Source organism: Saimiri boliviensis, chromosome 9, assembly GCF_048565385.1.
Source record: "Saimiri boliviensis isolate mSaiBol1 chromosome 9, mSaiBol1.pri, whole genome shotgun sequence".
In the NCBI taxonomy this organism is placed as follows: Eukaryota; Metazoa; Chordata; class Mammalia; order Primates; family Cebidae; genus Saimiri; species Saimiri boliviensis.
The window spans coordinates 77,334,276-77,405,804 of NC_133457.1; the positions used below are offsets into that span (position 1 = coordinate 77,334,276).

Genomic DNA, 71,529 nt, shown 5'->3' on the forward strand with positions numbered 1-71,529 from the left:
TAAGCCACTTTTATTTTTTTTTTATTTTTAAAGATGGGGTTTCACCATGTTGGTCAGGCTGGTCTTGAACTCCCGACCTCAGGTGATCTGCCTGCCTTGGCCTCCAAAGTGCTTGGATTACAGGCGTGAGCCACCATGCCCAGCCACGTTCCACTTTTAAAAATAGTTTCATTCCTTCTAGAATTGAATGTGAGTGGATTAATTTACCTTGTCTTCTACTAGTGGCCAGTTATATTAAGTGCTTTTTAGAACATTACTTGGAAAATAATTTGCAGTGATTATATTTCTGAACAAGGTTCAGAAAACATTGTTTACCAAGAATAATTTAGTCTAATTTCAGTTAGGCACTCATCAGTTCTCCAGAGTGGTAGAGATTTGCAATAGCTTGTTTAAAAGAATATGGCTTGTTGGGCCGGGCGCGGTGGCTCAAGCCTGTAATCCCAGCACTTTAGGAGGCCGAGGCGGGTGGATCACGAGGTCGAGAGATCGAGACCATCCTGGTCAACATGGTGAAACCCCGTCTCTACTAAAAATACAAAAAAATTAGCTGGGCATGGTGGCACGTGCCTGTAATTCCAGCTACTCAGGAGGCTGAGGCAGGAGAATTGCCTGAACCCAGGAGGCGGAGGTTGCGGTGAGCCGAGATCGCGCCATTGCACTCCAGCCTGGGTAACAAGAGCAAAACTCCGTCTCAAAAAAAAAAAAAAAAAAAAAGAATATGGCTTGTTTATATGTGTGCTACAAAAAATGATGTCCCATGTTCACATAAATTTGGGAAACGCTGGATTAAGACTTAAGTCTCATTAATCAAATCTCTTTATAGTTAGGCTTCTGTACATTATTTATCTCCAGTAGCAGTGTTGCTGTATTCTTTCCCAAACTTAGTGGACAATGGAGTTATTTCTACCTAGATTACCAGTTAACATCTCCAAGTGTGCTGTAGTAGAAAATGTCGGGAGGCTGAGGCGGGCGGATCATGAGGTCAGGAGATCAAGACCATCTAACAGGGTAAAACCCTTTCTCTACTAAAAATATAAAAAATTAGCCGGGCATGGTAGCAGGTGCCTGTAGTCCCAGCTACTTGGGAGGCTGAGGCAGGAGAATCGCTTAAATGTGGGAGGCGGAGGTTGCAGGGAGCCGAGATCGTGCCACTGCATTCCAGCCTGGGCAAGACTCCGTCTCAAAAAAAAAAAAGAAAAAGAAATGTCTACTTAACATTGCTGACATGTTAAACTTACTCCTGGTTTAGAGCATGGGTAGAAACACCTAAGGTAGCTCTATGCTAAATAATGAAAAGTAGCACAGGAATGAATATATTTGCTGATACGTTGCTCACATTCTCAAGCAAAAACCTTTTGAGTGCATTAACTGATGTGAGAATTTATTTCCTTTAGTTTGGACTGTGTTTCTGAAGCACATTTGTTCTTTGTTCACTGCCAAGGACTAGAACTGTATTTTTAAGATCGTTTTCCCCTAAAAGGACCTTTAGTAAGCACATTTATTATTAAATATGCAAATGTCTTATTCACCCAAGGGAATAAATGCTACTTCATAATGTTACTAAATTTTATCTTGAAAATAGCATACAGTGTTAAGAGGACAGAAGAAAATAGGGCTGTTAAGATAAAAGGCAGTTCTGTTTTCAGCCTGACTGCTTTAGTCACCAGACCAGCCAGCATCAGCTGCTGCGGTTTCAGATCACATCTCAAGTAGAGGTCTGTCTAATGAGTGAGCAGGAGAACATCATCTTAATAGCCTTTGGCTCATCCGCAAGTCAGGGAGTGGGATGAAAACAAGTCAGAATGCAAGTCACTTAATCACAGTCTTCCTAGAATTATCCATTTATGTTGCGTGTATGCCTAAGAAAATAATTCTTTCATGTTCCCAGGGTAAATTCTAACAAGCATGTACCAGTGTGAGAGTTTGAAGGAAAAAGCTGTTCTCTAACAGAACACAAAGATTCATTTATCTCCCACACTCAACTCCAGCAAAATAAATTCTTTTAATAAAGTTTAATAATTTCTTGTGGGTTTTTCTTGTCTTTCACTAACTGGATATTTTCACATATTATAGAGGATGACACTACAGATAAGGAATTCTTTTTCCTCTCTAAAAATAAAACAACCTCAACAGCTTTTTTCTTTTTTCTTTTTTTAATAAGGGCAAGATTTAAGCAAAGCATTGTGAAGAGAAGAAAAGCTCTAGGACTAACAGTATGAATGCAGGTGACTGGGAAGAATTTACTAAACGATAAGAAGGGAACTCTTAAGTATGCTGGGCAGTGAATGCTTCAAATGTACATTTTAAAAATACTACATATGGAAGTCACAATTTAATTAAACAACATATCCTAAATGATGACCTTTCACAATCCTGATTTAGGTTTTTGTTTTTGTTTTGTTTTTTTTGAGGCTGGGTCTCACTCTTGTTGCCGACTGGAGTGCAGTGGCATGGTCTCCAGCTCACTGCAACCTCCACCTCCAGGGTTCAAGCAATGCTGTGCTTCAGCTTCTGTGTAGCTGGGATGCCTGGCTAATTTTTGTATTTTTTAGTATAGATGGTATTTTTAGTATAGGTTTTGGCCAGGCTGGTCTCGAACTCCTGACCTCAAGCAATCAGCCTAACTTTACCTCCCAAAGTACTGGGATTACAACTGTTTCAGTTTTACAAATGAATAACAAACTTCCAGAAAACATTCATACAGTCAACAATGTGTTTTATTATACATCTTAGATTTATACATTTCATATATGCTTTTAAAGCTTCAATTAACAGTTCAATACAAAATTTAAAAACAAATATATGCAGCAGTGGTTCTCAGGCACAGCATTTAGGAGGAGACAGGAACAAGTCTTTTCCCTAGCATACACATAGTGACTATTATGAACCATAACAGTGGTTATGTTTCCTTCTGACCTAGGTGCCTTTTCACTTGAATTTTGTTACAGTGAACAGCTTTCATAGGTATGATACTGCTAACTGGAAACAATGGGATTTAAAATAAATTGATAACCTGTATTTTCTTGAATCGTTAAGACCTAAAATGATTAATTTTCTCCTAATAGAGCTCCAGAATCATCCAATGAAAATAATATTGTCCATAAAGCATCTAGAGTATCTGCCTAAGAACCACTGCCCAGGGTTATTCAATGTCTTCAGGCCTCACAGGATGAGGTAATGGTATGATGGATTTCTTCTCTGTGTCCCTGGAAAGTGCTTTCCTCATATCTGTAAAGCAGCAAAGTTTAATATAAACACCCAAATGTATTATATCAAATTTAAAGTGTATAGGTGAAGTTCCCATAAGAGGTTTATCCTCTACCCCCACTTCCATCAGATTCTAAGCAAAGTATACTTAGAAATGAGTCTCCCAATTGCCAAGTATACCAGATGCTAACCAAACCCCACTCAGGATTCAGCTCACAATACATGTTCTTTCTTGTTAGTAAAATAACATGTCCATAACATAGTAAAACAGTAATGTATAGAAATTAACCACTGGTTAGTAGGTAAGTTAATTACTACTACTAATAGGTTCATAAATGTAGGTTGAGGGAGATTTAAATATTAAAGTATGATTCTTCTACATTTATTAAAATAACCAAATACTACAATCTGTAGAATGAATGTAACTATTTTGACGACTTCGTGAGGATAGTGCCATGGAAGGGAGCTTACCATAAGCGTCCTCATCAGGCTCCCCGTTGCTGGCTGAATAGTACTCTATGACTGTCCTGTATACACTGTAGCCCAATTGCTTGTACATGTTGACTGCAACTTGGTTAGATACTCTTACAAAGAGATCGACAAAAAAACCACCCTTTCTTTAAAAAAAAAAAAAAAAAAAAAAAAGGAAAATGTTAGAATGTGGGAAACCCTAGAAAGTAAGAGATACGTATTTTTTAAAACGTGTGTTTTTACCTTGCTTTGACTACTACTCAGAATGGCAGTAATAAGACATCGCAGCTGATTACATGGTAATAGAAATTTATATTACTTAGGATTTATGACAATTACTTTGAAGACGACTTTATGTTTGCATGCTAGTATTTCAAAAGCTATGACACGTTTTCTTAAAAGATAAAGGCAATTGTTCTGCAGATTCACTACCTATTAGAGTTTCTCCTGTTTATGAACTTTATATACATGGAACCATACATTCTTTTGTCTTTTGCTTCTCTCAGTCAATGTTGTTAAGAGTCAGCTTCAAGAGTGGCTGGGCTTGTCCACCACAAGCCATTCATGGTCCTGCTGATAAACGTTTCTGGCTTTTACTATTACCAACGATGGTCCTATGAATACTTCTGTTGAACGTCTGATGTAAGGTCTATACCTAGGAGTCTCATTGTTGTGTCACAGGGTACAACTTCATTAGTTAATGCCAAACTTTTTCCAACTGGCTTGTACCAACTCACACTTGCACAGAAGCAAGTAAGCCTTCATTCCACAGTAGCAAGGCTTTGTGCATCAGATGTTTCTATTTTTGCCCATCTTACGGTGTAACTGTATCTCAGATTTTAATTTGTATTTCCAATTACTAACAATGCTGAATGTATTTGTTGATTGGCCATTTAGATTTCTCCTTCTGTACAGTACTTAAATCTTCCCCCCGCTTCAGTTTTCTATGTTTTCTGAATATTCAATACTGTGTAATGTCTTTGCAAATATGTTTTTCCAATTTGTAGTTTGTCTTGTCATTATCCTTATGGTATCTTTTGATTTAAAAAGTTACTTCACTTCAGTGAAGTTGAATATATGCATCTTTCCTTTAGTTAGTACTTTTTATCCTGTTTAAAAAGTTCTTCTACACTGGGGCCACAGAGACACTCTCTCATATTATATTCAAAAGACTTCTTAGTTTTGCTTTTCACATCTAGGTTTTTAGTAAGTCTGGAGTTGATCTGTGTGTGGAATAGTGGTAATCTGAGAAACTTTTTTTTCCGATAGGGACACCCAATTGCCCAGCCACCTTTACTGAAAAGTCTATCTTCTTCATACTACTGATGTGCAATGCCTCCTCTGTGGTATGTTAAAGTCCACATATTCTTGAGTCTGTTTCTCAAATTCTGTAGCACTGCTCAAGATAACTACAGCACTAAGATACAGACTCACTCCTTACACTCTGATAGCTGAAGGGGAACATCACCCATTTTTGTTGTTGCTCAAGAATATCTTACCTCTTTTTTGCTCTTAAGAAGTTCTATAAACAATACTTGGGAGTTTGACTGCAATTACATTGGAACCGTATCCTCTAATCCAGTGATAGTTCATTGCTCCACTTATCAGGGCTTCTTTAAGATCCCTCAAAAAAGTTTTAAAAATGTCAGAGAGGTCTTGCATAGCACTTGCTAGATTCTTCTTAAGTACTTAAATGTTTTTTCATGTCATGGCATCTTTTTCTAAATTTTACTGTTTTTATACACATACACACACGATTTTTATACTGACTTTATATCCAACAACTTTGCCTACCTTTTATGAATTCTAAACATTTATTTATAGATTCTTGTGGATTTTATATTTGTGTAATCGTATCTGTAAAATAAGTTTTGTTTCCTCTCAATCCTAGTATCTTTATTTTTCCCACTTTCCTGTGCTGTCTAGAATTTCCAGTAAATTACTGAAGCGGGACTAACTTGTCCCTGATCTCAAAAAAGTATGCAATGTATCACTACTAAATATATTTACTACAGATTTCTTGTAGATATTTTTCAAATTCAGGAAGTTCCCCCCTTCTATTTCCTAGTTTGTTAACAGTTTTTATCAAGAACGAATATTGGATTTTATCAAGTTTACCACATTTACTAAAGTAACAAGTGTTCTCCTTTAATGTGAAGTTGAAACCACCTTGTTCCTGATGTGTCATCCTATTTACGTAGTCCCAAATCCATTTTGCTAATTACTTTTCTGGGATTTTGCATCTGAATGAGATCTTCCTCAAATTTTCCTTTCCTGTATTTTGTCAAGTATTGTTATCAGGGTTATCCTGGTCTTAAAAAAAAGTTGAAGAATGTTCCCTTTTTTGGTTTGTGCAAAACAGTTTTGAGTAAAAGTGACCCTGCAGTCATTGTTTCTTAAATGTTTGGTAAAGTTGGCCAGAGCTTTCTTTGTGAAAAGATTTTGCGCTACTGATTGAAATTCTTTAGGGCAGAGGTTGGCTGACAACCTGTTTTTGTACTGCCTTCAAGCTAAGAATCTTTTTTTGCAATGGTTGTTTTAAAAAAAAAAAAAAAAAAAAAAAAGCCTGTGTAACCAAGACTTGAGCTGGCCTGTAATGCCTGAATATTTACTATCTGACCTAGAAGAAAACGCTAAGTCTTGTTCTATATCCTTAACGAATTTCTATCACATTGTTCTATCAGTTAGAAAGAAGCATGTTTAAATCTCCCATTAGCATAATTATTTGTCTATTTCTCCTTGTAGTTTTGTCAATTTGTGCATTTTTACTTTGAAATGATGTCACTAGGTATATACCATTTTTAATTGCTTTTTTTGTTTGAAGACAGTTTTGCTCTGGCATCCAAACTGGAGAGCAGTGATGTGATCTTGGCTCGCTGTAACCTCTACCTCCCAGGTTCAAGCAATTCTCCCGCCTCAGCCTCCTAAGTAGCTGGGATTACAGTCATGTGTCACGATGCCTGGCTAATTTTGGTATTTTTAGTCAAGTCAAGATTTCACCATGTTAGTCAAGCTGGTCTGAACTCTGGATATCAAATGATCCACCTGCCCCGGCCTCCCAAAGTGCTGGAATTACAGGCATGAACCACCACAACCAGCCTTATTTCCTTGATTAAATATTTTATCAATATGCAGTGACCCTTTTTTATGCTGGTAATAATTATTCAACTATAATTTAACTATTACTAATAAGTGTTCTAACTTTATTTTGGTTAGAATTTATAAGGTAATTTAAAAATTCACTTTCAATCTTTCTGTATTTATTAAAAATATTTTAACATATTTTACACATATTTCCTGTAAAGAGAATACAGCCTTTGTCTTTTAAATAGAGTCATCGTGGCCGGCTGGGCATAATGGTGGGTGCCTGTAATCCCAACTAATTGGAGGCTGAGGCATGAAAATCGTTTGAGCCTGGAAAGCAGAGGTAACAATGAGACAAGATCATGCCACTGCACTCCAACACAGCAAGACCCTGTCTCAAAAATAATAATAAATTAACTCTTAAGTCCATTAACATTTACTGTTCTACTTACAACATTTGGATTGTTGGCTATCATTTTATTTCATGCATTTTGTTCTGCTGGTTTAGTTTCCTTTTTCTCTTCTTTGGGATTGATTTCTATCATTCAATTTTTCTTCTCTATTTGTTTGGTTTCTATTTTTAATGTGTATATTATGTATACATGTATATAATGTATATAAGTATGTATATATGCATTACGTATGGGTATACGTATACATACCCCTACAAATAAAGATTACTTAAATCTTAGCAACTATTCTAAAAAATGAAGGCTTAGAAACTGGAAAGGAAGACAGCTTAGTGGTTTTCTACTCAGAAAAAGAATCTATCATATAAACACCTTAAATTATATGTGCAAGGTCATGGGTAGTTACAACTCACTGTTTTTTGTTTTTAATACTTTAAGTTCTGGGATACATGTGCAGAACGTGGAGGTCTGTTACATAGGTATACTTGTGCCATGGTGGTTTGCTGCACACATCAACCTGTCATCTACATTAGGTATTTCTCCTAATGCTGTCCCTCCCCAACACCCCATCCCCCGACAGGCCCCTGTATGTGTTGTTCCCCTCCCTGTGTCCATGTGGTCTCACTCAACAACCCACTTTCTAAATCTCTGTTCACTATACAATAATGCCAAATACTTTTTTTCCCAACATAATGCCATTAATAAATGTGTGTGAACTATAATCATGCTAAAAATTTTCTTCCTTTGTTTGGTCTAGGGAGAACTTTTAAAAATCTTCAACATTAGCTATGGCTTCTTTTTCAGCTAATACAATTTCTTCTCTTCTCTGAATGAGTCTGAGCTCCTTTTGCCTGTAGTTTGGCTTGAAGCCTTTGTTAGGCCAGTTACTTCTTTAAAACTTGCCTTTATTAAATCTAATAACTAAGTGGAAATTAAGCTCAAGAACCCTCCTCAGCAACTATTCTCTTTCTCACCACACTTTTAGGTAGTTACAGTGGAGAAAGAAATGGCAGCCTGACAACAGGTCAGGCTTATATACACATATCTCTTCTAGAATGAAGATGGGGGGGGGCTTTCTCTTTTATTTATTGTATTACTTTTACTGCAAATAATGAAGCGGTTTGATATATACTACACTTCTCTTAAAAAAAAAAAAAAAAAAAAAGATGCCATGTTCCCAAACTGTGTACTGAGGTGCCGTAAAGTGTCTCAAACTCATACAGCCACGAAAGGATATTTGAAATGTTCAGGGAAAACAGCAAAACCTTACATGTCAGATACTGGCAAACTAGTTTGAAGTGGTTCACAAATTCAACATTAGATCATGCTACCTGCCTCTTAATGACGTAATATTTCTATGAAGCTGAGTTTCTGGCAGCTGTTGTGACTAAAAAAAATACTAGATGAAAATCAACGTAAAGCAGGAATGCAGGTGGTTGTGTCAAGTCATTCAGTGTCCAACAGGTGCACACATCCCATTACTAGCTAGCCACAGTTATTTAAGAATGAAATAAAAATATATTTTCTTACAAGTTTTTTAAAATGGGTATTAGCTGTTAGGCTATATATACTTTCATTTAGAATATAACTACTTAAAACTGAACTATTTTCTTTTAGCCGAGGTGCACTGTTAAAAGTTTATTCTAATGCCAAGGCAATGTTAACAGATGTTAGGAATGTGTGCCACAGTGGCGGGAACACTAAAAGAAAGCTTGAGCGCTAGCCTTTGGAACTGATTCCACCAATTCCTCGGCTTATAGGCCTACAGCAGGTCACTGCAACACTTTGCCTTAATTTCCTCAATGGCAAAATAGAAACAATACCATTTTGACTATGTGACAGAATTTTTGTAAGGACCATTGGAGGTGGAAGAAGATGAAATTCCTGTAAACTATAAAGGATGACAGTTATTCAGTCTGAAGGGAAGAAAATGGTTAAGGGTCCACAAATCACTAAGTGTATTTGAAAAACCGAATCTCACCTCTCTGAAATCTCCTCTAGTAACTCCATAAGTTTAGCAGCCAAACCAAGGCGTCGAAATTCTGGGGCAACAGACAGAGCTGTGACGTGCCCATGCCATTCTTCCCTAGCTACTGAGCCTTCTGCTTTACCCATAACTGCCAACAACAAAAAAATCACATTCAGTAACTAGACAGTGATTCACACATAATTATAGAATTACTGTTCAGTACATTTTTATTACAAAGGAAACTAATAACCAAGTTTTTTTCTTTTTCCTTTTTTTGAGATGGAGTTTCACTCTTGTGACCCAGGCTGGAGTGCAATGGCGCGATCTTGGCTCACTGCAACCTCCGCCTCCTGGGTTCAGGCAATTCTCCTGCCTCAGCCTCCCGAGTAGCTGGGACTACAGGCACGTGCCACCATGCCCAGCTAATTTTTGCATTTTTAGTAGAGACGGGGTTTCACCATGTTGACCAGTATGGTCTTGATCTCTTGACTTCGTGATCCACCTGCCTCGGCCTCCCAAAGTGCTGGGATTATAGGCGTGAGCCACTGCGCCCGGCCTCCAAGTTTTAATTTTTAAGTACTACCTGAAGTCATCCACCAGCTTAACAGTTAGTGCTTTTATTTGAAATTCACTTGCAAATTTAACACTATATGTGTTCTAGACATACAGTGTTTAACTTGTTCTAATTCTAAAATCAGAATTAGAACAAGTTAAAAAGGAATGATAGACTTAAAACACAACTAATTTTGAACAAAGAACCAGAGTACGTATTTTTTTAAATATCTACATTCATATGGGTGTGGATACGTGTGGGTACATGTAGAGGTACATATGCAGTTCAGAGCTAAAGGTTTTGTTAGTAATGCTGCTAATTCAGCGAAGATGCTATGATGCCTGCATTATGTACTAAATAAACCTTGTAGAAATTTAACAAAAGTATAGAATGAAAGATTTTTTTTTTTTTTTGGAGACAGGAGTCTCACTGTGTGTCACCCAGACTGGAGAGCAGTGGTGTCTCCAGCTCATTGCAAATTCTGCCTCCTGGGTTCAAGCGATTCTCCTGTCTCAGCCTTCTGAGTAGCTAGGATTACAGGCGCGCAACACCACACCTGGCTAATTTTTTGTATTTTTAGTAGAGGCGGGCTTTCACCATGTTGGCCAGGCTGATCTCAAACTACCGACCTCAAAGGATCCACTTGCCTCGGCCTCCCAAAGTGCTGGGATTACAGGTGTGAGTCACTGTACTGGCCTCAGAATGAATTTTTTTTTTTTTTTTTTTTTTTTTTTTTTTGAGAATGAAAGATTTAAGAAGACTAAAACCATGTCTTTCTGGTTCACTGCTATTATCACCTGGGCCTAGCACCATGCCCAAAACAGAGAAGAGATCAGTACATTGTTGAATTGTTGAAGAGGAAATAAAATTACAAGCATCATGGTTATATTCTAATTCTTCAGTCTAAAGCAATCACTTGAAACCTATATTAAAATCTTTACCTACTCCACAGAATACTAATGGTATTATACTTACTATAACCCATTAATTCTCCACCAGGTGCCTCTGCAACAATGAAATACTCTGGCCAGTGGGCAAGGTACTGTAGGTAAAAAGGAATCCCATACTAGAGTGCTGTTAAGGAGTGTGAAAAGTAATGGACAGTAGAAAGTTCTTCATTAAGGGATATCGCAAAAAATAAAACGTTTCCTTTAAAAAGCATACTGTTAACATTATCCCCAGCTCTATGTAAAGTCCTATAATCATACATACCATTAGATAAAATATTTAGGTTACCACTGATTTTTTTTTTTTTTTTTGAGACGGAGTTTCGCTCTTGTTACCCAGGCTGGAGTGCAATGGCGCGGTCTCGGCTCACTGCAACCTCCGCCTCCTGGGCTCAGGCAATTCTCCTGCCTCAGCCTCCTAAGTAGCTGGGATTACAGGCACGCACCACCACGCCCAGCTAGTTTTTTGTATTTTTAGTAGAGACGGGGTTTCACCATGTTGACCAGGATGGTCTCGATCTCTCGACCTCGTGATCCACCCGCCTCGGCCTCCCAAAGTGCTGGGATTACAGGCTTAAGCCACCGCGCCCGGCCCAGGTTACCACTGATTTTTAACAAAATTGCCTGGACATATAGCCTCGAGTCTGGAATGGAGATAGCATTGTCTAATAGAAAGCAGAGAATCAGAACCCCAAAGTTCTACAGTCTACTTCCCTACTGACCATACCATATCTAAGTCTCTGCATTTATAATCACCTGATATTATGTGTTTGTGGTCTGCCTCCTCTTATTCTATGAATGTCATGTTCCCTCTATCCCTGGTGCGTGTTACATAGTAGATGTTCAATACATTGATGCTTATGTAATTGCATTGAAAAATTAATGGCTAGCTCCTACTTTGACTTCAGCTATGAGACTGTGAAAATAACTTTACGACCTAAGTCCTTCCAGAGGCAACTTAATTATCCAGTTTTTTCTCTCCACTGATTCAAATCCGGCACTTTTTAGTAATATAGATAAAAGATGACTTAAGGGATCAACTATGTTAACAGTAAATGCCTGAATAATTTGCTCATGACTTAACTCTTCAACCTTGGGATGTCCTTACTGTCATGTACTCATTCCTACATTTCTCTTCTTTTTACTCTGTACTTTAATGGATGAAAATTATTTCTTGTTAGTATAAACTTTCTGATGCAATTTATAGGAGGACACGATCAATACATACACGTATTTTTTTAAGTTCCTGGAAAACCTGTTCGGTGCGAAATTCTTCAAAATCTCCTCTGAAGGACCATCATTATTTTGAGTACTCCTCAAATATAACCCTTAACATGGCAGGCCAGCCAGTCTTCCTGCCAGGCAGCCACTAACATACCCCACAACCATCTCTCCGTTGGCTAACAGAGGAGCTCCAGACACCCCTCCCTGCCATCTACCTCTAGGACCTTAAAGGTTACTTTCAAATATGGGCTCTCCTGGATTATGGGACTTTCACTGTCAATTTTAAATGTCACTGGAAGCACACCATATAAGCAGATTTGAATTCTAAAATATTCCCTTCCTATATAGTGAAATTTTTGTCATTCAAAATTCTTCAAAAAATCTTTAAGTGGTGATATTGTTAGTCATAATTTTAAAAATACAGATGAACACTTTGGAGACTTTTTGCTTTTCCCATTCAGTTTTGTTTCTGGTATGTAGTCCTGTTGCTGCCTGTACCTGTAAGTTAATTTTTACTGCTGTATCGTATTTCCTTATGTGAAGAGACAACTTAAATAGCCTGTATCCTGACAATGGACACCTGGGTCATTTCCAATTTCTCAAAAAAATGTTTGAAATCCTTCTTCAGTACAGCTTAATTTACTTAACCATCTCCTGTTTGTTGTATGTGAATGTTATTCCAAATGCTGAGTAACTCCCTTGCAATAAATAATTTTTGTAATGGTATAACTCAGGGGTTAGCAAACTTTTTCTGTAAAAGCAAATAGTAAACATCCTAGGCTTTGTGGGCCATACAAAGTCCCTGCTGGAACTACTCAAACTGCAAAAGCCACAGACAAAATATAAATTAATCAGCATGATGTGTCCCAATGAAATTTTATTTACAAAAATGGGCAGTGGGCCAGATTTAGCCTACGGGCTTTATTTTGTCAACCACTGACAAACTGCTTCTATTTCTTCTTATTTTCAGTTTTCAGGAAATGGAATTACTATTTCTAAAATGCCTTCCAGAAAGATAATTGCAATTTATACTGTCACTGGCAATTTATGAGAATGTTCCTCTCACCTCACCATCATCAGCACTGGGGTTCATCATTTTTTAAAATCTTGGTTGATGTGATAAATAAAATATGGCATCTCATTTTGGTTTTATGTCTTTTGACTGGTGAGACTGAACTCTTAACACCTTGTTAAGCTCCTATATGCCCTCTTTTGGTAAATTACCAGTTAGCAGAACCCTCCTACCCACCTACAGCAGACACAGAACATAACCCAGAATCTGAACTTTCTGTTGTAAGCCACTGGAGATGTGGGGTTATCTGTTAAAACACCATAACCATAGTCCCCTATCTTCACATCTTTGCCCCATTTTTCTATTGGGACCACGATAAACACTGCTAATTGTTACTTTAAATCCTCTATTCACTTTAGTAACAAGTCCCAGTTTATAAAGCGGGGCACATTTCTGGACTCTAGATAGGATTCGGTGGAGCATGAAACAGGTGCTGTGCTGGTCAATGAAACAGAGCGGGGGCTGCGCAGCATTTCCCAAATGTACTCTTAAAAGGGAAGAACACTCTCATCTTCCCGTTTTGATTCTGCCGCTGGAAACAACGGTTATGATGCTGTTTGCTCTGGCAGCCTCTGGAACAAGATTAAGGCCACCCTGGGAGTAGTCCAGTGCTTAAACTGCAAAGGGCCTGGCTGTTGGTGTCTTCATGGAACCATCACCTGCCTGGGACTGCTTATCTCCAGACTTTGTCTACACTAGAGAGATGAAGCCACCTTGCTGAAGTCACTGTGCTTTCTGACTCCTGAGAGGTAAGGCTGGCAGGAGAGCTATGACGTTACAGATTTGCACGAGGTCATGATATTAACAGTTTGTCAGCAGATCTAAGACAACCCTTGTTCTCAGTTTCATTTTTAAAAATTGCTTTCAGTGTTGCTTATGATGTTCCCTGATGTACAAGTTTTTTAATTTTTCAGTACTCATCTGTGTTTTCCTTTTGTCTATTTTCTTTACTCTCAGTAAATCTGCATTCAGCTTTTTTTTTTTTTTTTAAAAAAAAGGATACAGTTTCTGTAAGTGGATCCAAGTTACTGAAAGAAATGAAAAACATCAATAGTAAGCAGCATTTACAATAACCAGTTTAAATAAGCCTGCTAAACAGTAATATGCCACAGGAAAACAAAACATGCTTAATTGACAACGTTAAGGCCAACTTTAGGGCTAAGATGATTTAATCTACCTAATAGCCATAAGTTGTCATAGCAGCTATTAAGGTGTTGATACATTTTTTCATTTAACTGTTGCCTGCCTCTTTAAAACTGAAGTTATTAAATCTACATCTCACATTTTCTAAGTGGCAATAAATTGCTAACAGAACTGAGGACCAGCTAGAGATGTATCTCGCAGAGACAGAAGGTCAAACTCACCCGCTGCAGCATCCTCCGTGGATCCTCCCTGCCTGTGTCTGTCTTCCCTGACAACTGCTCTTCCACTCCACCCTCTAAACGTGGTCACTCCCATCACTCTGTTTTTGCTCCCCGCTCCTCTTTTACACTCCTACCTCCCTATCCCCACCATCCCCATTCCTTTGCGTTCCATCATTCCTTTGCCTTCTTAGTAGATGCCTCCCGCCCTGGCTCTGATGCTGTGGGCACCTCACCAACACATCGCAGCACACCATTCCCAAATGATCATTCTGAAAACCCATCTCCTCCGTCCCCAAACCATTCTGTCCCCTCACTTCCCGATTCTATTAATGGAGCCACTATTTTGTCAGGCTCAAATCCAGCTACTTTTGAACTGTTTCGATTTCTAGTAAAATTCTCCTTTGAGATCCGTAACGATGCTAGGAGTAACACACTTCTGTAGTCCAGCAGTTTTTAAACTTTTTGGTTTCAGAACTCCTTTACACTAAAAAGTTACTGAGGAACCCAAAGAACTTTTGGTTATATGGGTAATATCTACTGACACTTAAAATTTTTTAATATTAAAATGTTAATATTTAAAAAAATTAAACATTAAATTTTATTATTTAAAATGTATTTTTTAAAATTTAAAAATAATAAATCAGTTACATGTTAACACAAATAACTTTACAAAAAAGTCACTATACTTCCAAAAACAAAACAAAATCCAGTGACAACAATGGCACTGTTTTAACAATTCTGCAATGTCTTGCTTAAAAGACAACCGGATTCTCAAGCATTTGTTATGCTTGCTGCTGAAAGATCACATCTTGGGAAGCTCCACTGTGTACTTGTGAGGGAAGGACAGTGGAAAAGGTGAAACACCTTAATACCTCATGAAAATAGCTCTGACCTCACAGAACACCTGAAACAATCTTGGGGACTCCGAAACCCTTCCACGCACCTTGAGAATCACTGCACTAATACAGCACAGGGAGTCACTCCCACACTTCTCAACTGCTTTATCTCCTCCTGTCTGCCCACCCATGCCCCCACTCCACCCCTGCCATCGCAGGGCCTTCCTATTTCATCCCGAGGAAAAGATAACAGGAAAAAGAAGCCTTCACCAAAGTCCCCCAACCACACCTACGCACACAGGCTTCTGTGCCCATATGCTACTTGCTCTACTGGCACTGGGCACAAAGTGCGGCGAGAGACCCCCTCAGTACTCGGGACCCTCCTCCTGCAATTATCTTTCCCTCCTGCATCTGCATCTTCAAGTTCTCTTTCCTGGAAGAAATGTACAAATATGTGCACTGGGCCATCAGCTGCTCTTGAACAGCTTCCCATTCCTGGGACAGCCTGAAATGATGTCTTCACTCAGCTTCAGAGACCATGGGGTTTTCCTCTCACCTCACTGAGCCACATGGTCTCCTTTACTCGAACACTTGATGCCCTATGGCACCATCTTACAGCCTCTTAGCCTTTTTTTCTACACTTAGGTCAACCCCCAAATTTCTGTCTTTAGCTCAGACCTAATCTTGAGACGCCCATGCCCAGATGCCTTCCTGGCCCCTCCACCTGGGTTTCCTGGTGCACTTGGCAGAGAAGCCCCAGTCTTTTGATGGCCTCTCCAGGCCTTGCCCTTCTAACTCTGCTGTTAACCCCTTACCCTCCCACGCTCTCTCTGTTCCAGCCATGAGGCCCACCTACTATTTGAAACAGGGGTGTCTTCACTTACAGTTCCCTCTATCTGGAAGCTCCCCTGCCCCCCAGTTTTCATGTAACTCATTTCCTAACTTCCCCAGGTCTTTCTTCAAGGGCACTCTCCCTCAACACCCAAACTGAAGCTGAATACCCACTCACTTCCAACTTTCCTTCTCTGCTTTTATTTTCCTTTGTAACTGAAGCTAAGTTCCAAATGACTTCCCGTACAGTATTAGACCAGTGATTCCCAAGGTGTGGGTCAGGATTTGGGGTTGTCCCCAAAATTGTTTCAGGTGTTCTATGAAGTCTGAGCTATTTTATGATACACTAAGGTTTTTAGAGGGGAAAATGTACATTCTATATTTTTATATCTTGTTCACTGATACGTCTCTAGCACTGGCACAGAGTAGGCACTCAAATATTTTTCCAAGAATAAAATATGTGTCAAATTAATTGCAGTGTTCTACATCCATGGATTCTTTCGATTCCAACTGCAACATCTAATCTGAGTTTTTCTCAGAGTTTTCTACCAAAATCAAAGAGGTAAGAAAACAGAAAAAAATAGGGTCACGGTGTAGCGGCTCACAACTGTAATTCCAGCACTTTGGGAGGATGAGGTGGGAGAATCACTTGAGCCTGGGAGTTCCAGATCAGTTTTGGCAACAAAACAAGACCCTGTCTCTATAAAAAATTTTAAAAATTGGTGGGATGTGGCAGCATGTGCCTGTAGTCCCAGCTACTCAGGTGACTGAGGCAGGAGGACAGCCTGAGCCTGGGAGGTTGAGACTACAGAGAGCCATGATTGTGTCACTGCACTCCTTTTCTGGGTGACAGAGCGAGATCCTGTCTCAAAAAATAAAAGTAAATGGGGAATAAGTGGAGCTCCCCTCCTGGCACATTCTGAAGAGGCCGCATGATTCTCTGAAATCTACTATTTTCTTGCTAAGTGTTCCTGTGTATTTTCTATTCATTTCCATATAAAACTGTTGTACTTTCCTAGATCTTCAGTTAAAACTGGTTCTCCATGAGAGAAACTGGCTCTGCCTTAACCTTTCCTGAAGCTTCAAGACATCCTGTCACCTCCCATGCTGCACCTCCCAAACTGAAGCCTCTGTCATCATCTCTGGGCCACTGCCAAGGCCTCATAAATGGCTTACCTGCCCAGTTTACCTGCTCTCATCACATCACAGCCCACAGAGCTCAGTGGTTAAGAATTTGAATCCATCACCTGAATTTTACAGTGAACATTCCGCTACACTGGCTTCACCATCCCTCCCTGCCCATCTGTCAATCCTAGATCCACTTTTTAAAACAATAGGGCAGTATTTGAAAACTAAGAACCAAGTGGTTCTGACTGAAGTGTCGGGAGGATAGAAAGAACTATGGGATGAGATGGCTGGGAACATTTCAAAGAGGGGGTGAGCCTTTCCAGAGGCTCCAGGTGGGTTAAGACCCACTCGGAGCAGTGGGTTGCAAATGGAATGTGCATGTCTAACATGGTTCCTGTGGTCAGGGACCAAGTCTTTCAGAACCTCTGCTCCAGAGCCAATCTCTTTGGATGAAATTCCTTGCTTTACTCACTCGCACCTGGGCCAATTCACTTGCTCTTGCCATGCCTCAGTTTACTCATACACAAAATGGGGGTGACAGCACCTCAAAGAGTTGTAAAGATTAACTGGATTATGACATGAGCACTCAGAACAGTGCAGGGGAAAATGAGTTCAACACAAGTCACTGTAGCTATGACGCTTAGACCAGACTGGCCCAACAGAAAATTCTTTCCACAGGATCAAGTGTAAATCCCTCCAGTGACTGCACTGTTAACTGCTCAGTGACAGAACCCAACCACTAGATTCACAGTGATCCCAGCTGTCTGACCACACTTCAAGTTTCCCCACTTTCACTCCCCGCTATTCTGGAATTTCCTTCTTCCTCACTTACCAATGTGTCATCCATCCTTCAAGGCTCACCCACTCTGAAATGTTCCCAGCTATCTCATCCCACAGCTCTTTCCATCTTCTTCACACCTGAATCGGAATCACTTGTTCCTTAGTTTCACATGGTGGAGGCTTATTTTTTTTAAATGGATTTAGGACTGTTAGGCAGACAGATAACCAGCATAACAAAATGTTAACTGCAGAATCCAGAAGAAGCGTCTATAGAAGCACATGGTGAAATTCCTCCAACTTTTCTTTTCTTCTTTTTGAGACGGAGTCTCCCTCTGCCGTCAGGCTGGAGTGCAGTGGTAAGACAGCAGCTCACTGCAACCTTCGCCTCCTGCCTTCAAGCGATTCTCCTGCCTCAGCCTCCAGGGTAGCTGGAACTACAGGCACGTGCCACCACGCCCAGCTAATTTTTTTTTTATTTTTTAGTAGAGACTGGGTTTCACCATGTTGGCCAGGATGGTCTCAATCTCTTGACCTTGTGATCCGCCCGCCTCGGCCTCCCAAAGTGCTGGGATTACAGGCGTGAGCCACCGCACCTGGCCTCCTCCAACTTCTCTAAACGTTCAAAAATCTTCATCATAAAATGTTTTCTTAAAAAAAAAAGATAGTACCTGCAAATCAGAGGTCTGGCCTTAACTCGAATCCAAAGAAACTGAATCCAGGATTCTGCGCACAGCGAGCATCCCCTAGGATCTGCCCTGACACCTCACAGAGGAAAGGTGTCTACACCGGAGTGTGCAGCTACAGTAACTAAACTTGCAATCACCAGCCACGACTGAGACAGTATCCGCTGCAGCGAGCACAGTGATCAGCGTTATTTCATTTAGCTACAATTTAACCACGGCCACCAGGTGGGCTTCACCATGTGCGCATCCCAGCAGCTGCTGACCCGTTTCCGACCCTCGCAAGTCCCCTTTGCGGCCGGGCCTTCGGCGGTGCCCACTGCCCAGGAGACGCGCGGCCCAGCCAGCAGCCAGCAAGCAGCTGGGCGAGGACCGCAGGTCCTAGGCTGGAGGCCGCGTCCCCGGCTCGCCCCATCGCAACAGCGCGTCCTGACAGCGACCCTGAATGGCAGCCCGAGCGCGGCCCCAAGGACCCACGGGCTCGCAGGGTCCAGAGACAAACTTTGAATACTCTGGCCGAAGTCGCCAAGGCCGGCGCGCGTCGACCCCGGGTCCACTCGTCCCTGGACCCTGTGACACCAGAGAGGCGCCCTTGTGGGCCGGCGGGGGTGGTTCTCGCGGGTCCCCGCCTGGGTTTGGGGTCCAGCAGGGGGGGCGCGGCCGGGAAGCAGGGCCGGGCCAGGAGCGGCTGGCCCTAAGCGCATCTCACTCACATGTTGTTGAAGCGGAACAGGTCGTCGCAGGTGAAGGCCCGGAGCGTGGTCATCTCGCCTTCGCCGCTTCCGAAACCCGTACGCCAAGACCCTGCGCCCACTCCGCCGGAAGTCTTCCAGAGCGCGGCCGCCGCGGAACCAAGGGGCCGGGGTACTGCTTCCGGGTCACGAGCTGCTCGGCAATGGCAGCAGCGAAGCAGCTTCCTCTGGCGGCCGGCAGTGGGAATTGCCAGCCAGCTCCTGTAACGCCTCCCCGACTCTGGCTGCTCAGAGCTTTGGAACTCCACCCGGGAAGCGGCTGCAAAAAGCAGGCCTCGACACCTGGCTAGGAAAAAAGCTGCTGGGGAGGCAGAAATCCAAGCAGAAGAACGGGGTTCACAGCCACCGGGTGCTGCAGAGTAAAGGAGGAACGGGAGACCGCTTGTCCCAGGGGTGCAAGTCGCAGATGTCATCTTAAAATGTCAATACACGTTTAAATACAAAAAGAAGGCCGGGCGCGGTGGTTCACCCCGCCTGAAATCCCAACACTGGGAGGCCGAGGCGGGCGGATCACTCGAGGTCAGGGGTTTGAAACCAGCCTGGCCAAACGGAAGGAAGGAGGGAAAGAGGGAAGGAATGGAGGAAGGCGTGTGCCTGTAGTTGGAGGCTGAGGCAGGAGAATCCCTTGAACCCGGAAGCAGAGGTTGCAGTAAGTGGAGATCTCACTACGCCACTCCAGCCTGGGTGAGACTCCATCTCAAAAATAAATAAATAAATGCAGAAAGAAGTGTAAAATTGATTTTGATAGTACACTTTTTTTTTACCCATTTATTTTTCCTATTTGGGAAAAATATTTTTCCCTGACCTCACTTTATTATACCTGAGTATCATTTCAGCCTGGCCTCGAGGATTCTGGGGACAAATTCACTGGTAATCTAGTAAGAGCTTGCTTATGAATGACATATTGCATTTCGATTGCTGCTTTCAAGATTCTCTTCTCCTCTGTGACTTCTGAAACTGCTATAGTGTTTTACATCTCTTCTTGCTTATCCTATTGATGTGTTGAGCTTGTTTTTTTCTCTCTGTTCTTACTTTGGAGAAGTTTTCAGTTATCGTTTTCTTTCATATGTTCAGTTTCTGAATCCATTTGTTATACTTTAAATCTTTTTATTGGTATTGTCATTTTCTTAATTTTGCTGTTTTCTGTTTTCCCATTTTTATTCATTGGGCGTTATTCAAATGATAATGTTATTTTTTTTTTCAGTTAATTTCTGCGTCTCCATTGTTTTAGGGTTGATTTCTGAACTTTTTTGATGTCTTGAATTGTGCCACGTGACCCTAATACTTTGAACAGGTCATCTTTGATTGAGATTCAAGCATTAACAAAAAGCCACCTGCCACAACTCTGTTAGTGTGACTTTCTCCTGGGGTAGTCTGAAACAAATTGGCCCAAATGCTAGAAGCCTCTTAAAGCCGGTTCTGAAGATGTGTCTTGTGTGGAATTGTGCGTCTGTTTTTCAGTGAAAGAGGGTTTCTCGGGTTTCTTCATAGTGGCCTGTGGTCACCTGATCCACCTGTTGCTGGTGGGGCTGCTGCAGCCTTCCTGCTGTGGTCACAGGGATTTCCTTTTGGTCTTAGAGACCCAACCTGTCATTCAGAGGACCCCCATTTCTTTCAAGACTCCATGTCATCAGGAGCAGAAACCAGACTTTGCCATAGCTTCAAAAGGACAAACGTAAAAACACTTGTGTTCGTATTTTCTTTTTTTTGTTGAAGGAGAAGCCACGAGTTGAGGGCTGACTCTCACAGGCATTCTGCTGTACTGCGGAGGAGCAGGGGCTGTGGGGGCGGGCTGAAAATAGTCAACATGTTTTTCTTCTTCTGATGTGGCTCTTAACATTGTGCTCACGTGGTGTGTTGCAAACTCTGAAGTGGTTCTTAGAGTTCAGATGCGTTTTCTCACTAGTCATTGTTACATTTACATATTACAAAAAAAATTAGGGCCTGCAGTATTTTTTGTGCCATTTAGCTAATGTACTCAGTATTATTTTATAAATAGATTCATAAAGTGTATTCATCTGTGTCTAGTAAGTGGGGTAAGTTTTGTTTATTTTTTTTTTCAGCTGTGTTTTCCTATTTTACCCAAGACCTTTTGCCAGAGCAGAACATACAAGATGCATTCCAAAAATCAATACTGAGAGGACATGGAAATGGTGGCCTTGATAATTTCCACTGGAGGAAAGACTGGGGAAATGTAGATGAATGTAAGTTGCAGAAAGAAGATTATAATGGACTTAACCAATGTTCATCAAGTACTCATAGCAAGATATTTCAATGTAGTAAATATGTTAAAATCTTTCATAATTCTTCAGATGTACATAGGCATAATATGAGTCATACTGGACAGAAACCTTTCGAATGCAAAGAATGTGGCAAATCCTTTCAAATATTCTCATTCCTAACTGAACATCAGAAAATTCACACAGAAAAAAATGTGAAGAATATGGCAAAACCTTTCACCAGTGCTCACACTTTACTGAGCATGAGAACATTTGTACGAGAGAAACCTTACAAATGTAAAGAATGCGACAAGGTTTCTAAAACTTGCTCAGCCCTAACTAAAGATAGATTTTACACTGCAGGGGAACATTAGAAATGTGAAGAATTTGGCATTAGTATTTAATTCCAAATTATGGCATTATTTAATGCCGTATACTAATACCAAATTATTTCATGCCATTATACAAGTGGCATTAGTATTTAATACAATTAGTATTTGTCAAAAGTATTTCAACAGTGCTCCTACCTTACTGATGGTAAGGATCATGGCACTAAGAAAAAGCTCCACAAATGTGAAGAGTGTGGTAGTGTCTATCTCTTGCTCAAGGCTGTCTTTTTGGTTTTGCTTTTTTTTTTTTTTTTTTTTAGACGGAGTTTCGCTCTTGTTACCCAGGCTGGAGTGCAATGGCACGATCTCGGCTCACTGCAACCTCCGCTTCCTGGGTTCAGGCAATTCTCCTGCCTCAGCCTCCTGAGTAGCTGGGATTACAGGCATGTGCCACCATGCCCAGCTAATTTTTTGTATTTTAAGACGGGGTTTCACCATGTTGACCAGGATGGTCTCGATCTCTCGACCTCGTGATCCACCCACCTCGGCCTCCCAAAGTGCTGGGATTACAGGCTTGAGCCACCGCGCCCGGCCCTATGCTTTTTTTTTTTTTAATTTTTTTTTTTTGAGACGGAGTTTCACTCTTGTTACCCAGGCTGGAGTGCAATGGTGCGATCTTGGCTCACCGCAACCTCCGCCTCCTGGGTTCAGGCAATTCTCCTGCCTCAACCTCCTGAGTAGCTGGGATTACAGGCACATGTCACCATGCCCAGCTAATGTTTTGTATTTTTAGTAGAGACGGGGTTTCACCATGTTGACCAGGATGGTCTCGATCTCTTGACCTCGTGATCCACCCACCTTGGCCTCCCAAAGTGCTGGGATTACAGGCTTGAGCCACTGCGCTCGGCCCTGCTCAAGGCTGTCAAATCATCAGATGATTATCACTGGAAGGAAGCTCTCCAAGTGTAAAAAATGGTAGAAGCCCAAGTCATTCCAAACATCAGAGAAATGAGATTGGAGAGAAACCTTTCAAATGTGGGGAATGTGACAGCATCTTCAGGTGGTTCTCAGACCTTACTAACCATAAGAGAATTCACACTGGTGAGAAACCAGACAAATGTGACGAATGTGGGAAAGCCAATACCCAGGCTTACACCTCATTGAAGATACGAGGATTCACACTGGAGGGAAACCCTACTAATGTGAAGAATGCAGGAAAGTCTTCAGAACTTGCTCAAGCCTTTCTAGTCATCAGAGAACTTATTCTGAAGAAAATCCCTATACGTGTGAAGAATATAACAGCAACTTTAAGCAGTCGTCAGACCTCACGAAACCTATGAAAACCCATACTGGAGAGAAGCCTTACAAATGTGACAAATGTGGAAAAAACTTTACCCAGTCCTCAAATCTTATTATACATCAGAGAATTCATGCTGGAGAGAAATCCTACAAGTGTGAAAAATGTGACAAAACCTTTACCCAGCTCTCACACCTGACTGTACATGAAAACCTTCATATTTGAGAAAAAAATAAACAAATGCAAAAATAGGGAAGGTCTTCAGTAACTTCTCACATCTTACTTTACATCAGAGTTTGTACTTAATCAAGTTATTATAAAGATAATGACTGTTGAAAGACCTTTCATGAAATACAAGTTTCCAGAGCACAAATGAGTATTTCTTCTGAAAAAAAAAAAAAAAAAAAAATTAGAAATATGTTTTATACTAGATAGAAGCCTTGCACCAACTGCCTAAACTTTATTCAAATTCAGAGAATTTGTGTTGGAGACAAACCCTTCAAATGTCATAAGCGTGGAAGAACATTTGTTCAGAAACTATAGCTTAGAAAGCACCAGAGTTCATACCAAAAGATATTTTTCAAATGCAGTAAATAGGAAAAATGAGCAAAATCAAGTCTAAGTAAACATTAGGGAAAGAAAGAAACAGGGCACTGACATGTTCGGACATGGCACCAAATCAGTGTTGAGTCTACAGAGTAATCTGGACTTGAAATAGATCATTCATTCACATTTACGTTTAAAAGGAGGATGAGATTTATTTTTTGTAAAGTTTTAAGTACATTCAAGATACCCTTTTTTGCATTGAAAAAATGTTAGTTAGAAAAGCCAATATTGATGTAATTCAACTCTCAGATCAATTGATGCTATGTCTTTATTTCTAGTGCTGACGTGAAAACACATGCTTGATGGTTGCTGCATCAGGGACATGAGAAGTTATTTTATATTAAGTGTGCATCACTGATAGGCTTTCCTACAAAAAGTGAAAGACGCTGAAACGTAAGATGCGTGAGTAAAATCTTGCTACAAAGGCTCTTTGTAGTTGCCTTATATACCTGTAACTGATTCATGAGTTAAGTGTTTAATATTCTTCTGCATTATAGGAAGAGAGAATCATTTTGAATTTTATAAATCATTAGTTTTAGTAGTATTTCATTATGATAATATACCGTAAGTTTTGAAATGCTTTTTAAGATTCTTTGTGAACTTAATTTGTTTTTAATTGAACACAATTTTGTTAAATGTGTAAAGTCTGGTGCTCATGGAATAAAGTGTTATCCTACCAAAAATCAATTCTGTCTTACTCAACGGTGTCGATAGCAGACGGCAACAATCTACTCTCAGATGGCAGAGTGGAGAAACATCTTCAGTGATCTTCATTCCCAGTGACTTTTTAACTGCAAGTAACTGGAAGAATATGGTTCTTATATTTTTATACTTTTCTTTGTAACTACAGAGTCATATTGTTATAACAAAGATTATACAGAAGTATAAATAAATACATATATTTCTGAGTAATTTAAAATGTTTTCCTGTAATTTTTCTTGGATGTACAACCCCTCTGTCCTGCAGAACATATACAGAGTTTCAGTTGTGATTTACATGGAGGTAAATATACAAATATATAACTGTAAAAACTAGCCTGGGCATGGTGGCACACAGCTATAATCCCAGCACTTTGGGAGGCCAATATGGGAGGGTGGCTTCAGCTGAAAAGTTTGGGACCAGCCTGGGCAACACAGTGAGTGACACCTGTCTCTACTACAGATTTTTTAAAATTAGCTGGGAGTGGTGGTGCACACTTTCAGTCCCAGCTACTCGGGAGGCTGAGGTGGAAGGACCATGTGAGCCTGGGAGATGGAGGCTGCAGTGAGCTGTGTTCATGCCACTGCACTCCAGCCAGGGCAGCAAAGCGTGCCCTTGTCTAAGAAAACAAGAACAGAACACAATAGAGATAAACTTTAGGGTTAATAGAATTAGGGAGCACGTAATTGTGTTTGTGTGAGTGTGGGTGTCCACCTGTTTTGAAAGTACACACGACAAAGAAAATAGCAAGATTGGATTCAAACAGATCATTTTAATAGTCTTGATAATTTACTAGAAAACTACAAACCTCATAGATTTTGAAGGAAATCGCGATTCTCTCCTTTGTGTTGAATTCATTTCTGTATAATATTCTGGCTCCTGGTTCAGAATCTCCTCATGCAAATCCTCTGTTTTTACTTGCCTGTTATTCGTGCTGGATCTCACACATAATGTTCCCATCCCATTGTTCATGCAGTCATATTTCCATGACCTGCCCAGGGGTGGGAAAGAGAATTTCCATAAAACTTAGTGGTGCTCCCCTAGTAATTCTCAGATGTGAGTATCTTCACAATGAGTGTGTTAAGTTGTATTTTATTTAACTAGTACATTTGATTTAATTCTTTCAATTAGACAACCTAATTTCAGCTCATTTTTCCTTAGTTATTGTTCTTTTACTTTTTGTAATTGATATCATTGGCTTTATTTCTTTTATTGGGCCACTTTGTTCAGGTAGACACTGGAGATGCTTCCTAAGTTATTGGGTTGTTTTGATATCTAAATGAAGTAAACAAATACAGTGCTAGGTGAACGGCACACTTTGTGATTAGGAGTAAATAATTCTGTTGAAGTGAGTTTGTGTCTCCAAGTTAGAGACTGAAAATGTCCATGGTGAAGAAACGGTGTTGATTTTGCAGTGGAGAGAGGACATCCGTTCCCAGGCTACACAGCTGGCTCTCTCCAAACGTGTGACGCGGAATTCCACATGTTCACTTTTCCAATAATCTGCAGTCTTCTGCTGCCTCTTTTTGTTCTTCCTAACTCTGCTTTGCAGACAGTCCTCACCGCCTGTCTTCCGGCTACAACTTTCTCACTGTTTTCCCACCCATCACACCACACAGTGCTTTGCAGGTTCAGATGAGAGTTTTGGGATTTTCTAACATGGTGAGAACTTATTCTTAACTGGAGTGTTTGAGGCCATGTATAGCAATGAATACACCATTTGGATCACTTAATTGGTACAAGAGGCGTGCACTGTCTGCAGGCCAGAAGATTCCATCGGTCAGTTAGCATTGTCTGGATTTATTTGTAAAAGCTATTAAGTCCTAACACAATATATTTAGTACTAGTAAAAGATAGTATTAAGTATTAGTACAAGACAGTATTAAGTCCTAACACAGTATGGTGAGTATAACGTCAGTTTGAATAGTAAAAGGATCAACACCATGTGTTGAAGAGTTTGTCCTTTATCCATTGTATGTTTTGTCACCTCAGTTAGCTGTAATGTGTGGATTTATTTCCGGGCTCTCTATTCTGCTCTTTTGGCCTATGTGTCCATTGTTATGCCAGTACCATACACTTTTGCTTATTATGGCTTTGTAGTATATTTCAAAGGCAGGTTCTGTGATGCCTTCAGCTTTGCTTTTATTATTATTATTATTATTATTATTATTATTTTGACTATAGAGGGTTTTCTTTTGTGGGAACAGAATGAATTGGGATATTCCTTTTGTATGTGGAGAATGTCATTGGTGGTTTAATACGGATGCATTAAATCTGTAGATCACTTTATGTAAGATAGACTTTCACAATATTCTACCAATTTGTGAATAAAGAATATTTTTCTTTGTATTTGCGTTTTACTTAATTTCTGTTATTTCAAGCAGGATCTTGCTTTGTGAGACTGACACAATCCTCCCACCTCAGCCTTCTGAGTAGCTAGGAGCAGGACTGCAGGCCACCATGCCTGGCTAACTTGTCACATTGTGTAGAGATGAGGCCTCCATGTTGCTCCGCCCAGGTGGGGGAGGGGCGTTGGCAGGTTATGGGCACCTCGTAGAATGTCCACTGTGAGGCAACGGCCACGGGGGCCGGGGATTGGTGGATGGGGAGTATAAAGGCCCAGGGTTGCTAAGGCAGCGCCCAGACAGGAGCAGCTTTGGTGGACACCAGAGCCCTGGTCTCCCTCCAATTGCTCCTGAGCCTCCCGCTGCCTCAACCCGCGCATCCTGCTGCTTCACTGATCGCCTTTCCCACTGACCTATAGCTGATCCTCCCACCCACGCTTGAGGACTTCGTTTGAACCCCATCCTTTCCCAGACCCCTTTCTCCTCCTTCTCCTGCTCCAGGCGCCCAACAGCCCCCTTTCCTCCCCTCACCCCATCTCCTCCCCTCCCTTCCTCCGCTCCCCTTTCCCCTCCCTCCCTCTCCTCCCTCCCTCTCCTCTATCCCCATCCCTTTCCCCCTCCCTCCCCCATCCCCATTCTTTTCCCCTTCCCTCCCACAGCCCTAAGCCACCCCCACCTCTGTCCTGGCCGCCTCATGGCGCCCTGAGAGGACCAGGTCATGCGGCTGCGGTGGCTGCTCTTTTGGCTCCTCGTGCTGGCGTTTCCCAGCCATCAGTCCATCCATGTGAGTAGACACTGGACCCGCCGGGTTCTTTCCTTTTCCTTGGGATGTGTCACGGGGCCGAAATGACACAGCTCGCACCTATCATCCAGCACTTTGGGGGGCCGAGGTGGGCAGAACACTTGAGTCCAGGAATTCCAGACCAGCCTGGGACAGAGTGAAACCCCATCTCTACAAAAAAATTTACAAAAAAAAAAATAGAGTGAGACCGGGCAGCGTGGGCCTGTAGTCCCAGCTACTGGAGAGGCTGAGGTGGGAGGATCACAGGGGCCCAGGAGGTGGAGGGGGCAGTCAGCCGAGATCGCCCCACTGCACTCCAGCCTCAGCGACAGAGTGAGACCTTGACTCAAACAAAACAAAGTGAAATGTCGTTTGAGTTCTGTGTCATCTGGTTTGATGACTTTCTAGGAACTTCTGAGTCATCCGTGTCTCCTGCGCTTGGGAGCTGCCTCCAGGGAGTCAGTGTCCAAGAGAGTGATGGGAGCCCCAGAAGCCCATCAGATGGGACAGAAAAGGGTTGCTCCCTGCTGGGGTGTTTGCAAGGCGGAAGTCACCAGGAGTGACATGACCAGGATGTGAACAAGGACTGTATTGTCCTTTGTTCTGTCAAATGTGTCTTGTGCAGATCATTGATTTGCCCAAAGCAGAAAGGGTCTTAAAGCCCTTTTGAGTGTCCAAATATAAAGAAATCACAGGTTTCTATTTGGAATGGTTTCACCCTCACATTATAATACCTCTCCACTACACTCAGGAGAGGGCACCTTCTAGAGACCAGAGTATTTGTTCTCAGCTGCATGCACCGATTCTCAGAGAGGGATCTGGAAACGTCTAGTGATGGGGAGCAACCACTACATGGAGGCAGAATCGCCCCACAGGAGTGCCTCCAATCAAAGAGGAGTCTCTTGATTCTTTCAGGTCTATGAAGGAGGCAATGTCTTGCTAATCGTTGGAATTTGTTTCACTTAACCTGGCTGCATTTTTATAGATCAGTTAAACTCTCGTTTCTTACCTCACCTTTGAAGACTTGGGTAAATTTTTCTCATTGCATTTTCCACCTCCACCCTCGTTCATGGCCATCAACTGTCAGAACCTAAGCTTTTCCTGGCCCCATGGGACCTAGTCTGGGTAGGAGCCCACTGCTGATAACCTGCATCCAGATAGTTGTCAGATGTGACAAGAGTGCCCAGGACGGGGATGTTTTCCTGGTCAATGACAAGATGCCCTTTGTTCTTTTGTGCATTTGATCCACATCTTTCACCACTGTGCCCAGAGCTCCTGCTCACTTTTAGAGCGAGGCTCCTCACGGACAGTGCATCCCTCCCAGGAGCCAGGCTGCAGTCACCGCCACTGTGAGGCTGGAGACAAAAGTGCCACAGAGCTCACAGGCTGCTCCTTAGAGAGGTTTCATTTGCACAAAACTGAGTCTTGGTATGTGGATTGGTCTGAATGGCATTTTGGATTTATTTTTTCCTCCAATACTTGTAAATCCAGTGTTTGTGAAATATTATGTGTGCCTGGTGTAGTGGTGGCCTGCATTCCAGAAAGTTTGTGTTGCTCTCCATGTGGATTTCCAAGGTTGCTCCCGAGTGCTTTATGCGCAATGCTCCAAAATATGAGGGTGAACTCTTGCTAGTGGTTACTTGGCATTGTGTTTTTAACTGACCTCAACTCTCACAGTTTTAATCATAATTCCAAGAGGACTATGTGATGCAAATCTTTCTGGACTTGGAAAATCTGACATGAAGTGCCCGTTTCAGCAGTAGTGAACATTGATTTTCAAAAGATAATGTTTCTAGAAACTTGGGTAAACAACAATCTGTGATTATTTTTGTTGGCATATAACCTGGGTGCTCTTATTACAGCAGCTGTCCACTCTCGGTTCTGTGCATAGATAAACATATATTTAGGTAGTATTTTCATCTGTAACTTTAAGACTTTTTAAAAATATTTTTCTCATTTTTCCACATATTGTTATAAAAATTTCTCCTCAAGAAGAATTACTTAGAAGAGACGATACAAATCTGAAGTGTAACATTGCTAACTTAGAGAAGTACACACACTGGCATATCCCAACCCCTTTCAAAATCTGCAATATTACGTCACCCCAGAAACTGAACTCTCCCTCTTCCCAACCAATCCCTTTCTCATCAGAGGTTGAGTTTGCTTCTTCTGGAATTTGACGTCTACAGATGCATGCCATGCCCAGGTACTCTGGTGTCTGTCTGATTCTGCTCAACACAATGTTTCTGAAATCGTTCCCATTGTTGCACTGATCTCTAACTCAGTCCTTTCCATTTTGGACTTTGCAAATGCTCAGTCCACCCTGTTGAATACCTATCTCTGTTTAATTCACCATCTTGAAAGAAACACTTGAAATTAAGATATTTTCAAGAACATACAGTTCAATCCTGAGGAATCTGTGTAGCAATGTTCTCAGAAGGTGTCTCAACTTACTCAGGGGAAGTCTTTTTCTTCATTCATGTTAAGAGTCTAGGCCGGGCGCGGTGGCTCAAGCCTGTAATCCCAGCACTTTGGGAGGCCGAGGTGGGTGGATCACGAGGTCAAGAGATCGAGACCATCCTGGTCAACATGGTGAAACCCCGTCTCTACTAAAAATACAAAAAATTAGCTGGGCATGGTGGCGCGTGCCTGTAATCCCAGCTACTCAGGTGGCTGAGGCAGGAGAATTGCCTGAACCCAGGAGGCGGAGGTTGCGGTGAGCCGAGATCGCGCCATTGCACTCCAGCCTGGGCAACAAGAGCAAAACTCCGTCTCAAAAAAAAAAAAAAAAAAAAAAGAGTCTAATGGAATTAATATCAACGATCTTAGCTATTCAGGCCATGTTCATGATCCCCACTTGGGCATTTTTATACTTATTTCTGAATGAAATCATCTCTTTATTTTATTTAATTTTTTTAAATTTTTTTTTTTTTTTGAGATGGAGTTTTGCTGTTGTTACCCAGGCTGGAATGCAATGCTCGGCTCACCGCAACCTCCGCTTCTTGTGTTCAAGCAATTCTCCTGCCTCAGCCTCCTGAGTAGCTGGGACTACAAGCTTGTGCTACCATGCCCAGCTAATTTTTGTATTTTTAGTAGAGATGGGGTTTCACCATGTTGACCAGGATGGTCTCGATCTCTTGACCTCATGATCCGCCCGCCTCAGCCTCCCAAAATCCTGGGATTATAGGCATGAGCCACCGCGCCCAGCCTGTCATCTCTTTATTATGGTTTTTTGATTTACGCTGTTTTGTTTTTGTTTTTGTTTTTGTTTTTGAGATGGAGTCTTGCTCTCTCACCAGGCTGGAGTGCAGTGGTGTGATCTTGGCTAATTGCAACCTCCAATTCTCTGGTTCAAGCAATTCTCCTGCCTCAGCCTCCTGAGTAGCTGAGGCTACAGGCATGTGCCACCACACCCAGCTAATTTGCATATTTTTAGTAGAGATGGAGTTTCACTATGTTGGCCAGGATGTTCTTGATTGCCTGACCTCGTGATTCACCTGCCTTGGCCTCCCAAAATGCTAGGATTACAGACGTGAGCCACCACACCCAGCAACTTATGCTTTAGATGGCAGAGATTCATGTAATCTAAGATAGAAGTGTGATTCACAGGGATTCTGGATTCTTTTATCATGTGACACCTAATAAATACTTCCAATGTTGTATGTCAATTTAAAAAGTAAGTAACTTTAAAACAATGATAATTACTTTATACGTAGCTTGTCAAACCCACAGGTGACAGGCCGCATGCAGCCCAGGGCAGCTTTGAATGTGGCCCAACACAAATTTGTAAACTTTCTCAAAACATTGTGATTTTTTTTTGCAATTTTTTTAAAGTTTTCAGCTATTTTTAATGTTAGTGTATTTTACGTGCAACTCAAGACAATGCTCCTTCTTTTACGACGGCCCAGAGAAGCCAAAAGATTGGACATCCCTGCATTAGACCAAGAGAAAAGACACCCCCACATTCACAATGCTTACAAACACTACCAGCCATTCAAGAACCATGAGACTGTTAACTTCCAATCCTTCTTGAAGCAGTGGGATCCCCTGGTGATAGCTGAGGGGTGTGGTTACCTCTTTGAGGAAGTTAAGGGTTTCTAAGGATGATTCCTTGTGACTGAAATATGGTAAATGTCATTGAGCCTCTCATTATTCCATCTATTATTATTCCAGGTCATCGATGTCCTGCCTGAAAGTTTGTATCCTGGGCCTGGCTTTTCTGAAATTCCCTGGATGCTTATAATTGCTGTCTCCCTGGGAATTTGTTCCCTTGCCATTTTGTTGTGGATAACTAGCCTTGGTGTGAGTATACTAACTTCCTATAGAGGTAAACTTGTAACCATAAATACGAAATTATTTAGAACAATTCTGAACTTTATTATGAATATTGAATTTTACAAAAAACAAATCAGGGAAATGATTTATTACCCTAAGAATAATGAAAATATCTACCATTTACAGAATGAAAATTAAGTAGGTTCATGTTTGTTTAATAGGATATCAACAGCACTTTTGGTCAAAAATACGTTTTTTACCCTTGTGTGATTTTATCAGAAATGAAGAAAAGGTAAATGCTGGAGTCATTTTCACTCTATTACAGGACACTTTTGTCTTTTCCCACAGCACCCTCTCCTGGCTGGGTCTCTGCTCTGTGGGTTCTGGGTGCCTTTTCTTTCTGCCCTTTTTCAAAGCAAAATCTTCCCCATGAGCTTCCAGGCTTCTCCATTCCCAGCTGGTCATCTTTGTTGGCACTGCCAGAAGCCGTGAAGGCTTAGGGGCTGAGAACTGAAGGGCTTCCATTGTTCCGTTTGCAGAAATAACACGAGGCGATGCCACTGAACCCCACTGCTGGAGGTCTCATGGCCCAGGGAATCCTGACTGATCCATTTGACTCCAGATATTGTGGGGTCTTGTTTCCAAAATATGTAGGGTTTTGTTTTGTGCTGTGATTTTATTTCTCTTCTTCTATAAGGTAGGTGATTAGCATTCAGAATATCTGCTGTAATTCCGGGAGTGAAAAAAAGTCAAAACTCATTAATCCAACATTAATTAGTATGTGCTGTGTGCCATTTTGAATACTCCCGGACAAAGTCAGTGCCATAATTCATCACAGTCCCATCTGTGTTGTGCAGCGTTGCTCCCACTCCCACCCAGTGGCACCCTAGATCTCACATTCTAGGTAGAAGGGGTTCCTCATTTGTAAGAGAGAATGTGCCCTGGCTGAGAGGTAGTGAAGAGTGAACGCCACTCATTACCTACAAGGACACTTTCCAGTGAAGACCTTCAACGATGCTCAGTGAAGCTAGCTCTCGTTGGCCTCTATAGTTTTGAAAGCTGCTGAGTCCTCTGATCACACATGGTGGGACTTGTACACCTGCAATCAAAAACATTTTTAAAACGTCTGTTGTGTTGTTTAGAATTCCCACTTCATTTTTCCGTGGAAAAAAATATTATTTTTTATGTCATAGTGCACTTAAAAGTTGTTATGACCTGGAAGTTAAAAGAAATACAATAGTTGTGCCAAACGCACATCTGTATGTAGGATTATTCTGTCAGAAAACCCTCTCCCAATTCCGCTGCAGGTTTTCAGGAATCCAGATCTCCCCAGAGATCTCTGTGCCCACAGGTGGCACCTCCAGAGTGGCGAAGAGCCTTTGCCAAGAAGTGAAGCAGAGGGGGCATGAGAGGTCCTGCGGGTAGAGCTGGAACCGACTTCCACTCCACCTCCTGCAAGCTGTGTATCTCAGGGTGAACGTTCTCCTTCCTTTAGGAGACTCTGTTTTCTTAGATTTGGAGCAGGGTGGTCACACTGACCTTGCAGAGTTCTGAGAATCAGTACAGAACATGAAAAGCCTGGAGAACATTCTCTCAAGAATAGCTGTGACTTAGCTTTGCATAGCGGCAGTATTGTAGCCAATGAGGTTTATCCGAGGTATGATTATGGCTGATTTAAAACTTTTCCAATACCCTGCTGTGACAACTTGCAATACAATCGGCATTGGCAATTTGTAGAGACTGTCAAAAATTGCCAATGCCAATTATATAACAATGTGGATACACATAGACACCCTGATGTGAGAAACATGCTTCTTTATTACTGTGTAGTGACTCTGTCATCCCTGGGACAGGCCCCCAGCCTGCCTACATTTGCAGACAGAGACAGTGGCATGGGGACTACAGTTTGTCCCCATGGCTTGTTTTCACTCCCCTGCTGTCAGCAGGACTCGGTGCAATGGATGCTTTATGGCACCGATGCTGCCATTTAGAAACCTGAAGACGGGAAGGGGCAAGGGACCGTCACCTGCGGCATCAGGTGCAGCTTGTGTGCGTGTTGGTGTTTTCCATGTTAAAAGATTTCAAAATATTTCCGCCTCTGCCCTGCAGGTCAACATGGCTGAACCGGAGCACTGTCCTCTGCAAGAATGGCCCAACCTACCCTACTACATGGATGACCCTTCCAGACCACTGATAGGCTGCCAGGCACCTACTCAACATCTGGGTCCTCTGGGACTTAGATCACTGTCACATCAACCAGCTCTTGAACGTGAATGTCCCCAGGAAGTCCAACAATTTCCAATACTACAGTGCCCACTGGGACATCAACCACCTCCAGAACTTGAGTGTGCTATGGAAGTTCAACAACCTCCTATGCTACGGTATCCACAGAGACCTGAACCAACTCTTGAACTTGAGTGTTCACTGGAAGTGTTCACTCAACAACCTTCTTTACCTGAGAATTCTCCCGGACCTCAGACACTACCTATACCCGAGTGTCTTCTAGAGCCTGAAGCACCGTTTCCAACTGAAGCATTACTGCCACCCCTGGTACCTTCCCTAATCGAGTGTTTCCTGGGACCTCAACCACCAACTCCAGCTGATTGTTGGGTAGGAATTCTCACATATCTGGTGACCTGTCCTCCAGAACCTGTACCAACTTCTCCAGGTGAAGATTTTCCGGAACCTGAGTCACAGCCTTCATTCGGGTTTCCCGTGGGACCTCAACCAACACCTCCGGAAGAAGGCAATCTGGAACCTCAAACACCTGATGCACTCGAGTGTTTGCTCGGAGCTGAAACAGGTCCTGTAATGGAGTGCACACTGGGTCATCAACCACCTCCAGAATGTGAGTGTCCCCTGGAAGATCAACAGCCTCCTATAATGCAGTGTGAATTGAGACCTCAACCAGCTCTTGAACGTGAGCGTCCCCTGGAAGATCAACAACCGTCTATAACACAGTGTTCACTGGTACCTCAACCAGCTCTTGAACGTGAGTGTCACCAGGAAGTCCAACAACCTCTAATACTACAGTGTCCACTGGGTCCTCAACCACCTCCAGAACGTGAGCGTCCCCTGGAAGTTCAACAACGTCCAATATTGCAGTGCCCACTGGGACCTGAACAACCTCTTGAACGTGAGTGTCCCCAGGAAGTCCAACAACCTCCAATACTACAGTGCCCACTGGGACATCAACCACCTCCAGAACGTCAGTGTCCTATGGAAGTTGAACAACCTCCTATACTACAGTATACACAGGGACCCCAACCACGTCTTGAACAAGAATGTCCCCTGGAAGATCAACAACCTCCTATAATACGATGTCCACTGGCACATCAACGGGCTCTTGAACGTGAGTGTCCCCAGGAAGTCCAACAACCTCTAATTCTGCAGTGTCCAATGAGACCTCAGCAACCTCTAGAACGTGCGTGTCCCCTGGAAGTTCAGCAATCTCCAATATTACAGTGCCCACTGGGACCTGAACAAACTCTTGAATGTGAGTGTCCCCAGGAAGTCCAACAACCTCCAATACTACAATGCCCACTGGGACATCAACCACCTCCAGAACATGAGTGTGTTATGGAAGTTCAACAACCTACTATGCTACGGTATCCACAGGGACCTGAACCACCTCTTGAACTTGAGTGTTCACTGGAAGTGTTCACTCAACAACCTTCTTTACCTGAGAATTCTCCCGGACCTCAGACACTACCTATACCCGAGTGTCTTCTAGAGCCTGAAGCACCTTTTCCAACTGAAGCATTGCTGCCACCCCTGGTACCTTCTCTAATCGAGTGTTTCCTGGGACCTCAACCACCAACTCCAGCTGATTGTTGGGTAGGAATTCTCACATATCTGGTGACCTGTCCTCCAGAACCTGTACCAATTCCTCCAGGTGAAGATTTTCCAGAACCTGAGTCACAGCCTTCTTTCGGGTTTCCAGTGGGACCTCAACCAATATCTCCGGAAGAAGGTTATCTGGAACCTCAAACACCTGATGCACTCGAGTGTTTGTTCGGAGCTGAAACAGGTCCTGTAATGGAGTGCACACTAGGTCATCAACCACCTCCAGAATGTGAGTGTCCCCTGGAAGATCAACAGCCTCCTATAATACAGTGTCAACTGGGACCTCAACCAGCTCTTGAACGTGAGCGTCCCCTGGAAGATCAACAACCGCCTATAACACAGTGTTCACTGGTACCTCAACCAGCTCTTGAACGTGAGTGTCGCCAGGAAGTCCAACAACCTCTAATACTACAGTGTCCACTGGGACCTCAACCACCTCCAGAACATGAGCGTCCCCTGGAAGTTCAACAACGTCCAATATTGCAGTGCCCACTGGGACCTGAACAACTTATTGAACGTGAGTGTCCCCAGGAAGTCCAACAACGTCCAATACTACAGTGTCCACTGGAACATCAACAACCTCCAGAACGTGAGTGTGCTATGGAAGTTCAACAACCTCCTATGCTGTGGTATCCACAGGGACCTGAACCACCTCTTGAACTTGAGTGTTCACTGGAAGTGTTCACTCAACAACCTTCTTTACCTGAGAATCCTCCCGGACCTCAGACACTACCTATACCCGAGTGTCTTCTAGAGCCTGAAGCACCTTTTCCAACTGAAGCATTGCTGCCACCCCTGGTACCTTCTCTAATCGAGTGTTTCCTGGGACCTCAACCACCAACTCCAGCTGATTGTTGGGTAGGAATTCTCACATATCTAGTGACCTGTCCTCCAGAACCTGTACTACATCCTCCAGGTGAGGATTTTCCGGAACCTGAGTCACAGCCTTCTTTCGAGTTTCCAGTGGGACCTCAAACAATACCTCCGGAAGAAGGTAATCTGGAACCTCAAACACCTGATGCACTCGAGTGTTTGCTCGGAGCTGAAACAGGTCCTGTAATGGAGTGCACACTGGGTCATCAACCACCTCCAGAATGTGAGTGTCCCCTGGAAGATCAACAGCCTCCTATAATACAGTGTCAACTGGGACCTCAACCAGTTCTTGAACGTGAGCGTCCCCTGGAAGATCAACAACCGCCTATAACACAGTGTTCACTGGTACGTCAAGCAGCTCTTGAATGTGAGTGTCGCCAGGAAGTCCAACAACCTCTAATACTACAGTGTCCACTGGGACATCAACCACCTCCCGAACGTGAGTGTGCTATGGAAGTTCAGCAACCTCCTATGCTACGGTATCCACAGGGACCTGAACCACCTCTTGAACTTGAGTGTTCACTGGAAGTGTTCACTCAACAACCTTCTTTACCTGAGAATTCTCCCGGACCTCAGACACTACCTATACCCGAGTGTCTTCTAGAGCCTGAAGCACCTTTTCCAACTGACGCATTGCTGCCACCCCTGGTACCTTCCCTAATCGAGTGTTTCCTGGGACCTCAACCACCAACTCCAGCTGATTGTTGGGTAGGAATTCCGACATACCTGGTGACCTGTCCTCCAGAACCTGTACCAACTCCTCCAGGTGAAGATTTTCCGGAACCTGAGTCACAGCCTTCATTTGGGTTTCCCGTGGGACCTCAAACAACACCTCCGGAAGAAGGTTATCTGGAACCTCAAACTCCTGATGCACTCGAGTGTTTGCTCGGAGCTGAAACAGGTCCTGTAATGGAGTGTGCACTGGTTCATCAAACACCTCCAGAATGTGAGTGTCCCCTGGAAGATCAACAGCCTCCTATAATACAGGGTCAACTGGGACCTCAACCAGCTCTTGAACGTGAGCGTCCCCTGGAAGATCAACAACCGCCTATAACACAGTGTTCACTGGTACCTCAAGCAGCTCTCGAATGTGAGTGTCGCCAGGAAGTCCAACAACCTCTAATACTACAGTGTCCACTGGGACCTCAACCACCTCCAGAACGTGAGTGTCCCCTGGAAGTTCAACAACATCCAATATTGCAGTGCCCACTGGGACCTGAACCACCTCTTGAACGTGAGTGTCCCCAGGAAGTCCAACAACATCCAATACTACAGTGCCCACTGGGACATCAACCACCTCCAGAACGTGAGTGTGCTATGGAAGTTCAACAACCTCCTATGCTACAGTATCCACAGGGACCTGAACCACCTCTTGAACTTGAGTGTTCACTGGAAGTGTTCACTCAACAACCTTCTTTACCTGAGAATTCTCCCGGACCTCAGACACTACCTATACCCGAGTGTCTTCTAGAGCCTGAAGCACCTTTTCCAACTGAAGCATTGCTGCCACCCCTGGTACCTTCTCTAATCGAGTGTTTCCTGGGACCTCAACCACCAACTCCAGCTGATTGTTGGGTAGGAATTCTCACATATCTGGTGACCTGTCCTCCAGAACCTGTACCAACTCCTCCTGGTGAAGATTTTCCGGAACCTGAGTCACAGCCTTCATTTGGGTTTCCAGTGGGACCTCAACCAACACCTCCGGAAGAAGGTTATCTGGAACCTCAAACACCTGATGCACTCGAGTGTTTGCTCGGGGCTGAAACAGGTCCTGTCATGCAGTGCGCACTGGGTCATCAACCACCTCCAGAATGTGAGTGTCCCCTGGAAGATCAACAGCCTCCTATAATACAGTGTCAACTGGGACCTCAACCAGCTCTTGAACGTGAGCGTCCCCTGGAAGATCAACAACCGCCTATAACACAGTGTTCACTGGTACCTCAAGCAGCTCTTGAATGTGAGTGTCGCCAGGAAGTCCAACAACGTCCAATACTACAGTGCCCACTGGGACATCAACCACCTCCAGAACGTGAGTGTGCTATGGAAGTTCAACAACCTCCTATGCTACGGTATCCACAGGGACCTGAACCACCTCTTGAACTTGAGTGTTCACTGGAAGTGTTCACTCAACAACCTTCTTTACCTGAGAATTCTCCCGGACCTCAGACACTACCTATACCCGAGTGTCTTCTAGAGCCTGAAGCACCTTTTCCAACTGAAGCATTGCTGCCACCCCTGGTACCTTCTCTAATCGAGTGTTTCCTGGGACCTCAACCACCAACTCCAGCTGATTGTTGGGTAGGAATTCTCACATATCTAGTGACCTGTCCTCCAGAACCTGTACTACATCCTCCAGGTGAGGATTTTCCGGAACCTGAGTCACAGCCTTCTTTCGAGTTTCCAGTGGGACCTCAAACAATACCTCCGGAAGAAGGTAATCTGGAACCTCAAACACCTGATGCACTCGAGTGTTTGCTCGGAGCTGAAACAGGTCCTGTAATGGAGTGCACACTGGGTCATCAACCACCTCCAGAATGTGAGTGTCCCCTGGAAGATCAACAGCCTCCTATAATACAGTGTCAACTGGGACCTCAACCAGTTCTTGAACGTGAGCGTCCCCTGGAAGATCAACAACCGCCTATAACACAGTGTTCACTGGTACGTCAAGCAGCTCTTGAATGTGAGTGTCGCCAGGAAGTCCAACAACCTCTAATACTACAGTGTCCACTGGGACATCAACCACCTCCCGAACGTGAGTGTGCTATGGAAGTTCAGCAACCTCCTATGCTACGGTATCCACAGGGACCTGAACCACCTCTTGAACTTGAGTGTTCACTGGAAGTGTTCACTCAACAACCTTCTTTACCTGAGAATTCTCCCGGACCTCAGACACTACCTATACCCGAGTGTCTTCTAGAGCCTGAAGCACCTTTTCCAACTGACGCATTGCTGCCACCCCTGGTACCTTCCCTAATCGAGTGTTTCCTGGGACCTCAACCACCAACTCCAGCTGATTGTTGGGTAGGAATTCCGACATACCTGGTGACCTGTCCTCCAGAACCTGTACCAACTCCTCCAGGTGAAGATTTTCCGGAACCTGAGTCACAGCCTTCATTTGGGTTTCCCGTGGGACCTCAAACAACACCTCCGGAAGAAGGTTATCTGGAACCTCAAACTCCTGATGCACTCGAGTGTTTGCTCGGAGCTGAAACAGGTCCTGTAATGGAGTGTGCACTGGTTCATCAAACACCTCCAGAATGTGAGTGTCCCCTGGAAGATCAACAGCCTCCTATAATACAGGGTCAACTGGGACCTCAACCAGCTCTTGAACGTGAGCGTCCCCTGGAAGATCAACAACCGCCTATAACACAGTGTTCACTGGTACCTCAAGCAGCTCTCGAATGTGAGTGTCGCCAGGAAGTCCAACAACCTCTAATACTACAGTGTCCACTGGGACCTCAACCACCTCCAGAACGTGAGTGTCCCCTGGAAGTTCAACAACATCCAATATTGCAGTGCCCACTGGGACCTGAACCACCTCTTGAACGTGAGTGTCCCCAGGAAGTCCAACAACATCCAATACTACAGTGCCCACTGGGACATCAACCACCTCCAGAACGTGAGTGTGCTATGGAAGTTCAACAACCTCCTATGCTACAGTATCCACAGGGACCTGAACCACCTCTTGAACTTGAGTGTTCACTGGAAGTGTTCACTCAACAACCTTCTTTACCTGAGAATTCTCCCGGACCTCAGACACTACCTATACCCGAGTGTCTTCTAGAGCCTGAAGCACCTTTTCCAACTGAAGCATTGCTGCCACCCCTGGTACCTTCTCTAATCGAGTGTTTCATGGGACCTCAACCACCAACTCCAGCTGATTGTTGGGTAGGAATTCTCACATATCTGGTGACCTGTCCTCCAGAACCTGTACCAGCTCCTCCAGGTGAAGATTTTCCAGAACCTGAGTTACAGCCTTCATTCGGGTTTCCAGTGGGACCTCAACCAATACCTCCGGAAGAAGGTAATCTGGAACCTCAAACACCTGATGCACTCGAGTGTTTGTTCGGAGCTGAAACAGGTCCTGTAATGGAGTGCGCACTGGGTCATCAACCACCTCCAGAATGTGAGTGTCCCCTGGAAGATCAACAGCCTCCTATAATACAGTGTCAACTGGGACCTCAACCAGCTCTTGAACGTGAGCATCCCCTGGAAGATCAACAGCCACCTATAACACAGTGTTCACTGGTACCTCAAGCAGCTCTTGAACGTGAGTGTCGCCAGGAAGTCCAACAACCTCTAATACTACAGTGTCCACTGGGTCCTCAACCACCTCCAGAACGTGAGCGTCCCCTGGAAGTTCAACAACGTCCAATATTGCAGTGCCCACTGGGACCTGAACAACTTCTTGAATGTGAATATCCCCAGGAAATCCAACAACGTCCAATACTACAGTGCCCACTGGGACATCAACCACCTCCAGAACGTGAGTGTGCTATGGAAGTTCAACAACCTCCACTCTTACAGTGTCCACTGGGACCTCAACCAGCTCTTGAACGTGAGTGTTCCCTGGAAGTCCAACAGCCTCCAATACTACAGTGCCCACTGGGACATCAACCACCTCTAGATCGTGAGTGTCCTATGGAAGTTCAACAACCTCCTATACTACGGTATCCACAGGGACCTCAACCACCCCTTGGACTTGAGTGTTCACTGGAATCTTCTTTCCCTGAGAATTTTCCTGGACCTCAGACACTACCTATACCCGAGTGTCTTCTAGAGCCTGAAGCAGCTTGTCCAACTGAACCATTGGTGCCACTCCTGGTACCTTCTCTAATCGCATGTGTTCTGGAAACTCAACCACGACCTGCTGCTGATTTTTGGGTAGGAATTCTCACAAATCTACTGACCTGTCCTCCAGAACCTGTACCAGCTCCTCAAGGAGAAGATTTTCTGGAACTTGGGTCACAGCCTTCATTCGGGTTTCCACTGGGACCTCAACCACCACCTGAACGTGAGTGGCCTCTGAAAGTTCAACAACCCCCTTAAGCTGTCTTTTTTTATGGGACCTCATGCTTGTCCTGCAGGTGTCTTTTCTGCAACCCTTAAGCAGCCTACTGTAGCTTTTGTCCCCGGAGACCCCATGTTCCACCTGCAGGCGTCTGTCCCTCAGGACCTAATCCACATCCTGCATGTATTTTTGCTGCAACCCTTCATCAGCGTCCTGCAGCTGTTTGTCCCCCGGGACCTCGTCTTCCATGTGCAGGCGTCTTTCCCTCAGGACCTTATTAGGGGCCAAGGAAACTAACAATGAGAATGGGTCGGGTTCAGTGGAGCTGTGGCCTTCGCCTTTAAAGCGAGGCCACCTTTGGCGGGGAAATCAAGGCCCATCCTGAGCTGCTCTGGCATCATCTCATCCCCAGCACCCTCTTCTTCCCACCCGTGACCCCCAGCTTTGCATCTCCCAAGCTTGCATGCAAACTTTTCCCCCTTCCCTGTGTCCCTGCTGCCTGAGTCCAGATACCACCTCTCAGTGGGACTCAGAGCTCCAGCTTCCTAATAAAAGAGCTGACAATGATGTGCTTATGACGTCATTTTGAGGACTAAGAGATGAAGCGTATAAAGAAAGCATCTTGCAAAGTAGCTGGCAGGTGTTAGACCCTCACTCCTCTTCCTGGTTAAATGAAAATATTCCTGCTCAGAAGATCAGTAAAAGATATTCCCCGAAGTTCATTCAATAAACATTAGGTTGTAACAGCTCAGGCCTGGGATTTCCAATCTCTGTTACAAAAGATAGGGGAAAGCACTTGTCTCCAAAATTAAAGTTCAGGTCCTTATGGATGGAGAAATGACAGGAATGCATCCACAGCTAACCTCTGAGATGTGTATCTGCGATCTGTAGGTAATTATTCTCCATGACATTCAGACACAGATGCAGCCACTCTCAGAACAGTTCAGCAGGGGCATAGTTATTTCATAGCAGACAAAATGTATATTGGGGGGGAAAAAAGGATCACATGGAAATAAACCAAAATCTTTTTACCTTACAGAGCCATTTCAAAATTAGAAGACTCTCCTGAGCCGTGATATCTTGGCAAAGTTTCTAAGATGTTTTATGCTCCATGCCCGGTGCTGCCTCCTCTCCCTGTCATTTCCATAACGTCTCCCTTAATAAACATGTGCAGTCCTATCCGCCTGGGCGTCTGCTTCCCGGAGGACCGGCTCACACCCCAGGACGTACCAGGTGTGACTCCGCGTACACTGTTCATACCCAGGCAGATAGTGCCTTGCTGGCCACAGAGGCAGGGTTAGCCTTTGGGTGGTGTTGACTGGGAGGGGTTGAGGAGGCCTTCTGGGGTGGGGGAACATCCTGTATCAAGCCGTGGGTGGAGGTTGTGCTCATTGATTTTTAAAATAGTCACTATTTTTAAAATAGTCACAAGGCTGCCAGTGGTGCCTTGTGAGCAGTGAGACAGGAAGAGATTCCCATGAGGTCTCCAACTTCTCATGACAGGGAGTAGAAGGGGGCCCAGCCGCAGCTGTGGAGCCGCCAGCGAGGAGCCCCGCAGAGGCTCGGGGTTTATCACAGCCCTTTCCTGACTGATCTGGCTGCCCCCAGGAGCACCAACTCCAGGTGGCTCTGAGAGAAGCTGAGCTGGGAGCAGACATTTCTCAATCAGTCCTCTGCCCCCCACCATCTTTCTCTAGTTTTCTAATTACAGCACCTACACACCTGTGGCCCACATCTGTGCCGACCCCAGGCCAAGGTAGAGTGCACCAGCGGATGCCAAAAGCCACCTGCCCTGGCTCCACACTTCCATGCCACCAATGGCCGTGAGCATAGCCACCAATTTCCACCTCTTCTGGTACCATGAAGATGAATCTTGATAGTGTCAGCTTTTTTTTCAGAATGGGAATCGGCAGAATGGCTACAGAGACCTCTTTCTGTGCATCAGGAGATCCGCACAGAGGCCTCTCTGGAAGCTGCCATCTCTTCTGAAGGATCCCGCCTTCCCAGCCCGACCAGCCTCCTGAGGCAGATGCACTCTCTCCACACAGTGTCTGCCAGCCTCCAGCCTCCACTTGAATGGAGGCAGTTACCCCAGTGAGTTATTTCCACTGAGCTGGAATAACAGACTGAAGGAAGAGGCCCTCAGCAAACTGTAGGTGACCTGCCTGTGTCATTGCTGGGGCTGGAGGCTCCAATCACAGGCGCTTCATCCTCATTACACACCTGTAGCTTCATATTGGTTATGAACAATTTTTCTTTGTCAGATGCGTTTTGAAACTTTTCATCTAAGGGGTGACTGAGAATGTTTAGTCCCATGAATATCAACAATACGGTAAGCATATGGGAGAGTGCACCCACATGTCAATTCTGAAATAGTTACAGGATTTACGTATTTGAGGAAAATCTCATAGCTCTAATGACATAGAATTCACACGGAGGCAGGTATCTTCAGGCAGATTAAGAACAAACAAGCAGAGCACAGTTGGGGTGGAGACGAAAGGGCGAGGGAGACTGTGGTTGCGGACTGTGATTTAGGGGTTCCAGGAAGGACTCACTGAGAATTAGGAGGTTTTAGTAATTGAAAGGCTGCATTTTGTGTGAGGCTGTAATGAAACATAATTCCTAGGTTGCAGGGAAGAGCTGAAGTTACTGAGGAGGGAAATCTTGGACATGTGGGTGGAATGAGATGAACAGTGATGGTGAAACCACAAAAAGGAAAGAGGCTCAGGACAGAGAGCGGTGGGGAGGCGTGGGAGGTGTCACGGAAGAGGACAGGTGCATGGCCCAGGCCCAGGGGAAGACCCATTGCAGCATGGAGGCCAGTGGGAAAAGCAGAGGCAGAGGCTGGGAGGAAACGTCCAGACCGGGGAAGCAGCTATAGCCGACATCTGGGAACCTGCTTAACATTTGACGAGGAAGCGTCGACGTCATCCATGGCTTGGTGTGTATTTCAGCTATATATTTATAGCTCCAAAGTCTGAATTTGCAGGCCACATTTTAGTGATTAAATGGTTTGTGTGCGGCATTGTACCTATCCTGTAGGTCACCATCTGGGTAACGGGAATTTTTTAAATAAGAAGAAATAGTTCAGGCACCAAGAAAGGTGAGGGGCAGCAGCACACCTGCTCCCAAGATATGCCAGCTTTCTCTTCAAACTTCTCACATTTTCATTCTTTACTAAAATGCAATCCATAGTGAGAGTTAAAGAAAAATAGCTGACTGCGGTCAATCATTCTAAGTACCATTTTATAATAAAATCAGTAGTTCTAAACCTTGTCTCTGCATGTGCTCAGTCATGATGCTTTTAGCAATTTCCTACTCCATTCATCTATTTTATTTTTATTTTTTGAAATGGAGTTTCATTCTTGGCGCCCAGGCTGGAGTGCAATGGCATGATCTCGGCTCAGTGCAACCTCTGCCTCCCAGGTTCAAGCAATTCTCCTCCCTCAGCTTCCTGAATAACTGGGGTTACAGGCACCAACCACTATGCTCAGCTAATTTTTGAATTTTTAGTAGAGATGGGGTTTCACTATGTTGGCCAGGCTGGTCTTGAACTCAAGTGATCTGCTTGCCTCGGCCTCCCAAAGTGCTGAGATTATGTGTGTGAACCACCATGCCCGGTTATCCACCTACTTTTAAGATTACTCATTTTCTCTGCCTGCTGTCTATTGCTACTAGGCTCTGGCAGTGGCTTTCTCAGCTACACTCAATGAAGCCTCTTTCCGTGTTCACCAAGAAGGAGGAGGTGGGTGCTCCCCGCCGCCAGTTCCAATACCCAGTCAGGAGCCAGATCTATGACTGCGTTCTGCTGGTCTCGAGAATGTAGTGTCAGCTTTTCCTTAGACCCCAGTGCCAATTTTTTGTTCCCGGAACTCTGGGTTTTAAAAACAACATGGTTTGTGTTTGGTGGCGTTTTTAATGAAACAGAGAAAAGAGAGACAAATAAGTTACAGCTTATTTCCTGAGAGATTTTATCAACCCTATGGTTATTCTTCCTCTTCTACCCCATGGTCTATGAGGGCACACACAAACACAGGCTTCTACATTACACACTCACACAAGCACCTGCCTGAAACACATGCACTGCTTTACACACTCAAATGCACCTACCTGTCACACACACACCTGCCTTACACACACACCTGCCTTGCACACACACAAGCACCTGCCTTGCACAAACACACACAAGCACCTACCTCTCACACACACATACACCTGTCCTTACACACATTCACATTCACATCCACTCCCTTACATAGACACACAACACCCTAATACACACACCTGGACACACGCAGTTCCTCTCTCGTAATTCAGAGGATGATGTCTTTACGACTAAGCTCTCATAGTCAAATAAGATTCGTCGTCTTGCCCCTTCATTCCCTGTGGAGCTTGAATATATCATGAGAGAGTCTTTATTAAAATAAGCGTATAACATTACAAGTGAAAATAAGGAATGAGCATTTATATTTGCTTCAAACGAACACAAACACATTGCAGGGTGCCCCCCAGGACCTTAGGATGGGCCTGGAATCAGGATCCCCGATGCTCAAGCCTCAGTAACTTCATGATACATCTGTCCTTAATAGAAATGTTTTTAACTAACTTCAAGCAAATGCGCGAGTACATCTGATTATTTGTGTTCCCAACCTCAGTGAAATGTGACCATCCAAACGGATTTGAAATGAGCGCTCATGTAGTTAGGCTTTTCTTTGATATCCTTGAATCTGAGTGAACCACTTTGATTATCATTGTCAAATCCACATTCTGATCCCCTCTGCATTCCCTTCCTGTTTGGTTATTGCAAGCTCTCTGCATGAAACTCCCACGGGGAGGCTGAGGTGGGGTTGCTGGAGGCCAGGACAGCTGGTAGAGAGAGCTGGCCATGTGGTGTGGCATTTTGGAAGCAGAGCATGCTCAGTGTCACTTTCTGGATAATTTCTGCAATAAAGGAGGAGGCTTCTGCTTTTCCCAGTGCATTGGAGTCTCCGGAACGTGCAGCAGTGAGGGCTCCAGCAGGAAAAGTTCACCCACAACAGCACACCCCAAGAGAGGTTGGCAAAGCTTCTGCCTTTTGGAGAATGTAAATAAGAACACTGAAAGGTAGTTCAGAGACTGGAAGAAAATTCTGCAGAACATATATTCAGCAAAGGGTTTGTATTCAGAAGATAACAGGAAGTGTGTAAACACACACACACACACACACACACACACACACATCTTAGTAATAAGGATGAAAAAGGACCCAATGCTCAAAAGCATTCAAAGATTTGTACACACTTTACCAAAAAAGATGTATGAATGGCCAACAAACAGACGAGAAATGCTCTTCATCAGCGGTCCCCAGCCCTGTTAGAAACTGGGCGGCACAGCAGGAGGTGAGCCGATGACAGGCAAGCATCACACCTGACCCTGCCTCCTGTCGGATCAGCAGCGGCATTAGATTCTCAGAGGAGTCAAACCCTGTCGTGAACTGCACACATGAGGGATCCGGGTTGTGTGCTCCTTATGAAAATCTAATCCCTGATCCTGAAAGCATCCCTCAGCCTCCTTCCCCGACTCTCTATAGGAAAATTGTCTTCCAGAAGCCAGTCTCTGGTGCCAAAAAAGGTTGGGGCCTGCTGCTCTAAATCACTAGTCATCAGACAATGCAAATGAAAACCACAGTGGGATATCATTTTGCCCACTAAAATGGCTAAACGTAAAACGACTGGGTAACACAGTGAAACCCCGTCTCTACAAAAAATCAGAAATTAGCTGGACCTGGTGGCACACACCTGTAGTCTTAGCCACTCAGGAGGCCAAGGTGGGAGGATCTCTTGACCCTGGGAGGCAGAGGTTGCAGTGAGCTGAGATTGCATCACTGTACTCCAGAGTGGGTGACGGAAGGAGACTTTGTGTCAAAAAAAAAAAAAAAAAAAAAGGCTGGGCATGGTGGCTCATACCTGCACACCTGTAATCCCAGCACTATGGGAGGCTAAGGCATAGCCTTAGCCTAGATCCAAACTCCTGGATCACAAGGTCAGGAGTTTGAGACCAGCCTGGCTAGTGTGGTGAAACCTAGTCTCTACTAAAAATAGAAACAATTAGCGGGGCATGGTGGCACACTGTAGTCTCAGCTACTCGCTACCCAGGAGGCTGAGGCAGGACAATTGCTTGAACCCGGGAGGTGGATGTTGCAGTGGGCCAAGATCATACTACTGCACTCCAGCCTGGGCAACAGAGCAAGACTCTGTCAACAAAAAAGAGAGAGAGAAAGAGGGAGAGAGAAAGGAAAGGAGAGAGGGAGGGAGGCAGGGAGGGAATTGAAGCAGGAATCGAGGATGATGAGGTTCAGGACGCATGCGCTGAGTCCTTACTAAGTACCAGCTGCCTTCCCTGCATCATCCTCACGACTGTTCTCTATGATGAGGCCTCAGGGGGCCGCATTTCAGCTGGGGAAACCGAGAGCGCTTAGGTGATCTGCCCAAGGACTCACTCTCAGTAGCAGATCTGTATTAACACAGGTAGGCCTGACTCCCAAGCCTAACCTCCTGACCATGAGGCTTTTCTGCAAGCGCCCTCCCCTCTAGGCCTCAGTTTCCCCATTCGTCGCGGTCACAGAGGCTGTTGATGAGGGCTCACTGAGAGCCAGGCACAGTGTGCCACCTGGTCCATTGCACTTCCTCCTATTACTGGGTTTGAGTCTGTGACCTGTTCTAACCACAGGGCCACACTGCCTTGGTTCCACCTGCCCATTCTCACGTTGATGGTAAGTGAGTTTCCAAGTCCAAGGCTCTCCGGGAAGACCATAGACTTCCTCCACAAATGGGATGGGGAAGAGAAGGTCTCCGCAGAATGGCACCCCGGGGCAGGACAGGCCAGGGCTGAGAGCGACTGGGCAGGCAGAGACCAGACTAGCCAAGCTGGTCAGGTCAGGGTGGGGTGCAGAATACAGGCTCCTTTGTCAGGGCAGAAGCTGCAAGCCGCCCCCACCAAGTGTCTCCAGCTTCAGCCCAGTGATGCCCGATGAGGAGAATGTGGCGGGTGGTTGCTGAGGGCTGCCCACCTGCTCTGCCTCCTGGGATGAGCCAACCCCAGACCTCCCAGGCCCATCTGTCTAACACATCCCCAGGCCCTGAGCACCCCGGGACTCCTCTTGACAGGCTGCAATTGGTCTGGAGTGTGGCCAGCCTGTCAGGGTCATAATCACAGCACCTACCTCACTGGATTATTTTGAAGATGACATGAGCTAATATTTGTAAAGCACTTAGATATAACAGTGCTTGCTACATTTTAAGTGCCATGTAAGTGTTAAGGAAAATAATGAAATTAAGTATTTTGCATTATGAAGGATCAAAATCTGGAGATGTGGGGTTAGGAGAGGCACAGCCCTCAACCACCGACCTTGGCGCAAGTGGTCTGGAGGGGCAGCGTCGCTCACAGTCCCTGCTGAGCGGCTAAGAGCAGCCGAGCGCAGCGCTGGAAGCCGCCTCCCTTTCCCTCCTCTTACTGTCGGGCTCCAACCGGAAAGGTCGACATGTTTGCACACGTGTTCTATGGGTTTTAAAAATACCTTTTAGGGCTATTTACGTGGTAAAGCCTTTTTTAGTAAAAGTGATATATGCACATTATTAAGACATCAAAGACTTGTGGAAATGTCCAAAGAATAAAGCAACAAATCATTCAAAATTTTGCCACCTGGGAATAAACCATGTTAACCCTCAGAGAATTTCAGTCATCTCTATGGAGATTAAGGGGAGTGAGAGACTTTTACTTAAAAGGGACTCTAATTGTAGGGCACGTTGGGAGCCAGATGTAGGGCTGAGTGCCCCCCAGGGTCGTGGGGTGAGCCTTACGCTGTGCTGAGGCGCAGGATCTGAGAAATAAAGAGACAGGACACAGAAGTACAAAGAAAACGCAGCTGGGCTCAGGGGGCCACACCACCTACAAGCAGAGTCAGGCGAGGCTCCCAATGTCCAGAAGCATGAGTATTTATTGTGTATAGACTAGGGGGCAGGGCAGTGAGTAAATAATCTTTAAGGGTCGTGAGCAATAAAACATAGGATCCACCCCCATTAGGTCACCCAAGCCAGGAGGTGGACAGTGCGCAGCAAGGGGCCCATTCCCACAAAGGCATGGGCTGTGTGCAGTAAGGGGTCCACCCCCATTAGGTCACCGAGGCTTGAAGGTGGGCTGTGCGCAGTGAAGAGGGTGCAGTGTGCAATACTTCTATCTATGGGCAAGCTAAGATTTATAGGATGCTTTAAGTCACGTAGCAGTGACAGAGCTGTCAACGTTACCGCCACCTTCTGGCAGCTTCCAGTGGGTTCCATGGGAAGATGCTGTTCAAGCAGCACAGTAGCAAGAGCTGATGAAGTTCACAGTCACCAAGGTGGATTGCCGGTCTGAGGGCAGCCTTCCACAAGAACTGGAGCAAAGTCCTACAACTCCTTTATCAGGAGGAGTGGCTCTCGCCCCAAGCCTGCCATACAGCGGCTATCTTCACGATACTGAACGCTGCCACCTGGGCCATGGATTCTTGTCCTGGTATAACTGTTTTTCACTTAAATCATGCTCTGCACTGTGTCTGCTCTAGGCATTCCTCTGATTATAAGCTGCTTATCCTTTAATTCATGCTCTATACTGTGTCCACGCTAGGCATTCCTCTGATTATGACCTAAGACATAATTATAGGTTTATATGTAGGGGAATATTCTTTAGGCACTCATACTATCAACTACTATATGATTATATATAGAGGATTATATAAAGGATACTTCAAGCCCTATTTCTATAAACTAATATATGATTATGTAAAGGATTATATAAAAGAAAATAGCTGAGTAATAACACTATAAAGTGAGATATTCCTCAAGCCCTAACTGTGCCAGGGCTCTGCTTAGCTCTCATTCCTCGGTGCCTATATGGGGGGTTACCCACACTAATTATATATGTTGATAGAATATAAAGTGTAAGGTATTACTGTACTTGACATTTTTCTTGAATTTAACAGAAGAAAAAAAATTCAAAACTAAAGAGGGTTGAGCACAGTGAGTCACGCCTGTAATCCCAGCACTTTGGGAGGCTGAGGCTGGCAGTTCACCTGAGGTCAGGAGTTCAAGACCAGCCTGGCCAACATGGTGAAACCCCATCTCTACTGAAAATACCAAAATTAGCCAGGCGTGGTGATGGGCCCCTGTAATCTCAGCTACCCAAGAGGCTGAGGCAGGAGAACTGCTTGTACCCAGGAAGCAGAGGTTGCAGTGAACCAAGATCACACCACAGTACTCCAGCCTGGGTGACAGAGGGAGACTCCATCTTAATAAATAAGTTAATTAATTAATTAACAAAAATAAAAACAAAGAGATTGCTGAGCAGCACATAATAAAAGCTCCTAAAGGTTTCCTGTACAGTTTAATATAAGTATAGTATTATCTTATATATGTATTATATATAATTTCAATCTCCTAATGAAAATAATTGAGGATTAAAATCTGATTTGTTAATAGAAATTTCAATGTAGGGCACTATTGACTCTTTTTCGTTGTTGTTTTGTTTGTTTTTTTGAGACAGGGCCTCACTCTGTCACCCAGGCTGGAGTGCCGTGGCAGAATCTCAGCTCTCTGCAACCACGGGGTCAAGCGATTCTCCTGCCTCAGCCTCCTAAGTGGCTGGAGCTACAGGTGTGCACCAACACAGGGCCTTTTATTATTTATTTATTTATTTATTTTCTGAGAGAGAGTCTCTCTCTGTTGCCTAGGCTGTAGTGAAGTGGCATGATCTCGGCTCACTGCAACCTCCATGTCCCAGGTTCAAGCGATTCTGGTGTCTCAGCTCCTGAGTAGCCGGAACTACTGGTATGTGCCACTGTTCTCTATACAGGCACATCAGCGTGACAACTATGTGTCCCCTAGTTGTTTGATTGAGTGGATGTACTTGTCACTCCCATTTCTTACTACGCTTTCCCCATTCCGTCCTTCATTCTGGCGCATACATGGGTTGCTGGGTTTCTCTGCAGAGCTTTAGTCTGTCCAGCTTTGCTGTGCGTTGTTTTTCCTTGGGTTCATGGTGCTGGTCCTCTATTCACAGGGCGCTCTTGCCTCTTAGGACGCTGGAGTGGAATACTGACTGGATATTCCTGGACCCCATGTTTTCTCCTCCAAGATTCTGTAAACATCATTACTCCGTTACTTGCTGGTGTTTAAGTTTCCAGGAGAGAAGAATAAGGCCAGCATGAGTTATTTTTCCCCCTTGTGTCAGTGACTTAATTTATGCTGGAGTCTCATTAATTATAACACTTCTAGAAATATAATCATAACACTTTTAGAAATAAATCATTTTTAACAGTGCGTGTGTTTAAACCTAGTGAATGTGACAATTTCAGCAGTATAACACTGAAATGTATCAAAACCTTCAAAACGGAATCACTCATACATAGCTGATGGGAATGTGAAATGGTGCAGCCCCTCTGGAAAATAGTTTGGTCGTTTCTTTACAAATTGAACATGCAAGCAAGCAACTACCACTCAACCCAGCAATTGCACTCCTGGGCATTTATCCCAGAGAAAGGAAAATTTATGTTTTCATCAAAATATCAACATAAATATTTAAGACAAAATCAAAAGTCTATGTACCCTATGATTCCATTGATACGTCATTCTGTTTTTGAGACAGGGTCTCATTCTGTTGCCCAGGCTGGAGTGAAGTGGCACAATCTCGGCTCACTGCGATCTCTACCTCCCAGGTTCAAGCAAGTCTCCTTGCCTCACCCTCCTGAGTAGCTGGGGCTACAGGTGTGCACCACCACACCTGGCTAACTTTCGTATTTTTAGTAGAAATGGGATCTTGACATGGTGCTCAAAATCTAGGCTGGTCTGGGACTCCTGGCCTCAGGTGACCCATCCACCTCAGTCTTCCAAAGTGCTGGATTACAGGCATAAGTGAATGTGCCCAGACATTTATGTGACATTCAGAAAAGGCAGAATTATAGAAACAAGAAAACACATCCGTGTTTGCCCAGGCTGGGACTGATTATGGTGGTGGCTACATGACCAAATGAGTCTGTCAAAATACATCCAACGTGTACTCAAATGAGTGAATTTTACTCTATCAAGCTGATACCTTAATAAACCTGACTTTAAAAATAAGACTCACCTAGTGCTTTGGGAGGCTGAGGTTGGAGGATTGCTGGAGGCCAAGAGTTGGAGGCCAGTGTGGCCAAGAAAGCAAGACCCCATCTTTACAAAAGGAGGAAGAAGGAGAAGAAAAAGAAGAGGAAGGAGTGGGGGTAAGGGGGAAAGGAGGAGGAGGAGGAGTGGGGGAGGAGAGGAGGAGAAGGGGGAGGGAGGGGGAGGAGAAGGGGGAGGGAGGGGGAGGGGAGGGAAAGGGGGAGGGAGGAGGAGGAGGTGGGGGAGGAGGAGGAGTAAGAGGAAAAAAAATTGGCCAGGCATGGTAGTGTGTGCCTGTAGTCCCAGCTATTTAGGAGGCTAAGGCCAGGGGGAATCCCTTGAGCCCAGGAGTTTTTTTTTTTTTTTTTTTTTTTTTTTTTGAGACGGAGTTTCGCTCTCGTTACCCAGGCTGGAGTGCAATGGCGCGATCTCGGCTCACCGCAACCTCCGCCTCCTGGGCTCAGGCAATTCTCCTGCCTCAGCCTCCTGAGTAGCTGGGATTACAGGCACGTGCCACCATGCCCAGCTAGTTTGTTGTATTTTTAGTAGAGACGGGGTTTCACCATGTTGACCAGGATGGTCTCGATCTCTCGACCTCGTGATCCACCCACCTCGGCCTCCCAAAGTGCTGGGATTACAGGCTGAGCCACCGCGCCCGGCCGAGCCCAGGAGTTTTGAGGCTCCACTGAGCCATGATTGTACCACTGCACTCCAGCACTCCAGCATGGGTGAAGTGAGACCCTATTTAAAGAAAAAAAAAAAAAAAAAGGAAGGAAGGAGGGAAAGGAGAGAGAGAAAGAAGAAAGGAAGGAAGGGAGGGAGGGAAAGAAGGAAAGGAGGGAGGGAGGGAGGAAGGATCAGCATAGTCTTTACATTTTTGTCACCATCATTTCAAGAAATATATTTGAAAAGCATTGAACCCCACAGTTACTTGGGCTTCTAGGACATGCTGTTACTGACTTCTGTTTCAGTGCAGTTGATTTTATTTTTAGCGGGCAGTAAAACATTGTTTCTATCCTGGCTGCACAATTTCCCCTACTTAAAGATGACTCATAGAACTCTTTATTTATCGTCCTACACTGAGTAATTTCTTTTACTGCTTAGTTGGAAAAAACTACAAGCTTTTACCACATTTAATGGCAAACATTTTCCTGCTCATTGAAACAAAACACCATGTGCTCTTTGTAAATAGTGCTGACCCAGATTCACATCCATCATTGCAAAATTCCACATTTAAAACAAGCAAACAGCTTGGTGGTTCATCTGTTGTTGCTCTGTTTCTTTTCTTTCAGATTATATGGAAAGCACGAAGTGCATGTAAATATATATTTTGATATATCCTAGGCAGCATACGTTACAATTAAACAGCTTGGATGGGTGGATGCCTTCATATAAGAAATTTTTCAAATAAAATAATAACTGGACAAGATAGATGCGTTGACTCTGACCTATAGACGTAATAATATATTTTCTGTTTTGCTAACTAGGATGTATAAATCCATTCACTTTTCAAATTTAAAACTGCAGGTTGCCCCATCCCCCCTCCCCCTCCCCTCCCCCTCCCCTCCCCCTCCCCTCCCTTGTCTCCTCTCCCCTCCCCTCCTTTGTCTCCTGTCCCCTCCCCTCCCTTGCCTCCCTCCTCCCTCCCACTTCCCTCCCTTCCCCCCTCCCCTCCCCCTTTCCCCTCCCCTCCCTTCCTTCTCCTCCCCCTTTCCCCTCCCCTCCCTTCCCCCTTCCCCTTTCCCCCTCCTCCCCTCCCTTTTCCCTCCCCCTTTTCCCCTACCCCTCCCCTCCTTGCCTCCCTCCTCCCTCCCACTTCCCTCCCTTCCCCCCCTTCCTTCCTTCCTCCCTTCCTTCCTTCCTTACCTCTCTCTCTCTCTCTCTCTCTCCCCCTCTGTTTCCTTTTTCTTGTTGATTTTATGCAAAGGGCTGGCATTCTCATTGCTCTTTTTTCAGGGTTAATCCTTATTTTAATAAAGTTTTCAAGCAAAAAAAAGACCCAAAAAACAAAAAAACCTCCAGGTTTCAATTAAACAAGGCAGGCTGCATTTATCTATCTGTTCCCTATCAATACCTCACTGAAATGATAATTAAAGAAATTTTAGCGCCGGGCGCGGTGGCTCAAGCCTGTAATCCCAGCACTTTGGGAGGCCGAGGCGGGTGGATCACGAGGTCGAGAGTTCGAGACCATCCTGGTCGACATGGTGAAACCCCGTCTCTACTAAAAATACAAAAAATTAGCTGGGCATGGTGGCACGTGCCTGTAATCCCAGCTACTCAGGAGGCTGAGGCAGGAGAATTGCCTGAACCCAGGAGGCGGAGGTTGCGGTGAGCCGAGATCGCGCCATTGCACTCCAGCCTGCAGCCTGGGTAACGAGAGCGAAACTCCGCCTCAAAAAAAAAAAAAAAAAAGAAAGAAAAAAAAAAAAAGAAATTTTAGAAGAAAATTTTTAAAAGGCATACATCCATGGGACAACAAAAAAAAGGTGGGGGGGAGGGAGACCGTAGCCAATGAGAACTGGCAACAAAATTTTGGATGCTTGAAAACTCCCTTAGCAGACAGGAGGACGTTAGATGTTGGCCAGCTGCAGGTGGAACCGCCAGCAGGAAGCAAGGCAATGGATTCTCTGTGCAGAGTTTGGGCAGGCTCAGGAGTCAGCCACGGCAGGTGTGAGCGAAGGGAGAAGACGAGCGCCTCACTCTTGGAGAGACCCAGAAGCCACGTCCGTGAGCCCTCGGAGCACATGCAGCGAAGAGTGAGGTTGAGACATCGCACTGGAAATGGGAGGAGGTGAAAGCTGACAGATCCACAGCTGAAACCGCACAGGCTCCTCGCCTGCTTAGCTCCCAGAATGCTGTCAGCAAGATTTAACCCCACCCTGCACCCGCCAGTAGGTATTGGAGATTTTTTGTGGGGAAACCACCTGACCCAGGAGAAAAGCCTCGAAGATATTGACATATGACCGAGTTGTTACATGGTCACCCTAAGGAGAGGACCCCTATACAAGAAGGTTCAAACCTCACTTTCCATAATATGAAATCAATAATTAACATCCAACATGGAAAAAGAGGTCGGGCATGGTGGCTCACATAATCGCAGCACTTTGGGAGGGAGAGGTGGGTAGATCACTTGAGGTCAGGAGTTCAAGACCAGCTTGGCCATGGTGAAACCCATCTCTACTAAAAATACAAAAATTAGCCAGATGTGGTGGTACATGCCTGTAATCCCAGCTACTCGGGAGGCTGACGCAGGAGACTTGCTTGAACCTGGGAGGTGGAGTTTGTAGTGAGCTGTGATAGCAACACTGCACTCCAGCCTGGATGACTGGGTGACAGAGTGAGACTCTGTCTCAAAAAAAAAAAAAAAAAAAAGAAAAGAAAGGAAAAAGAAACCAATAAGCAGTAATATCAGCATCTTTTTATAAGTATGGAGATAAATAATGAAGACACAGCTGGAGATGTGGTTTCAGGGAGGATGTAACAGAAATGGGATTGTGGGGAGGGAGGCTCAGGGCTGCTGCCTTACATTGCAAGCCTTCCGATATTTGGCTTTGAAAACTATGTATTGTGTTTTTTTAAAAAAATCCTCCTTTCCCCTAGGCCAGGCAAGGTGGCTCACACCTGTAATCCTAGCACTCTGGGAGGCCAAGGTGGGTGGATCACCTGAGGTCAGGAGTTCAAGACCAGCCTGGCCATAATGGTGAAACCCCATCTTTAAAAAAAAAAAAAAAAAAGAAAGAAAGAAAAAGAAAAAAAAAAATCCTCCTTCCCCCAAAAAACCACGAGGTAAAATCATGTGAGTGAACCAGCGTCGTCTGGGAAAACAAATGGTTATCTGGAGAAGTGGAAGAGTTCTGTGACATCCATCACACTTTCCTTTTGAAATCCTCTGCTGGGGATTCCACAGGGGCTCATTCTCCAACGGTGTTTAAAATCATTCACTCCTTGTTCACCAAAACAATTTTATTAAACACATCTTTGTTTTGCCAAGTTGATGAGTAAAAGGGTCTTATGATTAGTAGATTCTCGGGGAATGAAATGCCTTTAAAAGGCAGTTGACTGTTGTTGTTTTGTTTTTGTTTTTTTGTTGTTGTTGTTTTGAGACGGAGTTTCGCTCTTGTTGCCCAGGCTGGTGTGCACTAGGACGATTTCGGCTCACCACAACCTTCCCCTCCCGGCTTCCAGCAATTCTCCTACCTCAGCCTCCTGAGGAGCTGGGATTACAGTCACCTGCCACCACATCCAGCTAATTTTCAATTTTTAGTAGAGAGGGGGTTTCTCCATGTTGATCATGCTGGGTCTTGAACTCCTAACTTCAGGTGATCCACCTGCCTCAACCTCCCAAAATGCTGGGATTACAGGCGTGAGCCGCCGAGCCCGGCCCAGCTGTTCTTTAAGAAAATAAAAAATCTTATATATTTCCCATGTCACATTCAGACAGTGCAACTAATTACTTGTGCAGACTGCATGGCGACATCTGTGCGTGAACACATGTGCTTGTGCAAGCTGCTGGCCCAGACAGAGCGCTCCCCCTACGCTGCTCCTGTTTGCCCTCACACAGGTGTCGGAGGTGAGAGAAGCCACTCTTCAGCAAAATCATTCAGTTTGACTTCAGCAATCCAACCTGATTTCAGAATCTTTTCCCCCCGCCCTTCAAGCCCCTTTTCCCCATCAAAGCAATAAGAATATAATTGAACATATATAATGAAGTAAAAACTTGGTTCCTGACATTTGCATGTTAAGCCTTTTGTCCATAATGTATGCGATTTTAAACGAAGTTAGCCTTATTCTTAGTAAAATCATTATGAGCTATTTTCTTCTCCTTTCCTGCAGGATTGTAAGAGCAGCACACCTACTACATTTGTGTATTTGTATCAGCTGCACAAATGCCATCGCCCCAAATATACCTTGAACCGATGCTTCTCAAGCGAACTCGAATGCATACATGAGTCTTGTTAAAATGCAGATTCTGATGCAGCAGGTTTGCAGGGGTCTGAGATTCTCACAGACTCTCAAAAGATATGATGCTTGATTCATGGACTCTGCCTTCACAGCAAACCTCTCCGTTCAATGAGAGTTTGCTATTTGTCAAGTCTCACATTTTCACGTGCTTGTAAAAAATAGAGGTTTTGTGATGTCCTAGCTAGTTCACTTACATGTTTTTTTTTTTTTTTCTGATTGGTTAATGAGTCTCCAGCAGTTTATGGTTTTCTGTAGTTCTGCTTTCAGCAGATAATAGATACATAAGTCTGTTCTGCATGAGATCGTACATCAATAGGCTCCAGAGAAAAAAGGGAGTGAGAAAGATAAAATGGCTGGAAACTGCAATATGGTGAATAAGTGCCTTCTCTCATAATCTGTAGAAGTGGCAAGAAATCAGAAGCATGACATCAGAAATAAAGAGAATTAATCACATTAAACTGCATATTCTTCTTGGCAAAGCACCATGTTTTAAAGAACAATCTTGTTAAATGATATAAATATACATACAAATTCGATATAAATTAGTGAATATAATAAAGTAAAAGGGGAAAAAAGTGGAGGAAAATTGTTAAAATAATCACTGACTATACTTCTGCTTTTATTTAATAATTTATTTCTGGGAAATACCATTTTAGACTCTTGTGCAGGCAGAGATGGTTCCTCTCGGGATTTTCCTGTGGTCGTGACTGGGAAGCCAGCAAAGTGTCATTGCAAACTCCCTTGCTTCCTTTTCCGTTCTTGGCGAAAGTCACCACTGGCTACGGGCCCTGACGATGCTCTTGGCCAGCAGGGAATGGGGAAAATGAGCTACTCTCAACTCGCACACACACACCACCATCACCACCATCCCATCATCACCACCATCACCACCAGCAGCAGTAACAATGATAAAGTTAATTCACTTTATGTTTGATCTTCCTACGTCGAGCAACCTGCCTCAATACATTTTTCTTAAACCTTTGATACCCATTGCTTCCTTTCTTCTGTTTCACAGGAAACTTACCAGCAGATAATAGCGTGAATGGGTAAGCAGAAATAAGCAGTAGGGGGTAAATGTCAAAGCAGCCGATTATCTAACGATAATATTAAGTAACGTTTAACGGTGCTTGTGGTGTGGTGCCTGGACGTTCCAAGCACTTTGCATGGATTAATTTTTGTTTGCCTTACAGCAGCACCTGAAGAGGCAAGATGCTATTTTCATCCCCGGCTAGTAACAGGTACCTGTATTTGACAGTATGCATGTGTCTGTTCCTTTGTCGATGTAACCTGTGAATGTGTTTTTATTTTATATGCACATACAGTTTTCTTTTTTAACATTTAAAGTCATCCCTAGTTGATATGCTAGAACTGCACTCTCCAACATGGTCGCCACCAGCCACATGTGGCTACTGAGTATTTGAAACATGGCCAGTGTGAAATGAGATGTGCTGTAGGTGCAAAATACACACAAGACTTTGAAGACAATATAAAAAAAAATAAAGAATGTAAAATACCTCTTTGATATTTTTGATTAGTTGTTGAAATATATTTGAGATCTCGTGACCTAAATAAAATTACTAAAATTGATTCTACCCATTTCCTTTTGCTTTTTAAAAAGGTGGCCACTAGTAAGTGTACAATTACCTATGTGGCTTGCCTTGTATTCTTACTGGATAGCACCAGGCCAGAAGTACACGTTCCATGGTCCCCTGCCTGCCAAATCGGGTTGAGAGTGCACGCTTGGTTAGCTGTCAGTGGTCTTGGTTAGGCAAGGCGTTACTTCTCCCAGGTGTGTTTTTATATTAACATCCACATTTTGATCTAAACCAGTGGTTTTCACAGCAGAAGCACCTTGAAAGTTTAAAATAAATGTGGCTTACTGGGTCACCTCTGCAGAGATTCTGACGGGCTGGGCAGCTGGGGCATCAGGAGTTTTAAAAGACTCCAGGTGACTTCATGCTGAGAGCCACCTATTCAAATAGAAGAGAGGACACCGAGTCTTGGTGACAGGTAGTGTGGGTGAGTCATGTTTACAGTGGGACTGGGTTCACAGTTTTTGAGTCTCCGGTTGGAACTGCAGAAACAAACTGTGAAAAGGATCAGAGCCTGCGTTTCGTCAAGAAGCCTTCGAATAGAGGTAAGAGCATCCTCGAACCTACTGCATGAGGGAAAACCCAGCCCACAGAATCATGCTGGGGAAATGAGAAGAAAGGGAAGCAATGGAGCTAATTATGTGTAGTGGTATTTCCTCCAGAAAACCGAAGGCTGGTTACAGAGGCACACATCATCTAGGAAGGAGCTCCTCTCTGGCCACCCCTGGTCCTCAGGTTCTGAACCCCTCTCCCCAGGTGGCAGGATCTGACCATCCCTCATTCCCCAACAGTGAGAAATGAGAGCTGGCTATAGCAGTTCTAACATGTGCAGTCAAAGGAAATACTCAGATTCATTAGTGTAATGGTATTCTAAGTGTTTTATACAGAGCCTCAGAATTCAGGCAAACTCTGCTTTTAAATGGAAGAATTTAATCACACCAGGTGTGACCAGGCATGACCAGGCATGCTGTTAGAGATTGGGGTGCTCCCTCATTTCAAGTCTAAAGAAGCTGAAGGTAACAGCTGCCCAAAGAGGACGGAACCACATTTGTGAATGGAAGCATTCATGCTTGGGTTTCCTGTCCTTTGTATTTTCTTATAGATCGGAAGTTGTAACTTCCACATAATATGAACTACTTCAACAGTCGCTATTTCTATTCTGTGTCTCGCGGGGAGGGGTGGTGCTAGAGTGAAAGTATTTGGCAGTGCATGCAACATTAAAAAAAAAAAATCCCTTCTTTTGGCCAGCATTCAACTTTATAACATGTTTTTATTTTTACTTTTTTTGGGTGAAGAGATAGGGTTTCTCTGTCATCCAGGCTGCAATGCAGTGGCGGGATCGTAGCTCACGGCAGCCTCCAACTCCTGGGCTCAAGCGATCCTCCCACCTTAGCTATAACATATTTTTAAATTTGGACATGCATCCTCCTCTTCCTCCACCCAGCATGTGTATATTTACTCTCCTCTTATTCCTTCCAGCCTTCACCCAAGTCTGTTTCCTGGCAATTTGAGAAGTGAGAAATGCCTGCGTGGGGGGAAAGTGGAGACGCATGCTGTGTTGTAATTTTAACAGGGAAGCATTGCCCAACGACAAAACCAGGGACTGTCTTGTGATGTTGCTTTCTGCCCACGCTACCTTTTCCTCTTCTGGGCTCGCTGTCACCCCGCGAAGGCTGCACAGGCTGCCTCGCATCCAAAGGCTGTGACCTGCTTTAAAGCAAAGCCTGATGATCCTAGTTTGAAGAGTGGGAAGGGCAGCCATATGGACTGAGCTGTCATCTTTTCGTTCATTGTAAACATCGAAAGCAAGCAGCCCATTCAGTCCTCGTTCTAATCTTTAGGGATCTCTCCCACTGATGAGTTAAAAACCCTTCTAAACTCATGTTTTCCTTCCTTCAGCTAACAAGGATTTATTGAGCACTTACTATTAAGATATGCCAGGCACCATTCCAAGCATGGGGAGTATAGCAGCGAGGAGATCAAGCCTCTGTCCTGTCAATTCTGAAACAGCACTGACCTGTCAGCCAGGGCATTGCAGAGATGGTATGAGGACAGAGTGGGGCTGTCTGCAGGGCCCAGGCTAACTCCTTGTTCAATTACCTGTGATTTGCTGCAGGTCCAACTAAGCCAAGTACTCTACTAGATAACCATGGAAACATTCTCAGGTGGGAGGACAATCTTTTCCTCCTGCTCCTTAATTTTTGCCATCTGTCAGGAGGAGCTTCTGAGAAACGTGAGTTTTTCTGCTTACTCCCTGAATAGATCGTCTAACCACAAACCCTGGCTTGGATTTCATCTGTCCACGACCCTGTGCGATGCATGAATATATTCCTACTCTAAAGGAAAAAAGAAAAGACAACCAAAGGACATTTCAAAAATTATTTTCACACATGATTATCATACAGTATTACAATGTATTATGTGCAAAATTCCATTTAAAAAATCATTTACAAAAGGAAGTACAACACAGTATATGCTGAGGGTTCTAGTTCAACAAAAGCCAAGGCTAAAAAAAGTACAAGGTACAAAGCCAACCAAATTAGATGACTATGCATCTTTACACAGTACAATGGCGTGTTTTTGTAACTACCTGTGTTACATGGATACAAGACCCTCATTGTTTGTGCACCTGCAAACTGGTTTTATTGAACGTAAGTTTAATTTCACTGTAGATTCTGATAATGTTATTTTGTGTGTGTGTGTTTCCAACTGTTTTCTCCATTGTACAGCATCTTCTTTAACTCCACAAAAGCCACATTAGACATTACTTGGCTTCAAGTCCCAACAGTTTGATGCTGTTACTTTTAATTTCTGTGGAAAGGGGAGAAAAGGCATTCTTCTTGATTTGTTTGTTTGTTTGTTTGTAGGAAGTGATTTATTTAAAGAGAGAGAGAAACAGGAGAAGGAGAGAGGAAGAAACAGCTAACTCTCACCCTGAGTGAGAGAATCCAGAAAGATACAATCCAGCAGAGAAAAGCAGCTCCACACTGAGTGGAAGAGAATAGACAGAGATGGAGTTTAGGAGGGGAAGACAGGCTTCCACAAGAGAGTGTGGAAGGGGTCTCCAGAGGGGAAATCCAGGATAGAGAAAAACAGCTTCAGTGAAGGGAGTGTTTGTGGAATGGGATCCAAACATGGAGTCTCGATTTTTATTTTCCTCAGGGGGCTTTCAAAATTGTTTCTAAAAGCAAATCACACATGGAGTAGGTTTTGCCAAACCTCATTGCATATTTACAGTATCTGAAGCATAGGTGGTTCATTCTATCTCTTTTTCCACATCTTTCGAAGAGCCTGAACCAGCAGACTGCTCTCCTCAGTCCTTTGTTAGAGTCCGTATTTCTCTCTCTACCTCTCTCTACATTCGTTTCTCTTCTTATTTTCAGTATCATTTGTTTAAAAAACAAGAGCAAAACACCACTAAACGTGAACAAGATAACAGTACATCCGATTTCCAAAGGCATTCTGTGGCCAGTGTCAGGAATACATGGCTTTAAGAAATCCAGCTGTCTCTCCCCACAAAGTCGCCAAAACATCCAGTTACAGAAGAGAGACTTTTAAAATGCAATACTCTCAAATCCAGCAAGAGATTTATTTTTGAATATTAAATGTTAAAATCACATGCATAATTATAGAATATTTTAAAGTTACAAAAATATTTTAAAAACCAATCCTGACAGTTTACCTGCAACTGCTATAAAAATTTCTATGAAATATATAAAAACATGAAGGCTCTTTGTAAAAAAAAAAAAAAAAAGGAAAAAGGAAGGAAGGAAGGAAGAGATGAAGCCATCCACAGGAGTGAGAATCACCTGACGCACTGCATCGGACAGTCTTGTCAAACACCTGCTGTTGAATTCAAAAGAGCTTGTGCCTTAAGTGTTTCTTCTGCACATGTACATACATGTAAGCCAACCTAGAACCTGACTGGGGGTAGGCAGCAAACAATCTCAGGACACTTGAACCATCAAATGCAATTCTCCATTGCCAAAAGAGACTCCTACTGTTTCACGAACCTCAGCTACCTTGCATGGCTAAAGCTGCCCTTGGCCCAGTTGGCCTGTGGATGGCTTAGTCACTAAACTGAGGGGTCCCCGAGGAGGTGACTGCTTTTCAAGCTCAAGCACTTAGAAGCTGGAAGGCAAGGCTTCCAGCTCCCCTTTGGATGCACCACTAGGAAGTCCCACCTGTCTTCTAGGAGGTGGTGAGGTCTTCTTCCCTGTTCTGGAAAATGACGCCGTAAGGATCGTTCTTGATGCGTTTGTAGACAAAGTGGAAGATGTGGGGCTGAGGTCGGCTGTGCAGCTCCGCCTTGATTTTTTGAGGGTAAGTGTCCTCTGCCAGCTGCTGCCATGTCTCGTCAACGAAGAGAAAGAGGCTGTACTCCTCAGGGTCCCCCACCTTGAACTTCTCAGCGCAGATCTGACACACATCCTCGGTGGTGATGTAAGGTTTCACGAGGAGGGTCTTTCCTGTGCAGCCACTGTTGACCTCCTGGAATGCAACTCGGAGGTAATTCTGCAGGTGGAAGAAGAATGTTGAGACGGTCAGAAGAGAAAACTAGACGGTGAGCATGATGGGAGACCAGGGGAGGGGGTAACTGTGAGCCACTTCCAGACCCTGTCCCATCATGTCTGATGTCAGGCCACGAGGCTGTGGATGGCAAGGAAAAAGGCTATCTGACTTTGGACAGTGGCGAGGATAACTACATGATTCATTGCAACTGTAAGAAGCCAGAGGTCCACGCAGGCCTGGTTCTGATCTTTCCATATCCCTCATAAAGCCTGGTTAAGAAACCCCTGCTTAAGAGTGTGAACCACATCCAATGCTGGGTTTCTTCCCAGCTTGAAAAATAAACCAAATAGCACAAGAATATGAAGGAAGTCAGGAGAAAGAGATTTTAAATATCTAGACACAACGGCACACACTGTGCTCACTTTTTGTTTTTTTCTTTCCCTTTTAAGAGTTGGGATCTCACTATGTTGCCCAGGCTGTACTCATAGCGCTGGGCTCAAGTGATCTTCCAGCCTCAACCTCCTGAGTAGCCAAGTCTACAGGTGCACACCACTGCACCCGGCTTGTGCTCACTTTTAACACACTTTTAAAATAATCCTAAACAAGGGCAATAATTTAGGTTGACTCACACACACACAAAAAGCGCTGACATTTGACTGTTTTTTTAATCTCCCTTAAATGGTGATTTCATGTGATTCAATCTGATACAAGGCTCCTAGTGGCTCTGGGCACAATGTGGAAAAAGTCAGGAGAAGAATGTTGATTCTGCCAAATGCTTTGCAGATGGAGCTGATTACATTCAAGGTGGTGCTGCAGGGAATTAAACAAAGACATTTGCAGGCTCAGGCACTGCAACCATGCCAGCTATAGGCTATCATGAAATATGTAAACCTGTGATCTTACAAGATACAAAGCCCAGACCAGGCATAAAGAATCCTAAACTCACATCGGGTTCCCTTAGGTTTCAGGACCCCAGATAACTTTGTTTCTGTTTCCTTAAGAGTGGAGTCATCAGATGAAATCTAGAACACCCAGTTACATTTGAGTTGCATCTAGAAAACAAATACATTTTCTTCTTCTAAATCTGGCAACCCTGATCAGCAGTGAAGGGAAGGAGGGCTTTCTGCCCAGGTGCCTGCATGGGCACCACGAGGGTTTCCTGGGGTAATAGAAGGGAAAATTTGGGGAAGGATGGTGAGCTCTGCACACGTAAGATATGTTTTGCATCTGCTTCCGTGGGGACTTCTGCTAGCCCAGTGACTTTGCAAGAAGAGAGGTGAGCTAGTGGGAGGCACCCAGAGAGACACTGACAGTCTTTAAATCTTTTTTTCCTTAGAGACAGGGTCTACATGATCCCTGTTTGACCAGTTATGAAACAGACACAGAGGGGTTAAGTAACGTGCCTAAATCCACACGGCTAGGACGTGGCAGAGTCAGCTCTACCGCCTTTACCACTAAGGTATACTGTTTCTTCCCATGTGAGAAGACCTTTGTGCCTTTGACATCTGATTTAGGGATTTCAGATGGAGCTTGGGTCTGAGGTTTTGCTTTGACCCCTGAGCTGAATGCTGAGCATGTCCCTCTTTGGTTACGTTCTGAGAAGGTGTGCCCCTCCAAGGTGAGCAGGGTCAATGAGGGCAGGAGGGAGTGGCTGCAGAAGCAGCAGCTCCATGGTGTCTGGGGTCTCCAGGTGAAGAGGTGGAGGAGGAAGGGTGTGTTGGCAGGTGGGGAAGGGAAAAACGAACTTTCCTCATTTCCTCTGTTCTGCCTCAGGCTCTATGATGTCACCCCTGGGGTCTGTATGTGCTGAGTGGCATGGGGACCTTCTTAAACAGTGCGACAGGGTGGGGAGTGTACAGCACATGCGTTCTCACTCTTTAGGCTTACGTGCTTGAGAAGGAATTTCTGAGAATACTGCAGTCTTGGCGAAGAATGAGCTGATCTTGGCTTGCCAAGATCGACTTGTTTTTTTTTCGTTTTTGAGACCGGGTCTCATTCTGTCACCTAGGCTGGAGTGCAGTGGTGTGACCATGGCTCACTGTAGCCTCAAACTCCTTGGCTCAAGTGATCCTCCCAACTTAGCTGCCTGAGTAGCTGGGACTACAGGTGACCACTGCCGCGCCTGGCTCACTTTACATTTTTTGTTGTGTTTTGTAGAGTGGGGTCTCATTTTGTTGCCCAGGCTGGTCTCCAACTCCTGGCCTCGAGTGATTCTCCTGCCTCAGCCTCTAAGATGCCGGGATTAGAGGTGTGAGCCACCTCATCTGACCTTCTATTTTCAGAGCTCTTATAAAAAAAAATAGCCAGGCACGGTGGCTCATGCATGTAATCCCAGCATTTTGGGAAGCCGAGGTGGGTGGATCAGTTGAGGCCAGGAGTTTGAGTCCAGCCTGGCCACCATGGTAAAACACCATCTCTACAAAAAGTACAAAAAAAAAAAAAAAAATTAGCTGGGCCTGGTTGGTGGCGAGCACCTGTAGTCCCAGCTACTCTGGAGGCTGAGGCAGGAGAATCGTTTGAACCTGGGAGGTGGAGGTTGCAGTGAGCAGAGATCGTGCCATTGCACTCCAGCCTGGGCGACAGAGGGAGATGACTCCATCTAAAAAAAAAAAAAAAAAAAAAAAGGCAAGGCGGGTGAATGTGGACATGTAGACACATCTGTCATGCTTTCCTGCTTGGAAAGTCATCATGGGGAACATAGAAACAAAGCACAGGCAGGTTTTATCATTTAATTAAAAACCTTCAAAATATTATTTGAAGACATTTGGCGACTCATTATTTCACAGACAATGAATGAATCAGGAATTATTGTGTTGGGTAAGGATTTCCTTTATTTTGTATTTTTTGTTTGTTTGTTTGTTTTTAGATGAAATCTCACTCTGTCACCCAGGCTGGAGTACAGTGGCATGATCTCGGCTCACTGCAGCCTCTGCCTCCAGGGTTCAAGCGATTCTCCTGCCTCGGCCTCCTGAGTAGCTGGGATTACAGATGCCTGCCACTGCACCCAACTAATTTTTGTATTTTTAGTAGAGACAGGGTTTCACCATGTGGCCAGGCTGGTCTTGAACTCTTGACCTCAAGTGATCCGCCTACCTTGGCCTCCCAAAGTGCTAGGATTACAGGCATGAGCCCTGATGCCTGGCCTTGGGTAAAGATTTCTATAGCCCTAACCCACCTCTACTTTATAAGAAACAAGCCCATTGGGAATCCCACACTCCCAAGCAGCAGCTCCTGTTCGGGAAAAGCCCTGTCAGGGAACCTGAGCAGGACTCGCTCAGATGCTCTCCCGGTCACTCTGGGCTGCAAACTGCTGCCAGAGCTGTTGCTGCTGCTGCTGAGATCCTGGGGTCTTCTGTTTTGGAGAGCGGGCGAGAGAAAAGGGAAGGAGAGGAGGACAGATATCACATCTTCTCTCTCTTCCCCAAGAGAAACTAGGCCAATTGCATCGCGTAACACAGCGGCTGTTTCCTGATGAAACAAAATCGCCCATGCCTGTGCCAAGCGCCTCCTCCTCCTCTTTGACTTGCCTGCTTGTTTTGGCAGAAATCCTGCCTTCGTGCAATTTGGTTTTCTTAAGGACAGCAAAACTTGGGCCAAATATCCCATGCATATATAAATGTCAAGAAAACAGAGCAGTGTAGCAAGGCCAGAGGGTGGTTTGAGATAGCCCTTTCCTGCCAAATAATACAACACAGTGGGGAACTCTGAGCTGGGGTGCACTGGGTCAGCCAGCTCTGCATTCCTAGAGGACGAAGGAAGCAAAGGGGTGGCTAGCTGTGCACCTGGAAGTCGTCCACAGAGGGGATGGTCCGGTTGGTGGTTCTCCGTTTGTGCCACTGCCTCAGCGTGTCTCTGGTCTCCGAGCTGAGCAGTCGAGCTGCTTGTTCTTCTTGGAAATTCTTTATCAGAGAAAGTGCTCCGTATGCGCTTGTCAAGTAATAGCCTCCTGAAAAGAGCAGAAAGAGTGGGTCCTCCCAGTGCCAGCCTCCGCTCTCGAGTTTTTAACAGGGGACGCTAGCGTTAGAGGGCATGTTTTGTGTTTTTTAGTATTTCTTCTACATGCGTTTCCTTGTGGGATCACAGAAGCACATGTCCGAGAGCATGCCATTCACTCCTCCACCTGGCCCTTCACACAGCTATCCCACAGAGATTTATGGAGCCACCCAGGCCTGGGAGGGACCAGGGGAGCGCAGGTAAGCCAGCCTCACAAGGTTCCTGTTGTCACTGATGGGATTTCCACTCTAGTGTGTGAGACTGAACAAGCCTCTAAAGTGTGTGTTTGTTTGGTTGGTTGGTTTTGTTTTTGAGAGAGAGTCTTGCTTTTTGCCTAGTCATCCAAGTTGGAGTGCAGTGGCACTATCTCAGCTCACTGCAGCCTCCGCCTCCCAAGTTCAAGCGATCCTCCCCTGAGTCGCTGGGATGACAGGCCTGCGCCACCACCCCTGGCTAATTTTTGTATTTTTAGTAGAGACAGGGTTTCACCATATTGGTCAGGCTGGTCTCGAACCCTGGTCTCAACTGATCCACCCGTCCCACCCTCTGAAAGTGCTGGGATTACAGGCATGAGCCATCTTTCTTGGCCAAAATTATTAAAGTGCAATTGTGAAAAATGTTTGCCAGGCATAGTCTGGGTATTAAGTCCTGATAGCAAGGTGGGGAGAAAGTCAGGCTTGTGAGACAATCCAAGGCCAGAATCACCTCCACCAGTCCATAGACTCCTGCAACACCTGCCCTTGGCTTTCTCTTTTAGAAATTGATATTTTCTACTTCTGATAAGCAAGAATTTTGTTGGCCAGGCGCGGTGGCTCACACCTGTAATCCCAGCACTTTGGGAGGCTGAGGTGGGTGGATCCTGAGGTCAAAAGATCAAGACCGTCCTGGTCAACATGGTGAAACTCTGCCTCTACTAAAAATACAAAAATTGGCTGGGCGTGGTGGTGTGCACCTGTAGTCCCAGCTACTTGGGAGGCTGAGGCAGGAGAATTGCTTGAACCCGGGAGGCAGAGGTTGCAGTGAGCTGAGATTGCACCACTGCACTCCAGCCTGGCACCTGGTGAAACAGCGAGACTCTGTCTCAAAAAAAAAAAAAAAAAAGTTTTTTTTTTTTTTTTTTTTTTTTTTTTTTTTTTTTTAAAGTAAAAAGAAAAACATGGCCAGGCGCAGTGGCTCATGCCTGCAATCCCAGTCACTTTGGGAGACAGGCGGGCAGATCACAAGGTCAGGAGTTTGAGACCAGCCTGGCCAACATGGTGAAACCCCATCTCTACTAAAAATACAAAAATCAGCTGAGTGTGGTGGCGAGCGCCTGTAATCCCAGCTACTCGGGAAGCTGAGGCAGGAGAATCACTTGAACCTGAAAGGTGGAGGTTGCAGTGAGCCGAGATCAAGCCATTGCGTTCCAGCCTGGTGACAGAGCGAGACTACGTCTCAAACAACAACAACAACAACAAATATTAAATGGATATTTTCTGAATTTTAAGTAAATTATACACTTTGAAAGAACTGTTCACAAAAATGTGAATATTTCAAAAATAATTTCTCTCCCCTGATTCCCCTTCTTACCCCTTACTCACATAACATCTGGCATCTAGGATAAAATAATTTACAGGAAAATGATGTTCCTGTGATGCTGCTTTAGGAATGATCTCTTATGCTCTTGAGGAGTGTAAAAGGGCCGACAACACTGTGTGATATCTATGTATTGGTTCATATGAATAATTATGTTTTGTCCTAACATAATTAGGTGCCTGGGGGGGAACTTATGGTCTCTGTGCTGAACAGCCACTAGGTGTCGCCCTGCATGTTTATTAAAAATTCCCTAATTGGGCACAGCACATTTTAGATTTACAGACATTCTTTGTCAGAATATCCATCGAATCTCTACTGTGAGCCACAGTGAGCTACAGGGGAGAAATAGGTTTGTAAGAAGTAGAATCTGAGTCCCCACTCTCCAGAAGTTTATGAATGTGTCTTTTTCTTAAAAAAAAAAAACCACTGGCAATTTATTCCTGCAGGGACCATAAATCAGTTTGGTGAAATGAGTTTTGCGCGTAAGTGTCACCATTAACTGTTTATGTGAGACCCCATGGCAGCCTCTCTCTGGTCAACAAGTAGCAACATGCAAGATGGCAACTGTCGCCTTCACGTGGATCAGAAGCCACAAACCCTGCAAACTTGCGCTGGATGTGATCTCGAGAAAGAAAAGCACCCTTCTTTTAAGGTTGTGGATGAAAACTTGAGGTTATTTTTTCCTGTAGCATAATCTGGGTCATCCTGAGCCATGCACTTTCCATGTATCACATGTCAAGTTTTTTGTATACAGAGTGATCTGAAGGGTTTTCCAGACCTTGCCACCTACAGTATAATTGCCCTAGTTAAGAGTTTTGATTTCTTGATCTTTTTTTGTTTTTGTTTTTGTTTTGAGACAGAGTTTCACTCTTGTTGCCCAGGATGGAGTGTGAAGGCACGATCCCGGCTCACTGCAACCCCTGCCTCCCGGGTTCAAGCGATTCTCCTGCCTCAGCCTCCTGAGTGGCAGGGACTACAAGCATGCGCCACTACGTCCAGCTAATTTTGTATTTTTAGTAGAGACAGGGTTTCTCCATGTTGGTCAGGCTGGTCTCAAACTCTCAACCTCAAGTGACCCACCAGCCTTGGCCCCTCAAAGTGCTGAGATTACAGGTTTGAGCCACCGTGTCTGGCCTGAATTGTTGAGCTTTACCAAATATTTGCCCCACAAACAAATCAGCATGTGACTGTGTGTGAAACTCAGTAATCCAGAATACAGATGCTACACAGAGAATTTCAGGAGAAATCAATATAAACACATTCAGGAAAGGCCGTGCCGAGGGGTCAAGATTTGAGCAACAAGACTTGGAAGACTGTTAGAAGCTTTGCAGGGGTGGAGGGGGGCTCCCTTGGACTTCAAAGGTTAGACTCCCTAGCTCTCATCTGTTCAGGACACTAAGGAGAAAACTCAAAATGCTGGAAACACAAAACTCACCACACTTTGAAACATGTGGATGCAATTAGAGAAGGTTTTAAATTTCAGCAAAACTTTAGCCCTACCGCAAGAGCTGTGCACTTCTAAGGGATTCCGTGACGCCTTTTTGGCAAATGAGAATACCTGCTTAAACAGCAGAAAAGAGACGTGGCTGCTACCCCACAAACCAAAGAGGACTTTGGGCAGTCACGGAAAAGTCCCATCTGTATTGCTGCCACTGCTCAGTAACCTCTTCCTCCCAGGATGCACAGCTTCAGTTCGGTGCCGTGCAGGCCTGGTCTGTGATCACAGCCAACCCGACTAGGCTGCCTGCTCTCCCAAGGAAGGAAGCCAAGAAGTCCCAGACACGTTTAAGTGGAAGCAGGCTCTAGTTCCAGTGCAAGCTCACCAGCCGCTTTGCGTCCTCAGTAGCTGTGCCCTTGTCTTTTTTGTGGGATTTGTGGGGACATGACAGCCACCTATCCATCAGTTATCAACACAGGACCTTGCCCGGGGCCCATCTGGGAAAGGGGTAGGAAGTAGCTGTCTCTATCCTTGGGCCACAAGATATAAATGTTTGTCCTGAGTGCACACTGTCAGCAATGGAATCGTGACTTTCTAAGGGAAACTGGCATATCTTTTTCCCCAAAGCCCTAAGAGCTCTATATACTTATTACTAGAATTAAACATGATTGAAGCTTGAAAAAGAATAACCAAACCTCAAACTGTATTAATAACAAAT

General features: G+C 44.4%; 2 protein-coding genes, 1 long non-coding RNA gene and 1 other non-coding gene across 9 annotated transcripts in view; 2 read left to right on the plus strand and 2 right to left on the minus strand.

The window, feature by feature from the left end:
* Nucleotides 1–2,699: 2,699 nt before the first annotated feature.
* On the minus strand, nucleotides 2,700–19,429 carry NAA20 (N-alpha-acetyltransferase 20, NatB catalytic subunit). The gene is made up of 6 exons (XM_003933159.4): nucleotides 19,270–19,429; nucleotides 13,941–13,965; nucleotides 10,670–10,760; nucleotides 9,154–9,289; nucleotides 3,679–3,824; nucleotides 2,700–3,228 (listed from the first exon to the last, which is right to left on the minus strand). Exons 1-6 carry the CDS (start codon nucleotides 19,320–19,322, stop codon nucleotides 3,143–3,145), a joined length of 537 nt encoding a protein of 178 aa, XP_003933208.1. The 5' UTR covers nucleotides 19,323–19,429; the 3' UTR covers nucleotides 2,700–3,142.
* Nucleotides 19,430–19,509: 80 nt separating this feature from the next.
* On the plus strand, nucleotides 19,510–24,565 carry LOC141585670 (uncharacterized). The gene is made up of 3 exons (XR_012519287.1): nucleotides 19,510–19,992; nucleotides 21,372–21,512; nucleotides 24,038–24,565. It is a non-coding gene; the product is annotated as an uncharacterized LOC141585670 (long non-coding RNA).
* Nucleotides 24,566–33,471: 8,906 nt separating this feature from the next.
* LOC120368041 (U4 spliceosomal RNA) lies at nucleotides 33,472–33,612 on the plus strand. Its single transcript, XR_005582263.2, has one exon. It is a non-coding gene; the product is annotated as a U4 spliceosomal RNA (small nuclear RNA).
* Nucleotides 33,613–61,658: 28,046 nt separating this feature from the next.
* Nucleotides 61,659–71,529, minus strand: part of RIN2 (Ras and Rab interactor 2) — a 243,288-nt gene continuing 233,417 nt past the window's right edge. For all 6 annotated transcript variants that reach the window (XM_010343725.3, XM_010343724.3, XM_010343726.3 and 3 more), the window contains 2 exons: nucleotides 67,588–67,751; nucleotides 61,659–63,808 (listed from right to left, as the gene is read on the minus strand). In XM_010343725.3, the coding sequence (XP_010342027.1) occupies nucleotides 63,485–63,808; nucleotides 67,588–67,751 (488 nt within the window). In that variant the 3' untranslated portion in view covers nucleotides 61,659–63,484. The remainder of the gene's footprint in view (nucleotides 63,809–67,587; nucleotides 67,752–71,529) is intronic.

Bases quoted from the DNA above. Each gene is read 5' to 3' on its own strand.
- NAA20 (XM_003933159.4), bottom strand. From the start codon at position 19,322: ATGACCACGCTCCGGGCCTTCACCTGCGACGACCTGTTCCGCTTCAAC. The intron at 13,966-19,269 runs GTGAGTGAGATG...CATTTCTTTCAG, and splicing joins CTGTTCCGCTTCAACAACAT to TAACTTGGATCCACTTACAG. The intron at 3,229-3,678 runs GTAAGCTCCCTT...GCTGCTTTACAG, and splicing joins GCCTGATGAGGACGCTTATG to ATATGAGGAAAGCACTTTCC.